The sequence below is a fragment of the Mus caroli genome, chromosome 8 (assembly GCF_900094665.2).
Source record: "Mus caroli chromosome 8, CAROLI_EIJ_v1.1, whole genome shotgun sequence".
NCBI classification, from domain to species: domain Eukaryota; kingdom Metazoa; phylum Chordata; class Mammalia; order Rodentia; family Muridae; genus Mus; species Mus caroli.
In genome coordinates, this window is record NC_034577.1 from 75,384,885 (window position 1) to 75,446,797 (window position 61,913).

Here is a 61,913-nt window from a genome sequence, read left to right on the forward strand (position 1 = left end):
TCAGTGCTAAGCCGGACTTTCCTGTCACAGAGTCCATGCGATTCTTTATTTAATGTGGACGGAGTAGATGGAAATATGCATTTGGGAGCTAGGCTCCCTAAATCAGAATAGTAAATGAGATTACTTCTGTCTCCCTCCTAGGCTCAGTTTTCTTTTCCACAAAGCAGGGGAGGAGGAGGGGGAGGGGAGATAATAATAACTTCTACTTTTTTTTTTTTTTTTTTTGCTTTGTCAGGAATATCAGACTGGATGCCAGCAAAAGCACAATACACAATACTATGGGATACATGAGGAGCACTCAAGTGAACACGGATCATCTCTTGACCGTCTTGTTTGCTTTACCGAATTCACTTCTTCCAGCCTCGCAGTGACCGCTGCTGAGTTTGCTGCTATTGACACCTACTTACTAACTGGGACCCTGGCTCCTCATCAGGCTTGTGTGAGGACACAGCCATTTGGCCATAGAGCTACTGTTTTGAGGCAGGCACATTCCTACCTGCGCATGCATCCATCATCCATCTGTCTGTCCATCATTCACCCACACACCTCTCTTTCATCATCATCTTCCTCCTCCTCCACCCCATTTTTTGGTTTTGCGAATTTTTTTTTTTGAGACGGGGTCTTAGGCTGTCCTTGAGTTCATGACCACCCTGCCTCAGCTTCCCAGAGTGTTGGGATTCTAGTCACAGTCTCCCAAGCCCACTGTGTCACCTCATTTGTCTTGCCTCTAAGGAGCTGCACTCTCCTGATTGGCCTCCTGCTGCTCCAGACACACTAAACAGTGCCCTGTTAAAGAATTCTGCAAGGTCTCACCCACTGTGTCTACCATTTCACCAGGAATGGTCTCTGCAGGGAGTAGCAGGGGCTAGAGAGGCCAGAAGGTGGCGAAATCAGGCCCTGTGTTTAGCATTTCGCGCCCTCTCAGCAGACTGGGATAAAAAACCTGATGTGCCCTCACCCAAAGGGAGCACTTCAGGGGCAGCGGCACCTCTGTGTGGTGTCATGCTACACACAGCCAGGAAAAGGTAGCCTAATGGCTTTCTGATTTCCACACCCCTGCCTCTAACCCCAAGATGCCTGGCTTCCAGCTACCTCAATTGAACTATCCTGGTCCTGAGGAAGCTTAAAGGCCGGCAGAGGTGTTTCACTGCATATGACTAGGCAGGGATTCTACCCTGTAGCCCAGGCTGCCTTTAAATGTGAGTTTTTTCTGTCACCACCTCCCAAGAGTTTGGAACTAACTATGCCTGGCCCATGCAGTCTGTTTTGGCTTTGCGCTTACCAGGACACCTGTTCCAGGTTGATTGACTAGCACTCACCCAGAGATTCGTGGGCCAAGAGGTCCGCCCGGCGCCATCGTGAGCCTCCGCAAGTGAAGATGACCGCGCGGATGAACTCCCGACCGCAGAGCTTCACCCCGTAGGGCGCCGGCCTCGCCTCGGCCTGCAGCCCCAGAGCCCCGAGGAGAGCCCAGGAAGCCAGCAGCAGCAGTCCGCGCATTGCCATGATTAGCTGAGATGCCTGCGACCCAGGTGCTCTGTCTGCACCACCTCCGATCCCCTATTTATACAGGCTGGCTCCCAGCGCGGCCCGCTGACCTGGGTTATCTTCTGAGCAGAGGGGAGGCAGTTGGCAACCTGACCTTTACCATCTCCTTGCTAAGAGATAACCTTTCACGCAGACAGGGTGACATGGCTCAGCTCTCTGTCATCTTCCACACAGAGCAAGTATCCTGCTTCAGTCTACTACTAAGTTTTGGGATTATAGGAGGAAGCCACCACTTCTTTCTTCTTAGACAGAATCTCCTAACCTGGCTATCCTCAAACTCTCCTCTGAGCTGGACAGATGGCACAGTAGATAAGGATTTCTGCTCTTCCAGATGGCCTGAGTTTGGTGCCCACTACCCAAAGCAGGCAACACACAATTGCTTGTAACTCCAGCTCCAGGAAATTCGATGCCCTCATCAGGAGCCTGCATGTACATGCATATACATATGTGCACATATACAGACATAAATAACAATAAAAAACATTTTTTACAATAAATAAATAAATAAATAAATAAATAAATGTATTTGTTTATTTTACATCCTAATCACAGGTCCCCCTCCCAGTGTTGAGGTCTCAGGTGTGAAACGTCACATTTTGCTTTTAAAAATCTTATTCTTTTTTTTTTAATATTTATTTATTTATTTAATGTAAGTACACTGTAGCTGTCTTCAGACACTCCAGAAGAGGACATCAGATTTCGTTACAGATGGCTGTGAGCCACCATGTGGTTGCTGGGATTTGAGCCATCTCACTAGCCCTAACAATCTTATTCTTGCTAGGCATGATGACATACACCCAGCACTCAGGAGCAGAGGCAGGTAGATCTCTGAGTTTAGGGCCAGTCTAGTTTACATAGTGAGTTCCAGGCCAGCCAGGGTTACATTGTGAGACCCTGTCTTCCTTCCTTCCTTTCTTTCTCTCCCTTCCTTCCTTCCTTCCTTTCTTTCTTCCTTTCTTTTATTTTTTGTTGTTGTTGTATTTTTGAGACAGGGGTTTTTGTTCTTGTTGTTGTTGTTTTGTTGTTTTGTTTTTTTGAGACAGGGTTTCTCTATATAGCCCTGGCTGTCCTGGAATTCACTCTGTAGACCAGGCTGGTCTTGAACTCAGAAGTCCTCCTGCCTCTGCCTCCCAAGTGCTGGGTTTACAGGTGTGTGCCACCACCGCCCAGCAGAGATCCTGTCTTTAAAAGTCCAATTTTAGCCGGGTGGTGGCTGCGCATGCCTGTAATCCCAGCACTTGGGTGGCAGAGACAGGCAGATTTCTGAGTCTACAGAGTGAGTTCCAGGACAGTCAGGGCTATACAGAGAAACCCTGTCTCGAAAAACCAAAAAGGAAAAAAAAGTCCAATTTTGTTTATTATTTTAGAATTATGTAAGTATATTTATTTATGTGTCTTTGTGTGTGTGTGTGTGTGTGTGTGTGTGTGTGCATGTGTATGTGTGTCTCTGTGTGAGTGTGTGTGGGTTTTTGTAGAGACCAAAAGTGGGCATCAAACTCTTGGAATTCGAATTACAGGCTGTGCTGCTGACATGGCTGCTGGGAACAGAACTTGGGCCCCACACAAGAAGAAAATGCTCTTCTCACTGTGCGGCCTCTCAGCCCCTCTGCAGTTCTGGGGTGGCCTGGAATGACCTTAGGGCTGGAGAGACAGAGATGGCTCAGAGTTTATGTGTCCTGGATGTTCTTCCAGAAGACCTAGGTTTAGTTCCCAGCACCCACATGGTAACTCACAACCATCAGTGGTAATTCTGTGTCCAGGGAATCTGGCGCCCTCTTCTGGCCTCTGCAGGACCAGACATGCAAATGTTATACAGACAAGCGTGCAGGCAAAACACCTATGCACATATAAAAATTATTTTAAAATAAAAGCCCTAAACCTGTGGTGAATTCTCCCACCCTACCACTTATTTTTCTTAGCTTTCTTTCTATGGCAACAAAAGGGCAGAGATGGGAGAAGAGACAGAGAGAGAGAGAGAGAGAGAGAGAGGAAGAAAAGAAGAGAAAGAACAGAATGGGGAGGGAGGGAGGTGTATTTTATGTACCTTGATTATTAGGCTCAAGGCCCTGCACCTGCTATGAAAGGGCTTACACAGCTGCATCCCAAGAACTTAAATTTCTTTTAAAAATTGAGATTTATAATTTCATTTTATCTACTATCAATCTATCTATCTATCTATCTATCCATCTCTCCATCCATCCATCTAATGAGGATGTGTGCCATGGTGTGCATGTGGAGGTTGGAGGACAACTTGCAGAGATCAGCTCTCTTTTTTCTGTGTGTGGTTTTTGTTTTTTGTTTTTGTTTGTTTGTTTGTTTGTTTTTTTGAGATAGGGTTTCTCTGTATAGCCCTGGCTGTCCTGGAACTCACTTTGTTGACCAGGCTGGCCTCAAACTCAGAAATCTGCCTGCCTCTGCCTCCCGAGTGCTGGAATTAAAGGCATGTGCCACCACGCCCGGCTTGAGATCAGCTCTCTTATTCCACCACATGAATCCTGGGACTTGAACCCAGGCTTGGTGGCAGGCACCTTTATCTACCCTGACATCTTGCCAGCCCTCCCTGCCACCGCTGTCTTACTCAAGACAGGGTCTCACTGAGTTGCCCGTTTGACCTTGAGCTTATTCTGTAGCCTAAGTTGGCCTAAATTTTGCTCTCCTCCTGCTTCAGCCCCCCTGGTAGTTGAAACTACAGTGCTTCCTCCAGCAGCCAGCTGGGAAGTTCAGCCAACAGCTTCCAGGCGCTGCTCTGAAGTGCTTGTCTGCAACAGCTAATTTCAAACTTTCTTACTTGCTTGTTTGTTTTGTTTTTTTCCAGACAGAGTTTCTCTGTGTAGCCCTGGAATTCACTCTGTAAACCAGGCTGGTCATGAACTCAGAGACCTACCTGCTTCCACCTCTCCAGTGCTAGGAATAAAGGAATGTGCTGCTGCTGCTGCTGCTGCTGCTGCTGCTGCTGCTGCCGCCGCCACCACCTGAGTTCAACCTTTCAATGAGATGTCAACTCGATATCCTCAAATTCTTTCTTTTAAAATTTCTTTTTCTTAAAAAATTCTTTTAGATTTAGTTTATGTGCATGAGTGTTTTTCTTGTCTGTCTGTCTGTGTACCACGGAGTGCCTGGTATCTGAAGAGGTCAGAACTGGAGTTACAGGAATCGTGAGTTCCATGTGGGCACTGAGAACCCAAGTCCTCTGGAAGAGCAACACCTGCTCTCAACCGCTGAGCCACCTCTCCAGCCAGCCCCATCTTTGTATTTCATTTGATCTGATGCGCATGGATGTCTGATTAGCACATATATCTGTACCTGCAGTGCTGTAGTGGGAGGTGGCAGAGAAGAGTGTCAGGTCCCCTGAAACAGGAGTTGCAGACAGTTTTTAACTGTCATGTGGTTGCTGGAAATCAAACCTAAGTCCTCTGGAAGAACAAGCAGTGCTCTTAACTGCTGAGCCACCTCTCCAGCTGTCAGATTCCTGAAACATTAACCGTTTTCACATTGCACCGCAAGGCAATATGAGAAAGGAAAGCCCACGGGCACAAGTATGGTCATATAAAAAAATGTGTCTGTGTTCATAAAGCATGTGTGTGCTGTGGGTGAGTGTGACACCTATGTAACGGATGCATGTGTGGTGTGGGGATCGGGGTAGCACGGGTATGCACAGAGGTCAGAGGACATGGGCCATCCTGTGCTATAACGCTCTACCTTGTACTCTTGAGACGGGGGTCTCTCAGCAAACCTGGAGCTAGGCAGACGACCCACAAGCGGCAAGCAAATTGGTCTGGTTGTTTTCAACTCCACAGCAGTGAGGCCACACCTGGCTTTTTAATGTGGGCTCTGGGGATTTGAACTCAGGTCCTCCTATTTTTGCAGCAAACACTCTTATCCACTGACCTTATTATCCTCTGTGAGTAAAGCCTGTGTGTAAATAGGTTACCCAGTCACTGCTCCTCAGGCCAGACACAGGATGAGTGCCGGGGTTCTCGCCGAGTCCTTCTGGTCACCATTCTCCCCTCCTCCAGAGATGGCCGACCTCTTCACTTTCTCATTATGTCTCTGTTTTCCATTAATAGATTTCTAGTGTTTTGAAGCCCCGGAGATGAACCCAGGGCCCCAGGCACGTTTGGAAAGGGCGTGGCACAGAGCCACAGCACAGCCTGCAGACACGGGTTTGTGAGCGGCTGGTCTTGTTCACTGGACTGTGGTTTAATAGACTGGTTTAATTCTTTTTTAATGATCCATTTTTATTTTATGTGCATTGGTGTTTTGCCTGTATGTATGTCTGTATGCGGTGTGGATCCCTCAGACTGGAGTTACAGACAGTTGTGAGCTGCCACGCTGCTGCTGAACTGGGACCTTGGGAAGAGCAGCCTGTGTTCTTAACCTCTGAGCTACACTCCAGGCTTAACGTTGGTTTTTGTTTTTTGTCTTTTTAAATGTGTTCTTGTGTTGGTCCTGTGGCATGAGTGTGAGGTCAGAGACCACCTGAGACTTAGGACTCAGTTCTCCCCTTCCATTATGGGGGTCTTGGGATCAAACTTGAGTCTTCAAGCTTGGCAGCAAACACCATTACCTGCCAGCATATATGTAGGCATACGTGTATATATGTTCATCTCAGGGTCTCATGTGTCCCTCAAATTCACTATGCAGCTGAGATTGACTGAACTCCCGATCATCATTCTTTCACCTAGGCATGCGCCATCGCAACCTTTTGTGGTCATCGTCGTCATTACCACCATCACCACCACCACCACCATCATCACCACCATCACCACCACCACCATCATCATCATCACCACCACCATCACCATCACCACCACCACCATCATCATCATCACCACCACCATCACCACCACCACCATCATCATCATCACCACCACCATCACCATCACCACCACCACCATCATCATCACCACCACCATCACCATCACCACCACCACCATCATCACCACATTCATTTATTATGTTTGTGTACATATGGGGATCAGAGAACAACTTGCAGGATTCAATTCTCTCCTTTTATGAAGTGGGTCAAACCCAGGGTTTCAGACTTGCTAGCAAATACCCTCGCCCGCTAAGCTAGCTCCCTGGCCCTACCCTACATAAGCAGTGGAGATGATCCAACTCATGCTTCCCACTGCTAGGTGACACTCTATCGATGAGCCATGCCCTGGTCCCTGAATGGAATTCTTTACACTGGTCAGTGTGGACTAAGAGTGTAGCTCGGTGCTGATCACAACTGGTCAGGTGGAATCTAGGGCTACAGAGAAAGTTTTATGTCATTTTCTTCTGAATCTAAAAACTAAGAACAAAGCTGCTAGGAGGCGATTCAGTTGGTAAAGGACCCGAGTTCCACCCTGGAAGCCTCTTAAGAGCCATGTTTAGTGGGATTGCCTGACCCCTAGCATCGGTGCTGTGGGGCAGGGGTGGGGGTGTGACGGAGGAAGGAGCAGAATCCTGGAGCTCACAAGCCAGCTGAACGAACGCCATCCAGATTCAGTGAGAGGTTCCATTCTCAAAGAGTAAGATGGAGGAAGCCATGCACACACATCACACGTGCACATACATGCGAACAAAAGGAAATGGCAATAAGATTAAAACTAAGTAAACACACACACACACGTGCAAGCAGTGTTCTCCACCTAATTCCAGTACTCAGGAAGCTGAGACAGGAGGATTGCCCCAAGTTGCAATCAGCCTAGGCTCTGTAGTAAGTTCCCAGCCAGCCTGGACTACATAGTGAAACTCTACATCAAAAGAAAACCAAGGCTTTGCTGATGGGTGGACCTGGATTTGCATCTCAGCTCTGCCTGCTTTCATGTTGTGTGAATGTAAGGGAGTCACTTGACCTCTGTGCCCCGATTTCTCATCTCCATAACAGGGAGGCTTGGAGGAGCACATCATTGTCACCTGCTCTTTGGTCAGCTGTGCCCCTTTGTCCTTTCCCGCTCCCGTGGCTATCTCAGGAGTCACACTGTACTGTCTGGAAAGGACTGATGACTAATCTGCTAGCTGCCCCTTTGCCAGTGCAGCTCATGGAGTGCAACCTTTTGCCATTTTCTCCCCCACATCCTGATGTCTGGTCATCAGACATCAGGAGCCTGTTGACAGACAGGAGCAGGTCCCTTGGGGTCTGACTGGCTGGCTGACCCATTCAGGCATCTCTTTTGTGCTTTACAAAGAATCTGAAATCTGAGCCCACCCAGCTGAGATATAATCCTGGTTGTTGTATGCCTGCATTGCAGTTTCTCTGAAACAAAGATGTTGGCAATGTGTGTGTTTGCTTCAGGGGCCAGTGGAGCTTGGGATGGGGGGGTGTGCTATGAAGTGCCTAGCATCCAGGAAGAGATATGCTCGGTCCTGGTGCCTGGGACCAGGGATGAGATCTTATTTGGAAATAGACACTTTGCAGATGTGATAAGGATCTTGAAGAGAGATCATGCTATGTTGTCTTCCTAGAACCCCAGTCCAGTGACAGAGCCTTAATAAAAGACAGAGAGGGGAGTCAGGTCACAATGCCTGTAACCTCAACTCTTGGGATATGGCACAAGATCAGGGGGCCAAGGTCATCCTCAGCTGCACAGTGTATTTGAGGCCAGCCTGGGCTGCATAAGACTTTGTCTCAAAACTCCAAAAGAAAACCCAAAAGGGCTGTGGAGACAGTTGGTAAAGCCCTTGCCTTGCAAGCATGAAGCCCCAAGTCTCTTCCCACAGTCGAATAAAAACAGTGGTGCTCATCTGTGATCCCAGCATTAAGGAAGCAGAGACTCCAGAACCCACGGGGGCTCACAGGAAACCCAGTCTAGCCAATCCAGGGGCTACATGTCCAGCTAGAGTCCCTGGCCCCAAGGGCTGGGGCTAGTGGATAAAGTGGTTGTCATACAAGCATGAACATCTGAACTCAGGTCTTCAGGACCTCTGTAAAAGCTGGGTGCAGAGTGTGATTGTAACCCCAGCAATCTCACAGCGAGATGGAAGGTAGAGACAGGAAGAGTCCTGGAATCTTGAGAAGCTAGCCTGCAAATGGAGAGTAAGAAACCATCCCTCAAGGAACAGGGAGAGGGAGAATCACACCCAAGCCTGGTTTCCAACAACTATAGGTGCACAGAGACATGCAGTCACACAGACATACGGATACACACACACAGAGACATGCAGTCACACACACACACAGACACATACAGACACACACGTAATCACATAGACCTATGGTTATACATACACAGACACACCAAACATAGACACACAAAGAGATACATACAGGCACACAGAGACACATACAGGCTCACAGATACACACACACAGATACCCATAGACGTCCTGACACAGACATATACAGATACAGACACAGACACACAGAAACACAGAAACAAATAGCCATACATACCCTGACATAGACACACACAAACCACACACAGAGAGACACAAAAACATAGACACACATAGAGACACAAATTCACAGGCAGAGACACAAGTACACAGACACAGAAACATGCACACACGCAGATGCACACACATATACATAATTAAAAAATAAATCTTTTGCAAGAAAATTATTACAGTACAAATGGCCGTGGCCACCATCCGGTGGCAGAGCAGCAGCCTGGTGTAATACAGTTCTGGCCTCTGTGCAGAGCCAGGGGGTGTGCCTGGAGCAGTATGTGCCTCTGAACGTACTCCCTTCGTTGCTTGTTGCTGTTCAGGGCCGCAGAGTGTTTCCAGGTGCTTTGGTTAAGCCAGTCCCAGGGAGAGATGAGCCCATGCATATTCTCTCATAAAATGTCACTGGAAGCACCATGCTACACCACCCGGAGCAACACCACTTCACACAAACACACGCGTGTCTGAGCGTGAGTTTCCCCAGGGTTTCTGGCATTCATTGTTGGGATGCTGTCAGATCTCCCCTTTCAGGGCTAAATCAACACACACTCACATAATGGATTAAAACTGTTTGCTTATAGCCTTATCAGCAGAGAGCATAGCAAGTGTTGGCTGTTGGCCAGCCTGACCTCCCATAGGCCCTGAGGAGAAAGCTTGTATGTACTCCCTGTGCCACAGCCAGGCAGCACAGCTCCAGGGCTCAGCACGTTCACCAGTTCCTCCTCTGTTGCCACCACCCCTTCATTGATCTCTTCTTATTCATATTAAGGTGGTTTATCAGTTGTTGAGGAAATGAATTATGGATATTTCCTTCTCAGTTTGTTGTTTCTCTAAACTTCCTATTATTTTTTGTTCTGCTATTGCAATGTACTCCAAAGTGCTCTAGAACTCACGATCCTCCTGCCTACCCTCCATTGTTCTGGGATTATCTGTGCATGCCATGTGCACGCTATCTTTTTCATGTTTTATTTTTCTATACATGGGTGTGTCTGCCTGTATGTATTTTTGGTTGTGAGTTATCTTTTTACAGCGGAGGCCATTTTTCTGGCCCTAGCCTGTATGTATGTGCATCATGTGTGTGCAGTACCTGAAAAGGCCAGAAGATGGCATCAGGTTCCCCGGAAATTACAGATAACCCTTGTGGGTCTGAGAGCTCAACCCAAGTCCTCTGCAAAAGCAGCAAGTGCTCTTTTTTTTTTTTTTAAAGATTTATTTATTTATTATATGTAAGTACACTGTAGCTGTCTTCAGACACTCCAGAAGAGGGCGCCAGATCTCGTTATAGATGGTTGTGAGCCACCATGTGGTGGTTGTGAGCCACCATGTGGTTGCTGGGATTTGAACTCTGGACCTTTGGAAGAGCAGTCGGGTGCTCTTACCCACTGAGCCATCTCTCCAGCCCCGCAGCAAGTGCTCTTAATCACTGAGCCATTTCCTCAATTCCATAAATATTTATTTTGAGATAAAGTCTCACTAGGTAACCCTGGCTGGTCCTTGAACTCACAGAATTTTGCCTGGCTCCCTCTCCTAGGTACTGGGATTAAAGGCATGCATCAGGACCTCTTAACTGCTGGTCCATCTCTCCAGCCCCAAGACTTTTTTTTTTTTTTTAAAGATTTTATTTTCAATTATGTGTATGTGTGTGTCTGTGTGAGTTTGTACACGTGAGTGCAGATGCCCTTGGAAACTGAAAGAATGATAGATTCCCTGAAGCTGGAGTTCTGGGTGGTTGTGACTCACGTGATGTGGATGCTGAGAACTGAATTCTCATCTCCTTTATTCATTTTGTGATAGATTCTCACCCAACAACCCACAGTAGCCTTGAGGCATGCTGCCACAGAGTCCAACTGGCTTGACTTCCCTTTATTTCTCTTTGTTGTGTTGGGGTGGAAACTAGAGCCAGCCCTGAGCCAGCCCGTTGCTCTTTCTTGCTTCTATCAGCCATGTACAGCCAAGCCTACTAAACCACACAGCACAGCTTCAGAAATGCCTTTCCCTGGCACACAAGGTCCTCTGTGGCCCAGGCTAACCCCGACTAGCCCAGGCTAGCCCAGAACCTGCTATGTAGCTGAGGATGAGCTGGAATTCCTGGTCCTTTGAATGATTCATGTGCTCTCTACTCCTCCCAGCTAGAATCTTCTTTTCTGACCCACAGACCCCCTCATCAATGTTGTCCCCATGCTCCAGGTCCTGATTGGTCTCCAGGCTGTCCCAGCCTTTCTCCCCAGCACTAGGGTTAGACTCTAGAGCTTTGTTCTCAGTAGTAAATGCTCCACTCTACCCAGCACCAGTCCAGACGCACGGCTTTGTCTGTCCCTAAGTCTGTAGATGCAGTTGTAACTTGGATCAAGCGTTGTGTGATTAAATCCTGTCTGTACCCTTTTAGGTTTGTGCTATGCTGCCTCATTTTGTGTTTTAGAGCGAGCAGCACCAACTCACTTCCTTAGCTCCCTGCCAGCCAAGCTCGGCCTTTCTGCAGCCAAAGCAGACATAGCTGGCATATGCAGCCGTGTCAGAACCCATGCATCTCCCAGAGTCCACACCTAGCTTTCCCTTTGTTTGTTTGGAGTTTTGATGGTTGCTTTATTATTTATTTTTTAGATTTTCAACAAAAAGTCTCCCCATATTAGCTCAGGCTAGCCTTAATTTTTTTCTCTGCTCTCAAGTTTAATAACTCTGTGGAAATAAAGAGCAACACATAGAACACCATAGACAAGTAGAAGTAATTATGATAGCAATTATAATAATCAATATGCATACACTATGATAATTTTATTGTTAACATATATAAATGTCATATATAATATGTAATATATATCCTGTTAACTGTACAAAAGGTTATATTAATATGCATACACAATGATAATTTTAATTAGCCTTAAATTTTTGATCCCTCTGCCTCAGTCTTCCAACTGCTAAAAGTTCAGGGCTAGCACACCCTAAAAGGTGAGAGGAAGATACTAGGTGCTCTTTAACTCCCTGCCTTACTCCTCTGAGATAGGATCTCTCACTGAACCTGAAGCTAGGCAGTGATCCTTTAGTGTCCCTAACAGTGCAGGAGTTATGAACCTACACATATGTGTGCATTTCTATTACATGTGTGAAGTTTGTATGCGGTTTGTATGCACGCATGGAGGCATCATGCATGTGATAAACGTGTGTGTGCATGCATTTAAGTCTCCAGGTTGACCTCAGGGGTCTTCCACAATTGTCCTTTACCTTACTCATTGACTTAGGATCTCTCGTTGAATCCAGAGCTCACCAATATTGCTGCTAGTCTTGTTAGGCAGCTTGCTCTGGTGACCTGGTCTCCAGTCCCTGAGTACTGGCATTCCAGATGGCTGCCATGCCTACTGGTGTTTCCATAGGTTCTGGGGACCAAGACGCTGAGTCTCATACTTGCATAGCAAGCCCTTTACCCATCAAAGCACCTCCCTCGTCTTCTGTTGGGCTTTACTCTAACTAGTCCTTTTCTTTGTAAATCCCCCTCTAAGGTGCTGATAGCAGTGCAGTGCGTTCAGAAATTACCTACTCTGGAGACAGAGTCTCACTATACTGTCCATGCCTATTCCAAACTCCTCAGCTCCTGCCTCAGCTCCATGTAGTTGTGTGACAACAACAGTGACAACCATACCAGCCCGAATCTTAGTCATTAAATTTTGTTTTTTTAAAGAGGTATTTATTTATATGAATACTCTGTCACTGTCTTTAGAAGAGGGCATCAGATCCATAGCCATTACAGATGTTTCTATGTGGTTGCTGGGAATTGAACTCAGGACCTCTGGAAGAGCAGTCAGTGCTTTTAACGGCTGAGCCATCTCTCCAGCCTAGTCATTAAGTTTTTATGGGCAGATCTTATCCCTGGAATATCTTATGTCTACATGCAGACACATTCGCAGTGACCGGATGCAACCCAGGCTCTCATGGGTGCTATGCGGGGCTCTACCAATTAGCCATGATCCCAGGAGCTCTACCAGTGAGCTAACTCATCCCCAGCCCCAATTATTGTTTGATCCTGAAGTCTGTGATGTTCATCATAGGAACCAGCCTATATCTCAGTCTTGTGCCTCATTATATAATTAACAAAATGCTCTGCCTTCTGTGATGAATTATCACCCGGAGAGACTGTCTGGTTTACATCCCCTACTTCGGCCTCACGTAGCCCAGGCTGGCCTCAGATTCATTATACAGCCAAAGATGGTCATAAACTCCAAATCTGCCTTTCTCCACCTCGACAGCGCTGGAATTCAGACTCTTCATTAGACCTGGTTTTTGAGATGCTGGCACTAGAACGTTTGGCGTCTGTAAGACCAGCACCATATACTTTAGCCACACCTCTAGCCCAGTCTTCGTGAACCCCAGTGTACCAAGAGCCAGCCAACTTCCTGACTCATCTGCACATGAGGAGAGGGGTTTTGATTTCCTTTCTAGACCCAGTGTAAAAGCACTTGCCTGTCACCGAGTAGTCTAGGAGACTGAGGCAAAATTGTGAGTTCCAGCCTGACCTAGGGCTGTATAACAGGGAACATCAATGTCAGTCGGTTTCTTGTCTTAATTTCAGTGGCGTCCAGCTGCCTCTTTATAAACCTCAGGGAACACAGTTGCATCTGGTTAAGGTCTACAGGCTTTTCCTGTCCAGGAGGCTCAATCACATGCTATTTTGTAGCTTGCACCAGGGGCTCGGTATTCTGCCTAGTGGTCTTGTTTCCTCTTTAAAAACATTCATATGGGGCTGAGGAGTTGGCTCAGTGGGTGAGGGGGCTCTCTGCCAAGCCTGACTCCCTGAATTCAATTCCATGGACCCATATGGTGGAAGAAGAAAACTGATTCCTACAAATTGATCTCTGATCTCCACACATGTGCTGAAGCATGTTTGAACCCACTCTCCAAGATAAAGGAATGTTTGTAACATTTATTATTTGTGTATGTGTATGTATGGGCACACACCTGCCACAGGGATTGAATTTAGGGTGACAAGCTTGGCAGCAACTTTAACCCATTGCTTCCGATGCTGTTGCTGCTTCCTCCTCCTCCTCCTCCTCCTCTTCTTCTTCCTCTCCCTCTTCTTCTCCTTCTGTTTTACTTTTTACTATTTGTGAATTTCACATCATATACCCCAAACCCACTCAACTCCCCACCCCTTCATAACTTCCCTCTTCCCTTGCAATTCCCCAGAAGAAAACAAAAATTACAAAAATAAATTTTAAGATATAAAACAAACAAAAATCTTGTCATGGAAGCTGTAGTATCCCAGTGCGTCCCACAGTGTACCCCTCTGTCCACACATTTTGCAAATGTTCATTGTGATGAGTCACTGGTCTGGATGTTTAGCCTGACTCTCTTGGGTGTTGTTGCTGCCCTGTGTCTTGGAGATCCTGCAGCTTTGGATCTTTAGGACTGGCCCTTTCACATGCTCTAGTAGTTCATGGATGAGGTAGATGTTGGGGTGGGCCAACTCAAAACCCTGGATCTGGGCCTGGGAGGTAGCTGAGTTGGTCAGCCCACCAGCTCTCCCACACCAATACCAATAGGATGAGCTCCTCAGCACTGTGAGGCTGTGCCTCACCCACTGTCTTAGCCAGCAAGGTGTGGGGCTGGCTTTCTGGCTCTTGTGACCTAGGGGCCAACTCACTCACACCTTCACCATGAGGGTCAGTTTTACTGTGCTGCCCAGGCACAGTGCAGGGCCAGCTCTCCTGAGTGCCCCAGCCAGTGAGGGGCAGAGCCAGCTCTGCACAACCCTTGGATATCAACAAAGTCCCATTTGGAAATCCAGATCAGGGATATCTGCATGGCCATTAGTGGTGACATAGGCCATTGACATCAGCACAGACTCCTGCTACCACATAGCCATAGACCCAGATATGGCCTTCAGTGGCAGCACAAGCCTAGACTTCACCATGGCCTCAAGTGGCAGTGCAAGCTACTCACATCCTGATGCCCCCCTTCTCTTTCTTCCTCCTCCTCCTTTTCTCTTTCTTTCTTTCTTTCTCTTTTTTTTTTTTTTTTTGAAAGAGTCTATTTAGAACCAGGTACATGCCTTTAGTCCCAGGAGGCAAAGGCCGCTGGATTTCTGAGTTCAAGGCCAGCCTGGTCTACAGAGATAGTTTTCCAGGACAGCCAAGGCTACAACATTCAGAGAGATCTGCCTGACTCATCCTCCTGAGTGTTAAGATTAACATGTGCCCCACAGACAGCCTTTTGTTCTGTGTCTTTTTATTTATTGTCCCAAGAACATCTTACTCTAAAAGTGAGCTCACTCTTAAATGCTGTGTGTAGTGTATATGTATGTGTGGGTGCGAGTGACTACCATGTGCATATGATAGAAGGCCTGAAGAGGGTGCTGGATCCTCTGGAGCTGGAGTCACAGGCCACCATGGGTCCTTTTGCTAGAGCAAGTAAGTGCTCTTAACTACTAAGCCATCTCTCTCCTACCCAATGATTATACTGCCAGCTGTCTGTGGGTTTGTTGCTGTTTGTTTTTAAAGACTTACTTCTATTATTGTTAATCATGCATATGGTTGTGCAGGTGCCCACAGAGTCCAGAAGAGAGGGCATCTGATCCCTGGAGCTGGCTTCACAGGTGGTGAGTGTAGGTCCTGGGAATTAAACCCTGGCCTACCAGAGGAGCAAGACATGCTCTTTGCCAATGAGCTATCTCTCTATCCCTGTTTGGATTGTTTTCTTTCTGTGCTGAACCTAGGATGCTATATACACTAGGCAAGTGCATACCACTCAGCTGTATTTCCAACCATTATTTCATCTTTCTAGTCTCAGGAATGGGTGACTAGAATGGGCGAACCTAAATTGTTCCCAGCCTCCTGCCTTATGAAACACCCTTTCTGATGACTGGAGAGATGGCTTAGCAGTTAAGAGCACTTAGTGCTCTTTCAGAGGATCTGGGGTGCAGTTCTCAGCATCCACATAGTGGCTCACAGTTGTCTATAACTCCATTTCTAGGAGATCTGTTAGTCTCTCTTGGCCTCTACAGGCAAGAAGCATAAACATGATACACATACATACATACAAAAAAAAAATCTTGGGCTGGCAAGATGGCTCAGCGGTTAAGAGCACCCACTGCTCTTCTGAAGGTCCTGAGTTCAAATCCCAGCAACCACATGGTGGCTCACAACCATCCATAATGAGATCTGATGCCCTCTTCTGGAATATCTGAAGACAGCTACAGTTTACTTACATATAATAAATAAATAAATAAATCTAAAAAAAGATATATATAAAAAAATAAATCTTTTTTAAAAATTCAAAGCATCTTAATTGGCACAAAACTTCGTGTGTGTAAACAGTGGAGTAGGACTATCCTTATCCTAATTCTCCCAAGGAGAAAGTTCTCGCTTACACAGTAGAAGCACAGAGTGAAGGTGCCCTGCACCAGGCTTTGGTTCTGTCCCTAGCAAGCATGTGATTGCAGCACTAGGGAGGCTGAGGCTATTGGACTGAGAGTCTCACTTTAGCGTAGCTACAAAGAAAGCCAAGGCCAGAGGAGAGAGGAGCTTACCTGTCTTGACCAGGGCACCCAAGCTCAGCCTTCCAGTTGTTCTATCTTCTTTGGGCAGTGGCTTTACACTGGTTATAATCTTCCCATCTCAGGTATTGAGCAAAGATGTCTATGGGAATCTTTGTCTGTCACAACTGAGGTGGGCTGGAGGTTGGCAGGGCTCCACATATGTGTATCAGGATAGCACCCCGCCTTGAAAAAGGCTTTCCCATGAAACATCAGCAGTGCTGTTAGCCGTTCGAGGAGTTCCCACTTGAGTGAAGATTAAAATTTTGTCTACTATATCACCCAACACTCTGGGTTTATTTGTTGCTGCCATTTCTCCTCTTTTCTTCTATATGTTTCCATGTGTGAGTTCATGCATGTGTGTATCGTGTGACACCATTTCTTTGGAGATAACAAGAAATATATACTCCCTCCAGATAAGGAACAGGTGACAGACCAAAATAAGGATGCCACCAACATCCAACTTTGTAAATCAATGAGTTTTATTGGGGTTACTCAAAGGAGTAAGGTTACTCACAGAAGCAGAAATAACTCAAGAGACAGCTGCATCATGAAATGCCCACCCCAGCCGGGCAGTGGTGGCACACACCTTTAATCCCAGCACTCAGGAGGCAAAGGCAGGTGGATTTCTGAGTTTGAGGCCAGCCTGGTCTACAGAGTGAGTTCCAGGACAGCCAGGGCTACACAGAGAAACCCTGTCTCCAAAAACCAAAAAAAAAAAAAAAAAAAAAAAAAAAAAAAAAAAGGCAGGGCTTCTCTATGTAGCCCTGGCTGTCCTGGAGCTCACTATGTAGACTAGGCTGGCCTGGAACCCAGAGATCCTCTTGCCTCTGAATCCCAAGTGCAGGGATTAAAGGCATGTGTCACCATGCCTAGCTCATGGTCTTTAATTTACTAGATTTGTGTGTGCCTGGGTGCATGTATATGCACTATGTGGGTTGCAGGAGCTCCTGGAATTCAGAAGAGGACATGAGAAGCCCTGGAACTGGAGGTACAGGTGCTCTGTAAGCTGCCATGTAGGTGCTAGGTACCAAAACCATGTCTTTTGTAAGAGCAGAAAATGCTCTTAACTGCTGAGCATCTTCCTAGCCCCTCCTTTAGTCTGAGATTATCTCTTAGCTGTCCTTACTACTTATATAAGTTTGGGGAAGGAAGAACCTCGAGAATCTGATCAGTTTCAGGGACTTCCTGAAGCCTTTGAGTTGCTTACTTCCAGAAAGATGAAATGTTTCACTTTCTCTTAAAACAGTTTCTTTTCTTTCATTTTAAAAACCTTTCATTGTTATACATTTTTAGTGTCAGCCTGATGGTTACTCTTGGTTGCCAACTTGGCTACATCTTTAATCAACTAAAACCCAAGTGACTTGAGTACACCTGTGAGGAACTTTTTTTTCCTAATTAAATCACTTTAAGTGACTTCCCACTTTAAAAAACAAAAACAAAACAAACAAAACCCAAGGTTTTGTTTGACCTAGAGGCCACTTCCCAGTTGGGTCTGGGCTAGCAGAGATGAAATATAGACTTTAAAAGATATTAACTCAGGAATACTGGAGGGGGTTTGTTTTGTTAGCTATGGGGAGGATTAGAAATGCCCAGCCATTGGCCAGTCAAGGCATATATCAAAATTAGCCTGTGTGTGTATGTCTTTCATTCTCTAATCCAGAGGGTTCTGACTGGTGGCTGGAAGAGCAACCCGCTGGGAGCCAAAGTGGTTTAACTAATTCACCACTGCACAGAGCTTCTGATGGCTGCTTATATAAAGGACGTAGAAGAAGGAAGCTCTTATTCTTTACCTGCTTGCTCTTGTTCACTGTCAAATCCATTCCTTCACCTGGCATTAGAGCCTACTTCTTCAGGAATCTAATGTTTACTGAAGACCAACCGAGACCAACAACTACTGGATTCTTAGACCTTTTTGTTTGTTTGTTTTTTCTGAGACAGGGTTTCTCTGTATAGCCCTGGCTGTCCTGGAACTCATTTTGTAGACCAGGCTGTCCTCAAACTCAGAAATCCGCCTGTCTCTGCCTCCCGAGTGCTGGGATTAAAGGTGTGTGCCACCATACCTGGCCTCTTAGACCTTTCATTGGCTGACAAACATTGTTGGTCTAGTTGGACCACAGCCTGTAAGGCATTCTAAGAAATCCCATTTTTTCCTCTAGATAACCCAAATATAAACAGGGTCTCACTATCCTGGAACTCCTCATGTAGATCAGGCTGGCCTTGAATTGAAAACATAAGAGATCTGCCTATCTCTCTGCTTCTTGAGTGCTGGGATTAAAGGTGTGTACCACCATGTCAGGCTAGAACACTTTATTGATTAATCTCTCTTTTAACATTCTGTGCTTTAAAAAACTTTCTTCCAAGATGCAAGGTTGTAATCTGCTACCCAACAGCATTCAGGCGCAGGAGTATGTGTGGGTGTTCAAATGGAGGGCGGAGGGCACCACTGGCTGTCAGTCCCCACGCATGCTTTTCAGTGGCGTGGAGCTCACTGACTTGGTGAGCTGGCCATCAAGCCTTAAGAACCCTCCTCTCTTCACTTTTCCGGGACTGACATCACATTCAGATCCGCTTATTCGCAAGGCAAGGGATTTACCCACTGAGACTTCCCTCACACCCCTTTTTTTCATGTTGGAGATAAATCCAGGCCTTGAGCATGCCAGGCAAGCTCTCTACCACCGAGTCAAGCTCCAGCCCAATGCCTTCTTGTCACTCTCTAATTTGTGTCCCCACCCCCTCCACTTCCTGTGAACTGGTGCACCAGCTGTGTGGGCGAGAGGCTAGAACCAGGCCCATGTTCTGGCCGGGTGTGTCACCAGAAAGCCACTGTGAACTTCCTTTTTCAGTTGAAGAAATTCTTTCTGGCCTTGATTCTGCCTGTTTCAGAGTTCAGGGTCTTCTGGGAGCTGGGGAATGATGGGAAGTACAACCAAGTCTTCTAGGTCCCTTCGCACAAGCATTCTTCCTGTAATCTGGAAACTCAAGTCTTCACAGAAGTGGCAATGGGGTATGAGTGAAGCTCCCCTGCCAGCTGAGGTGTGCTTCTGTGCCCTCTGGCCTGAATGTCTTTCAGTGCTTGTGGGGTTCTTGGGACTGGGAACAGCTGTGTTTCCTTCTGCTGAAGCTCACACTTGTGACATGGGAAGCCTGACCAGGGACACTCACAGCTGGGTGCTGCATCTCCAGGTGCAGGTGGGGCAACCCTATTCCTTGGAGCCACCACGTATGTGTTCATCTGTCACCAGGAAGAATGCTTTAGTTGCTTGGGATGTTGCATCTCTGTAGAATTGCCGGGTAACCAGGTGCATCCACCAGATGTGGGCACCCTCTTTTGTTTCTGCAATTCCCTGTCTCATCTTGTTTTGTGGTGTGGAGATGGAACTTCTGGTCTCAATTATGCCTTCTACATGTCCAACCCCTCGGTGGGGTATTCTGAGACTGTCCTACAGCTGGGCCACAGATAGAGCCTGTATGGTAGACTTCAGGCAGGTGCTCTGTTGGTGAGCTACATATGTTTTCACTTTTTTTTTTTAACTTTTAAAAGCATCTTAAGAACAATTACATTTTTTTTTTACGTGTACTGGTATTTTGCCTGCATGTATATCTGTGCAACATGTCTGTATCTGGTGTCCTCAGAAGCCAGAAGAGGGTGTCAGATTCCCTGAAACTGGAGTTACAGGTGGTTGTGAGCCCAAATTGCCTTGTGGATTCTGGAAACTAGTGCTCTTAACTATTTGAGATTATTTCTCAACCTCTTACTTTTATGTTAACAGCTCTCACAAGGCTGCATAGGCTGGCCTCAAATGTTCCATCTTCCTGCCTTGGGCTGCAGAGTGGTCCAGGCCTTCCTTCTACTAGGTTTTGTGGTGCATGTCCCATGCCCCTCATTTTGAGGGCCTCTCCTCAGAAAATAATGGTCACAGAAGCCTCTTTCTCCCTTCTCTCTTTTCCACAGTTAGAGCAACTACAGGGCCCGTCTAAAGCATGACTCTGTTTATTGAGGTTCTGATATTATAGGTAAGACAAAGGTAGACACTTGTCTGTTTCTACATGTATAATTCTGGATTTTGCATATTAGAAGTATGGGGAATGGGCTCAGAAGGTGGAGTCACTTTGTCCATATAACTCAGCAGAGCTGGAATGAAGGCTCCAAGCTTTGAGCCTTTCTCCATCCCCAACTCTATAGGTTTTGGGGTGGCAAAACTTAAGGTGTGGTGGTACACCCCTGTAATCTCAGTGCTAGGAGGTGGTCACCATCAACTTCAGAGGTGGTTTGGAACCAACCCTGCCTCTAAAACTTTGTCTCAAAAAAACCCAAAAAACAAAACCAAAAAAAAAAAAAAAAAACAAAACAAAAAAAACCCACATCGTTTTGAGCTGGGACTTGCTCTATAGCTCAGTTCTAAGCAATCTATCTGCCTCAGCCTGCAAAGCAGCTGTGTCTACAGGGCCACTCTATCCATCTTGGACATTTTTGAAGAAGACAATAGGCTATTAAACAATTGGTAAAGCGAAAGTGGTTACTATAAAGGAACTAATTAACATATTCATCATCTCTCTCGCAGTTATTTATATTCCCTAGTGGAAAAAGCAGTTAGAATCTCATTTAGAAAAGAATCCTGACTCAATAAACAAAAATATTTGAACACAAGAGCCACTTTCCCCTAACCTAGGTGCCAGTAGAATGACTGCATTTAACTTTTGACATTTGGTTCTCCGTGCGTCTTCTTTTTCCCATTAATTGATATTTTTAAAAAACTGCTTTAGAATATTATCTTGATGATTAATTTCTGAGCTCGAAGCACTCACTCCCATCGGGGCTATTTCTGTTTCACCTTCTCCGGCAGCAGCTGACCTATCTCTTGGGGAAACTGAGGCCCGGAGCGGCGGGGAGCTCTGGGGATAAACGCCGCTGACCTTTGCTTATCGTCCTCTCATTAAATGTCTGCTTGCCAGAGACCTTTTCACTGCCTGAGTGGCCGAGATAGCGGCGCGGCCAGGCTGTGACCTTTCCGGGGCTCCGACTAGAATCGTACCAGCCGATTCCTCTCAACCCTCTTGGACCAAGAGAACGCGCCTGTGAAGTCATCGAATTCCGAGTGCGGCCTCTGCCGCTGACGTCACAGAAGGGCAGCACTGAGTCGCTGCGTTCCTTAGGGGACATGAGCGCCAGAGGCAAGAGAGTGGCCCAGCAAGGAGGAAGTCTTGAGGTTTTCACCGGTACGTAGGACCGAACTACAATTCCCGACGCCCCGTGGACCTGTGCAAGAGAGCGCGACAAACTTTTGGACGAGATTGATCTCTCGTTAGTCCAACCAGAGAGCCGATTTTGGAGCAGCATCCCACCCCCTTGTAATTCTCAGGGCTGCTTCCTCGCGCGAGTGACGGGCTTCGCTTGCCTTTTAGGGTTTAGCTTTCTCTGACGGACGTCCGAACTGAGGAATCGGAGCTCGGTGAAGTCGAGAGGGTACTGAAAAGCGTGGATGGTAGCCAATAGCATGCTGGAAGCTCCCAGCGCCGTCCAATCGCTGCCCTGGAGGTCCGCCCTGGCGTGTGACGTAGTAGGGTGGGTAGCAACAGTTGCCCCGGTGAGGGAAACGGAGGCGCCATAGCCACGGTAGTCGTGGCGACCAAGCAACCCAGCAACGCCAGTCAACAACAACAACTGCGGCCGCCCCCCACCCCCACGCCCCCGGCCCGGCCTGGGGACCCCGGCGCGCTCGGTCCCCTCTGCACAGCGCCCACGCACCTCCTCAAAGCCTTCCGCGGACACAAGTGCGGAGAAGCCGAGGTAACCGGGGCAGCGCCCGGCAAGCTGGGCGCGCCGGGGCGGGCGGCCGGGCCCGCGCAGCGCCTGTCGCTTGAGTACAGTCCTGAGGGAAGGGGCGGGCGGTCAAAATGGCGGCGGCGAGTGTCGGGACTGTGGGGGAGGGGGCCGGGGTTCGGCCGGGGCGACACCACCCGCCCCCGGACCCGCAGCCCGGCCCCCGCGAGGGGCGGGTGCTCGCAGGCCGCGGGCGAGTGGAGGTCGGGCGGCTGGGGCGGGGGGCGCTTTTATGTGTCGGGAGGTGCGGGGAGGCGGGTCTGCGGAGGCTGGACCAATGACAGCGCGCGGAGGCGGGGCGATACTGGGAGGTGGGCGGGGTCTGGCGTCTCTCCGCCCTCGGAGTCGGGTGCGGCCGGCGACACTGGGACTGTCCGGGTGTTCCGGATGAGGAGCAGCAGTTTGGGGTGCATACCTGCCTGAGAATTAGAACCCGGATGTGCAACTATTCCATCTAGGACCTTTGTTTTTCTTTCTATAAAATGGGAAGAATTGTGGCCATCTCCTTCAGTATAGTTAACTCTAAAATTCCTTCAAAGAATTTCCCTAGGGCTCATCCTTGAATCTTACACCACACCGGTCTACTGTTTCTCAATGAGACTTGATAACTTGTTTGTGTTGATTGCAAAGTGACCCTCACTCTTAAACCCCAGAGGATGTGAAGAGATGACCAAGTTTCAATAAGATTGGCTTTAATTTGGGGGATTTAGTTGTCAGAAGTTGAATCTCCTCCTGGAGAGATGTGATCTTTGGCCAGAGATGTAGAGGATCCCAAATTGTTCTCTGGTGTGCTGTCTCATCCCTAGGTTGGTGCCGGTATCGGGCACTTGTTTCTGGTGATTGGGGGTTTCTCCATAGCAATTAAGGTCTCCACCTGTGGAAACAGCAAGCCAGTGGAGCTGTCTAAGATTCCTCAAGCCACATCTCGTGGCCTGCCATATGTCAGTCAGGCCAGTATCAAGAGGGTCACATGTCATAAGGTGGTACAGGTCCCATGTGCCAGGAGCCGGTGTAGCATCAGAGGCAAGGAGAGACATTTGTTAGTGCAGGACCTTCGTGTGTGTGTGGGGGGGGGGGGGGGGGGGGGGGGGGGGGGGCCGGGAGCCCCTCCACCCCGGGCGGTTTTTTTTTTTTTTTTTTTTTTTTTTTTAAAGATTTATTTATTATATGTAAGTACACTGTAGCTGTCTCCAGACACACCAGAAGAGGGCGCCAGATCTCGTTGCGGATGGTTGTGAGCCACCATGTGGTTGCTGGGATTTGAACTCTGGACCTTCGGAAGAGCAGTCGGGTGCTCTTACCCACTGAGCCATCTCACCAGCCCAGCCATGGCAGTTCTTATTGGCTGCATGGGCAGCCAGGTCCTTGCACGTGGCACTGGCATACACTGCAGCCCTCTTAAGGGGGTCGACTTTTCCATTGGAAATTAAGCAAGGAAGCAAGGACTCCCAGTTGTAGGGACTTTTCCTACACCCGTCAAAGGGTCTTCAAGTTTAAGGCTATGAGGATTAACTTTGAGGAAGATGCTGGCTGGAGTTAGCTAGGTTGCTTTTTTTAAAAAGCCTCCACCTCCTATCAGGGAAGGCCGACTTGGAGCAGAAAGTGATGGCATTGATTCTCTGGCTGCTTTGGCCTCGTCCTTTCCAGTAATTGTCACAGTTGAAGGGCCCAGAAGGGTCATTTGGCTGGGGAAGATTGGCACAGCCTGAGCTTTTTATAATTCTACCTGTGTGTTCTTGAGTGAATCCAGTCACTGGGGGAGGGAGGGGTGTCCATATGCTCTCATCTAGAGGCACAAATCGTTTTAACTTCACGTTACTGTGTGTATCTCCCAAAATATGTCACATACTAAACATCAAGTACACAATGGTGTTCAAATGATGTCAGCTGCCGTTAAGATGACTGTCACTTCCTGTCCAGTTGTCGGAATTAGCTGTTGGTTGTGTTTTATCATTTTGTCAGAGAGACGCCTGTTGCTGTGAGCTGACAGGAGGAAGCTCTAGTAAGGAGTTCAGCTCTCTTGTTTTCCGGGAATTGAACCTAAGACGCCCCCAGACTAAGCACAGGCTCTGCTCTGAGCTATTCACCCAGCCCTCAGTATACTTTTTACATGTAAAGCGTCTACATTTATTTCCTTATTTCATGTGTCTGTGTCTACATGAGCACACGTGGGTTGCACAGCATTCTTGTGGAGCGGGGGACAGCTAGTGGGGGTCGGCTCTGTCCTTGCAGCACTCAGCCCGTGGGTCTGAGCGTGTTTACTCAGTAGCAGCTTCCCTTTCCATGCTAACTTACCTTAGTAGCCCGTTTACTTTTTATTTTGACACATGGCCCTGCTAAGTTGTCCAGGGAGGCCTTAAACGTGTGAGCTTCTTTGGGTTCCTAAGTAGCTAGGATGACGGGTCTGTGCCACCAAGCCTGACATAGAGTTGTACTTTCTGTGGAGAAGTGTTGCCCGCTCTGCTTGCAACACTGAGTGACCTTTGTTCCTGGGAGTAGCCAGAAAGAAAAGTGCTGTCTGGGAAGAGGTCTTGACTCAGCTGCCAGCTCTGTAGGTCTGAGGCAGAGCTATGGAGAAGGTGGGAAGGGGAATTCTCGAACCAGGACTCACCTTCTTCCTTGACAGCCCTGAACTAGAGAGGGTCTCTTATGTGTGGGTCCTGTTGTGCAGGGATGACGGTCCAGCACCTGGCTGCAGCCTCCTCTGGAGTCTCAGTCGTCAGAGAATTCCCACTGGGCTTCCTTCCATAGTTGCTAGTACTGTCTTCATTCAGCTGCATACCTATGCCCTGTGCACAGAGAGTGCCCGGGGGCTTAGGTTCAATGGAGAACACTTGTCTAGTGTGTGTAAGACCCAGGGTACCATCCCTACCACTGCCAAAAAGGAAGGGGTGGTGGTGAACTTTCAGTGTATGCCCGTCATCCGAGGAGCTGGGGATAAAGGGTACCTCTCTGGAGCTTGCCTTTCCAGTTCAGCAGGGAAGAGAAACTGTTAAGGAATAAAGGCAGGGCTACACAGTGGCAAGAACATTAAAGAGTGGCTTCAGAGTGCATGGGGGAGGGGCACATGGTGACCAGGGGAAGTGGCCTGAATGTTAAGGAGCTAGGCTGGGCACGGGGTTAGAAGAAAATGCTAGGCAGTGGGGAAAAGAAGGTGCCAAGGCCCCAAGACAGGAGGGAATGGAGTCTCATTAGGCTGAGAGCGAGAGTGGCTAAAACATTCCGAGCCAGAGACATGGGGTCTGGAGGGACAGTCCTGAAGGCCCCACAGTCATGAGAAGGATCCTGAGTGTTGTATGTTCTCTGATGAGACGTGACACAGTTCAGGTGCTCAAGGGATCCTGCAGGCTCTGGACGCATCCCTGAGGACAGAGGCCATGTGAAGATGGAGAAGCAAGGATGCCTAAAGGAGAAGTAGCCAGCCCAGAATAGGCGTGAGAACGACTGATAAATGAGTCAGTAGAGGCCAAGGGCAGGGTGCAGACTAGTCCACTGGACTCCCCACTTCCCTTCAGACCCATTACCAAAGCTGTCCTACAGATGGGCTGGGTACCTTTTCTTTCCCTCTCCTGTAACACCTGGTTCTAGAATCTGACATCTGTGGCATGTCTGCCAGCTGCAGCCTGCTGCCTGTGTCTTGTGATAGGATACAACCTCACCTGACTAGGCCAGGCTGGTCTGTACTGCCCTGCACCTCCAGCCATGCTGTCTGTGTGTGGAAGGGAACTAGGCATGACTTTGACAGTTGGGATGATGGGAAAAGATCAAAAGAACATTTTATAACACGAATATTTTATAAATGCCATGTCCTGTGAACAGTCATAGCATTGAAATCTGTGTGGAGTTTGTTTTCTTGCCCCAAGTCTGCAACACCTGCTCAACTGTTGCTCTGTCGCTGTGTTGGCAGAGTCAGCTGGTAGCCAACAGATACAGTCTGTCCATAGAAGCAAACATAGCTACTCTCAGCTCTGGGAATAGGTTCAAGCATTCACGGGAAACTAGCAGTTGGTTTCGCAGACCTTGGTGTGTTAGCGGTTGGTTCAGCAGCTCCTTGACAGAGCACCCAGGCAGGTTCCATTTTCCTTGTGCTGCCTTCCATGAACCAAGGGTCTTGTGCTCAAGTGCATGGAAGCATTCATGCCCCATCTACATGTATGATTCATACCCCCACCCCCACCCTGAGAGCCTCAGCTTAACCTAGCTCGTGTAGGAGGGATGGATGAGAAGGTACTACCCAGGAACCCTTTCCTGCCTGAGAGCCATCTAGTCCCGAGGCAGCCTGGACTAGGTTAGGTAGTCCTGGACTTCTGGGAGGGTACTGTGAGGGACTAGCTAAAATATATTTAGGGACACTACAAATGCTGAGCTCTGTTAAGACATTTCCCCAAGGGCTGCCTATGCAGGGCATGTATAGTTGTGAATGGATGGTAATAACACCTCTCAATGTCCATGCTACTCACTGACTACTACAGTGATCATAGTGGATTTTTACAGTGACCCTGTGAACCCAGGTCACAGATGGGTAAACTGAGGCACAGAAGTCAGTCAATGCATAATGTTTACAAAAAGGTTCACATGGGGCACATGGTGATGGCTACAAACCCTGAGCCACATTGGCTCAGATGCAACCCCTTAACATTGCCAGAAGCTGGGGTCAGTGGAAGATGTGCTGCCTTCTGTGAGGTGGACTATGGCCTCTTCCTTCTCTGATGGGTAAACTTCCCTTGATGCTCAAGTTCTTGGCAGGGTTGGGTGGGGTGGCATTGAGGCTGGCTGCTACTCTGTGTGCTACTTGGGCTCTGTAGTCTCAGTGTCTGTCTGTCTGTCTGTCTCTCTCTCTCTCACACACACACACACACACACACACACACACACTTCCATGGGAGCACTTTTGTCTCTAGGGACTATGTTACAGACATCCCTCAGCGCCCAGCCTTTCCTTCCTCTTTCTCTCCCTTCCTTTTTTGGGGGGGTGGGAGTGCTGTTAAGGGAATATCCCAGGCCTGGTGTATGCTGGGCCAGCAGCTCCACAGATCTGCATGGGAGGCTGCCATCAGCCATCCCACAGGGAGGGAGTGGTGGAGCTCCCCCAAAGCCACTCAGCCAGGCCAGTCAAGTTCAGGCTGTGCATTGGCCCTGTGCAGGGCTTGTTTCTCAATTGCCTCCCAAGTCTACCATCTAAGGGTGGAGCCTAGGTTCCTGGAGAGGCAGGCACCGGGAGGCAGGGGACATGTTGAGGCCTTGCTGTCAGCGAGTCCCTCTTGGGTGCTTGTGCCAACTCCCTGGCTCTGGTGGGAAGGGCAGGGAAGGTTCTGTCTACTGTGAGAAGCAATTAAGGTCTAGGCCTCACTGGTGTGGTGAGAACTCAGGGTCAGCCACGAGTCTTGGGGCTGAATAAAGTTAGTGATGGATAGGACACCAGGATGAAGAGCTAAGTTCTCGGTGGGTGCCGAGGCTGGGGTGCCAGGCAGGTGCCACAGTGTCTGCGGAACAGTAGCTGTTGTTAGGTTCCCAGCCTTCCCCTGCACTAGAGGTCAACCTGCTCACATGGGTGGCAGTGGTTCCAGTTGTCAAGCTCTTAGCCTGGGTGCTGTGTGGCCTAGGGTGACAGCCAGGACAAAGACACAAGCTTGAGGTGCTAGAAATGGGCACCCTTCAAAGCCATTGCTGTCTCATGCTACGATAGGCTGCGTACCAGCCAGACAAGCTTCTACACCTCGGTAAGACCAGCCACTCCCACCCTCTGGAACACTCCACACCCCAAGCTTGCAGACCCATTGCTGCCTGGGGCCTGTGAATGGCACCCTGCTGTGAGGGCACTCAGATGACCCATTGCTGCCTGGGGCCTGTGAATGGCACCCTGCTGTGAGGGCACTCAGATGACCCTTGGCGTGGAATTCTGAGAGTACACCTTTCTCTGTGACTAGCCTTTCCACCTTCAGACTGCAAAGGGCTCAGAATGCCCAGGGTTAGACAGGCCTGTCGTTTCCCTGCTGTGTGGCCTGGGACCAGCACCTCACCTTCTCTGAGCCTCACCTCCTCATCTGGAAAACTGTCTAGATCCACTATGGTAGTTGTAAATTCTCAAATAGAGTAGTGTGTCATGGTTGGTCTTGGCTCTCAGCTTGGCTGGATATGGAACAGGTTTGTTCTGCAGCAAGAGGCCTAGGAGATGCCCACTTGAAGGCAGTATAGTGGCACATGCCATTCCAGAGACTGGGGCAGAAGGATTACAATTTCAGTTAGCTTGGACTACTTAGGGAGATCCTGTTGTGAAAGACCAAGTGCTACGGATGCAGCTTACTAGCAGGATACTTGCCCAGTGTGTGCAAGGCCCTGAGTCCCACCCCCAGAACACCAAAAGAAAAGCGATCCCAGCACTCAGGAGGTAGAGGCAGGCAGATCTCTGAGTTCCAGTCTAGCCTGGTCTACACAGCAGTTCCATGCTAGCCAGGACTATATAGTGAGACTCTGTCTCAAAGCGGGGAGGTGTTCTCTGGGCTCATTGTGAGCGGGATGGCATAGGTGCTCTGGAGGCCATTGACAGTCTGGAGAGTTGTCTCAGGCATAGCCTGATGCACTGTGGGCATGTTCAGGTGCCAGGGGGTGGAGGGCAAGAGCAACAGGCTCAGGATGAGGGTGAGGAATCCTGCCTGTATCTATTCCCAGATACCCCACAGGGATGGCTCCATTGTATGTAGCCAGGGATTTAATCAAGTTAGTGATGAGCCCAAAGACATCTCCAGGGAGCTGGGAGCTGGCTGTTTTCTTCTGCTGGTAGATTAATTCTTTTTTTTTTTCTTCTTCTTTGTTTTTCTGTTTCTCTCTCCCCCGCTTTTCTACTCAAGGAAGAGGAAAACCGCCTTATTTATTATCATTCACTGTTGGCATGGCAACACAGTCCTATGTTACTGAGCTACAGGCAGCCCCACAAGCATCCCAGCCGCCACAGGCCCCGCCCCAGGCCCTGCCCCAGCCACCACCCCCAGCAGCACCCCAGCCTCCTGCTGCAGCAACCCCCCAGCCCCAGTATGTCACCGAGCTGCAAAGCCCCCAGCCCCAGACGCAACCTCCGGGCAGCCAGAAGCAGTATGTGGCAGAGCTCCCGGCTGCCCCTGCACCCTCACAGCCTGCCACACCTGCCCCATCCCCTGTGGCTCAGCAGTATATCGTGGTCACCGTATCGGGTAAGTTCACATCTGTACTTGTGGCCAGAGTGCTTGGAACATCTCTGAGAGGAGGAGCGTGGGGAGCTCAGCATCCAGGGGTCCGCGCCGGGGCTACCTGTGCAAGCGAATCAGGGCATCTCTGGGTAAAGGGACTCGGGCCAAGCAGAGGAGCTTCTCATCCCACTGGAATGCTTCTGTGCTTATCTGTCCCCAAGTAAAATGTCCTCAGAAAAGAGGATGGGATGGTGAAATTCAGTTTGCACACACCTGCAAGCGTCAGGCTGCCCACTGACCCTGCGCCTCTCTGCCTAGGTCTTACCATTTCAGCTTCTCTAAATGAGGACATGTGAGACAGCTTAGAGCAGGCCGGCCCGGAAGAGGTCCTTGAGAGATGCTGTCTACATGGCTGAGATGTATTCTCTCTCCTCCCTGGAGGAGCAGGACCTGGTGGCCAAGCACGCTCCTGAGCCCATGGCTAACAGTGTAGCATGGAAAAGGTCTGATGTAATAGAGCTGAGTCTAATGTCACAGCCTGAGGATGTGGACAAGGGAAGATCAGCCACAGCTGAAAGTCCCTCTGGGGTGTCACCACAGGTCTCCAGCCTCTGCCCCTCTTCCTCTTCCCTTCTTGGGAAGCAGAGGAAAGAGGCAGAAGCTGCACTCACCGGAACAGCCAGTGTGACACCTGCACTCTCCCTGACCTTAGTGGGATCAGGTCCTGGCCAGACTGTGCCTACAACTCCTCAGAGGTGGAGTGATTCCACTGCCCCAGCTCTTCTGCAGGGCCTGCAACTCCTGCCCGGAATACTCTTCGTTGGTTTTTTTGTTTTTGTTTTTCTTTGTCATATGTCCATAGACTACTAGCTCTGTAATTACTGATCTCTCATGTCCACCCAGTTGGCAGCCACCTGTGACCTTGCTCCTGACAGCTCCCATCAGGGTTCCCATCCTTTCAGAATCATGGGTCATCCTGGGCCTTTGTTACTCTTGGCCTCGAGGCGGTGCCTGGCCGTTTTCCTCCTACCTCAGACCTGTCCTACACGCCTGCCCAGCTGCCATCACATCTGCCTTTTTGGTTGCCGCCACTGTCTTCTGCCTCTGATCCATAGCAGCAAAGGGCTAGGGCCCTGCCCTGCTCCAGTCACCATCCTCCTGATGGCCTCCTACAGTGTCATGGCTCTTTCTCCTTCCTTTCTCCTAGTACTGGGGTTTGAACTCAGAGCCTCACACACTCTAGCCCGCAGCTCTTCAGCGAGCTCCATCCCTAGCTCTCTCTTTACTCTTATTTGAGACAGGGTCTCATCAGCTGCCCACTCTCACCGAGCTCACTTTGTGCAGCCTTGCCTCCTTCACCTTGTCAGCCTTTTGCTTCAGCCTTTTCGGAAGCTGGTGACACCAGATCTAACTGTCAAACTTGCCATGTGCCTGTTGGGGTCTCCACCTTAGCCTCTGCCCTGAGCCCCAGGATCTTGTGACCCCAGGATCTTGTGACTAGTCCACCCGGGTGTGGCTACTGAAGGTCATCTTATGCCCTCTCCCTACAGGCTCTATGAGATGTCCCCTTCCACCCAGGCCCAGCTTAGCCTCTGCTTCTGTCCTGCTTCTCCAGATGTTGCTATTCCGCCCCATTCCCTCCTTCCTAAACCTACCCAGATCCTCTGCCTCTACCATGTCCATGCCATCTCTGGTTAGCTCCGATTCCTTATTCACACAGTAGCCACAAGGAGCCTGTCCCTAGCTGCTACTTAGGCCTCTTCACATCCCGTCTCTACCACGATTCCAGAGCGAGGCTCTAGGGCATAGGAGCTTGCAGTATTAGAATGCTGGCCCCTATCTCTCCCAGAAAAGCACCCCTTAACACCTGTAATCACATTGGGGGAGGGTGTGGCTGGAAGAGTCTAATTCCAGGCTAATCTGAGCTATAAATCAAGATCCCATCTCAAAAAAAGAATTTTCTGCCATCATTTCCTGAATAAGCTCCAAGTGCCTGTGTCTTGCCCAGCAGCTCCTAGCCCTGTGCCCAACATGACTGAGTCTCCCCAGCCTCCTGCCATGCCAGCTCACCAGCTAAGCTACTTCTCCTTTTACCCTGGCACCTACCACCTCAAGCATACCCAGGCTAACCTTTCTGCTACCTTCATCTCCAGTCTCTCCTCAGAAGCCACTCCCCTGCCCTCTGATCCCACCATCTGTCCTTTTCTTGAGTTAGCATCGTATGGTAGTGATGTTTTTGAAGACAGGGTTCTGTCTCTAGGTTCTGTGCAATGAGCCTGGCTCAGCACAACAAGCTGAGGCTATCTAGCCTAACATCCCATTGCCCTTGAATGACCCACCACAAGTTCCTCCTGCAAGCATTTGGTGTCCTCGGAGTAGAATCTGGAATAGGCACACTGTTCTAGGCCCTGCCTCAGCTTCTCCTAGCTCTTCATGGCACACCAAGGGAAGACCTGGTATTCAAAGTCCTGGGCCAGAGTGGCATTTCAGTCAGGCAGGCCTAGGTCAGTCTCACTAGCTGTGAGGTGGAGATATAGCATGCTATCAGGGGACAAAGCACAGGTCAGGGTTGGCTGCAGCTCTTGTCTGCAGTGTCACTCTGCCAGGCTCACACCTTTGGTTGGGCAGTGGCTTGTTGCTTGCTTTTTACCATGGTTCTGGGAATGTCATCCCACTGAGTTCTGGCAGGAGTGAGCCCATCCCTGCAGGTGTCACTGTTGCCCCTATGAGTGCTAAGGAAGAGGAGGGAGGCTGCTACCCACCCAGCTTCTGTGTTGGTGTCTTCCTACTCCCTCTTCCAGGCTGCCCTTGTGAGCCAGTCCTCTGAGGAAGGGGAGGCTGACACTGGAGAGGATGAACAGGGAGGTACCTAGGCCAGCTCCAGAGCCAGGAACAATCTGGGCTCACCAGGAAGGCTGCAGGGGAAGGGCTGCCCCGTACCCCTGGAGGAGGCAGCAGGAGTAAGCTGAGACATCTAGCCTGGTCTGGCCATGCTCTGCCCTAAAGTGACTAGAGATGATGGCAGGGAGATCAGGTTTCCCTGGTCAGATGACACAGAGCCATAATCCTGAGCTCCCATGAGGCCTCTTGAACCTACTCCATAGGCTGGGGAGGTGAAGCCAGACCTGCCAGAGGGACCAAGGAGACTGCAGGAGACACTAGGGCCACCCAGGCTTCTCTGCTTCCCTTTAGCTTGTGGTCCCCCAGAGGACCTGTGCCTCTGCAGGAGCACTGTGCCCACAAGAGGAAAATGGGAGCTGCTGGTCAGCGTCTCCAGGAAAGAAGGGGAAGTAAGGTCCAAGAATCCACGAGTCCTGGGGTTAGCAGGGGCCCAGAATCCTTGTCCTGGTGTCCATACCCAGTAGCAAAAAGAGGTCCTGGCAGACGAGAATGCCTCCTGGAGAGCTGGCTTGCTCTCTTTAAGCTGAGGGGTGAACAGGTGGAGGTGGAGGAGCCAGGCACTTGAAGGAAGGGGTGGCCACATGGAGATAGGCTGTCTGATGCAAACAGGACATTAGCTCTGTTCCTAACTCTAACTTTCGGATCCCCCTGCTTATGCACACACCCAGAAGAGAATTGGCCAACAGACACAGCTGTCCCTAGACTCTACTTTTCCCTCCTTTCCTCCCAGCTCACCTTTCAAAACATAGCTAGGAAGCCCTGGCCCATTCACCCTCCTAGGGTTGGTGGGTAGGGAAGAGCCCAGCATTAAGGGCCACCCCAAGGCAGATGATAGCAGGATCGCTTCTAGGATAGATGCCTGATTAGAGCAGATGCCTAGGTGTCCAGCTGCCCGGGTCTGGCTCAAGGGCCAGCCCCTTGGACATTGCAGGTGGCCAGGGCCAATGTCTGTGTGGCTTCCCACCCGGAGCCATAGCAGTTCCCTGTGGGTCTCCTCAGTCCAGTGCCCATCCTTGAGCTGGGCCTGGCTCCCTGTATTCCAGGTAGCCCAGTTATTGGGGGGAAGGAGAGAGGATGAGACCTGTGACTAGAGGGCCTTCTCTGGGAACCAGAGAAGACTAAAGCAGTTTTGAGGGAGGCTTCCAGCAAAACCTAATTAACTATCACTGCTTAGAATTGGTGTAGGTACCAAGCAGGCCTGGGAAGGGCCACAGGAAGTCTCCCCTGACAACTCTCCCATATCTGGTCATTTCTGGGGCATATTCAGATCCTCTCAGGCGACTGAGCCAGCCTCCTTCCCTAGCCAGCCCCTTTTCCTGTGTCCCTCCTGGAAGCTGAGCCCTATTATGGAAACCTCAACGATATGTGTCTTTGAGCGCCCCAATTCCCTGTGCCAGTCTGTGCGACTTTGCCTAATAAGATCAGCAACTTAAGAGATGGTGTATGGCCGGACATGATGGTACATGCCTTTAATCCCAGCACTTGGGAGGCAGAGGCAGGTGGATTTCTGAGTTCGAGGCCAGCCTGGTCTACAGAGTGAGTTCCAGGACAGCCAGGGCTACACAGAGAAACCCTGTCTCGAAAAACCAAAGGAAAAAAAAAAAAAAGAAATGGTGTACGNNNTTGGGTGATGTGGGCATACAGGGAACCCCCTGGACCCAGGCCAGCCCCCCCTCCCCCCAGCTGGGTGATACAAGGTCTTTGTCACCTGAAAATGAATGAGAAAGGCAAGTACCAGCTCAAGTGGCCCAGGACGCCCTAGAGTGTCACATGGCCGTCCCTTTGATTACCCTCATTGCTGTGTAGCCCTTTAGGAGATCAGGTGACCTCTCTGGACCTCTACCTTTACCCCTGCCAGATCCCAGAAAGGTGGGCCTGGGGCCTTGGTTCCTTTAGGCAGTACTGGGGAATGAGAACAGGCTCATGGCTACCCCTCCTGACCTTGGCCCCTGAGCTACTGAGGAACTAACTAGTTAGGCTACATGTAGGGGTAGGCCAGGTGACTCCCCAGCTTGAGCAAGAATCTCCTGGCCATTTGTCTTGGGGGCACTGTCCCTGCACACTTCCCTGCTGTCCCATGAATCACGTAGCAGTATGTGTATTAAAATGAGACCTGCCTCTGACGATAGCATCTCTGGGTATTAGCCTTCCTCGTGTCCTGGCCCCAGGCCCCCAGCAGCCCGGATGGAGCAGACTGTTTATCTAAGAAGCAGTTCTGAGCCATGGGAGGGATTAGTTGTCCAAGGTGTTGGGTGTAAAGCCTCCTGCACACTCTGCTGCTCCCATAGTGCTAGGCTGGCTCCTGCCATGGCTGGACAGCAGCATTAGGAGCAGGCATGGGCACCATGTTCTAAGATTGTCTCTTGGCTGCCTGCCAACATAAGTACCTGCACTTTGGGCTCTGAAGCCTTTGCTGCCTCCACTCCACTCAGGCATGGGAAGAAGGCTCGAGAGCACTTCTGACCACTGTGTTTCCTAAGGAGCCAGGAGAAGCTCAGCACTTGGTCCTTCTTGAGCTGCCAAGACTTGAGCAAGAAAGTGAGGATCTAGTCTACTGTCTGTCCATGTCCATGGTTCTGCTTTCGTGGGAAAGAGGCTCCTCAGACATATTTCAGAACAGAGATCAGGGGCTAATTCCATATGCCAAGGGTCCTGGGTCCTCTGCATGCTCACTCCATCTTGCCATGTACCTCTGACGGATGCTAGAAAAGGCCAGGCAGGACTGGGAGAAGCCAGGTCTCGAGGGTGGACTATAGGCTGCATTGCCCTCTGCTGACGGGCTAACTCTTGGAATAGAGACAGAGACGGTAGGCAGAGCTGACCTGCCAACCTCTTCCCACAGAAGGTGCCATGCGGGCTAGTGAGACTGTGTCAGAAGCCAGCCCCAGTTCCACGGCAAGCCAGACCGGTGTTCCCACCCAAGTGGTCCAGCAGGTGCAGGGCACCCAGCAGGTAGGACATGGCCTTCACTGGGGGAAGAGGCTCTCCTCCACCTTACCATGAACATCTGTTTACCTGTCTTATCAAGATATGGCAGCAGCTACCTCCACCCACCCATCCTGGTAAGCAACCCTCATTCAACTCCTTTCTTCTTGCCTCCACAGCGGCTGCTGGTCCAGGCAAGTGTGCAGGCCAAGCCAGGCCATGTGTCCCCCCTGCAGCTTACCAACATTCAGGTGCCACAGCAGGTAAGGCTCCTGGCTCCTGGCTCCAGCCTCCTGTGGGGCAGAGAACTACTTCCCCACTGCTTGCTTGTGTCTGTTCTTGCCAGAGTCCCAGGCAAGGGTATCATCCTCAGGCTGCCTCAGCTCCTGACTCTGGGCAGTGGCCTCTAGAGGCAAGATTAAATACCCTAGGGCCCAATGGCCAAGCAGCCTCAGGAGTCACTGTACTGAAGACTGGGGAGGATCAACAGCAGGAAGCCTGTGGGTCCAGACCCAGCATCTTATAGTGGAGTCCAAGAAGGCCACAGTCTGGTGCTGGTGCCCTTGACTGCTCTAGTTTCTCAGCTCATATTGGGACTGTGCTTGAATGCTGGGACCCAGCACTGGAACATAATAAACATGTGCTCTGTCACCAAGCTCCATTCCAGCCCAGTGCTAACAGACTGTAAGGATAAGAACGTTCCTCTCCTGTAACAGGGGATGTTTTGAGATAGGGTTTTCTATAGCCTGAAACTCCATATATAATGGAGTATGGCCTTGAACTCCCGATCTGAGGAGTGCAAGCATGCACTGACAGTGGGCTCTAGCATATATTCCATGCCTTCTGAACCAGGAGCCAGCTCTGGCTTTGCTGCTTCTTGGCTTCAGGGCTCAACAAGCTCCACATCAACTTTGAGCTTGTGTGTCGCCTGCTATGGAGTAGAGCCATAACTGTGCTGTGTTGGGTGCAGGGCAGTTCCTGGGCTGACAGGCATGGTGAGCCTAGAATGTTCCCTGGTGCATAGGTGCTCACTGAAATGCAGAAGACTGGAGGGGCTCGTTAGTGGGATATGTATTAGGGCCTGGTTCCATCCGTAGCACGGAAAAACAAAACTCGGGACTTGGCTATGGCTGGTGCTGCTACTGACCATGCTCTTTTTCTTTTGACCCCAGGCTATCCCCACACAGCACCTGGTGGTGCAGAGCCCAGCACCGGGCACTAAGAGTGGCCAGGTCTCCCTGACGGTGCACAGTGCCCAGCAGGTGCACTCTGCTCCTGAGGTAAGTGTGCCTCACTGCCGTCGTCCCATCTTTCTCTGTTCTAGCCATGGGCCCCAGCAGCATATTTGTCCCCCATGACCCTTTTTTTTTAAAGACTTATTTATTTATTATATGTAAGTACATTGTAGCTGTCTTCAGACACACCAGAAGAGGGTGTCAGATCTCGTTACAGATGATTGTGAGCCACCATGTGGTTGCTGGGATTTGAACTCCGGACCTTTGGAAGAGCAGTCGGGTACTCTTACCCACTGAGCCATCTCACCAGTCCCCCGCCCCCCGACCTTTTTTTGAGGCAGGGTGTTACAGTGCTATGCAGGCTAGCACCGACCTCCTATGTGGAGCAGGCTGGTCTCTACCGGGAGCTCCTCCTGCGTTAGTCCCGAGTGCTAGGTTGCAGGTGTGTACCACTGTGCCTGGCTTCAGCTGGAGCTCTTTTGCCCTGAGTTCACTTGCAGCTCCTGAGTCCTCCACCCTGCTCCAGTGACCCTGGGTGGGTTTCCCAGCTAATGTCTGCCTGGCCCTGCCATCCCAGCCGATGTTGAGAGAGCTGTAGTCCAGAAGTAAGAGTTTTCTCTTCCAGCTTCAGAGTGAATAGAGTTCCATCATGAGAGCTTGGAACACACACACACACACACACACACACACACACACACACACACACACACACACACACACACACACACACTGCTTGTGGACGTTGTACATCGTGGTGCGGAGCCTAGTGCGCACCACGATGTACAACGTCCACAAGCAGTGTGTGTGTGTGTGAGAGAGAGAGAGTGTGTGTGTGAGTGTGTGTGTGTGTGAGTGTGTGTGTGTGTTCCAAGCTCTATGATGTGACTCTATTCCAGGACAGTCAGGGCTATTACATAGTGAGACACTTTCTCAAAATAAATAAATATATAAATAAATAAATAAAATAAAAAAGAAGGAAAGAAGGAAGGAAAAATAATACAGGGCCAGATGCCAGGCTTAGCTGAGTCTTTGGGCAGGTCTCCAGCACTATAGCCCAGTATTTCCTGTGTATAACAGAGCTAATGGTGCTGGGTTGCCACACATCTGCATACAGAGGCTGAAACAGGAAGGTTTCAAGTGTGATGCTAACTTGCATTTTATAGTGAGACCCCGTCTCAGGAAGAACTAGTAAAACCCATGATTCATCCACTTGCTCACATCAGAATTGCAGTCCACGCTAGTGCAGCATGCCCTAGAGCAAACACAGGCTCACTGTGTGGCCTTGGGCATCTTTCTCTGGGAAATGGGGGTCTTGAAGCATCCATTGCAGCAAGCAGTGGGGGCAGCAGAAGGCGAAGGTAGATTCAGTGTTGTTACTACTGTCCCATTGGGAAGCCTGGCAGGATCAGGAGGAGCTGGGTCACGGGACCAGACTAGCTCCCAGCCTACTCTTTCTCACCTTTGCTGCAGTTCTTCTGATATAGAAGCTACAAGTGGCCTCTGGCCCTCATGGAGGCTGAGACACCTGCAGCCCCATCTAGGTAGAGTCCTGCAGAGCAGTATTTGTGGCTGCTGTGGGCTATCCTACCCTCTCCAGAGTCCTTCTGAGGCAGGTTGTTAGGGCCTGGGTGCCCCAGACACAAGCACAGCTGGCTCTGACATTGTCTCTGTTTGTTCTCTTACAGAGGTCACCAGTGCAGGCCAACAACTCCACCAGCAAGACAGCTGGGACTCCTGCGGCCACTGTGCAGCAACTACAGGTTCACAGCGTCCAGCAGAGTGTCCCTGTCACCCAAGAGGTGCCTGACCAGGGCGGGCAGTAGCTAGGGCCATGGGTATAGGCCAAGTAGCCACCTATGTCTGGGTCCCTGGCCTGTGGGAGCTAAGCAGATGGACCCAGCTCCAGCCTACCATGTGAGCATATGACGAGAGCCTCTCTCTGCCTCTATCTAGATTCAGTGTCCCTAGTTGTGACAGTTGTAGAGGTGCCTCACAGGGCACATTATGGCTTTGAAAACACACACTGGTAGGCCAGAGAGATTGCTCAGTGGGTAAAGCACACTTGCCACCAATCCTGATAACTGAGTTCTGTCCCCGAGCCCTGCATGACAACCACCTCCTACAAGTTGTCCTCTGACTTCTACACACACAAACAGAGAGAGAGAGAGAGACAGACAGACAGACAGACAGAAAAGGAAAGGAAAGGAAAGGAAAGGAAAGGAAAGGAAAGAAAAGAAAAGAAAAGAAAAGAAAAGAAAAGAAAAGAAAAGAAAAGAAAAGAAAAGAAAAAGCCCACCTTGGGAAGGCTGCAGGGTGAGCATTTGCCCATCATATACAAGGCCCTGGGTGTCATCTCTTTTCTGCAAAACCAAAAAGCCAGTTGGTTCCCCAGTACCAGGCTGAAAACCTCAAATAAGCCGGAGCCGTAGGCTCTTTGCTAGGGGAAATGGAAACCTTCCAATTCAAAGGATCCACAGCTATTCCCTTCCCGTGCAAGAACCACTCTGGACCTCCAGATGGCAGAGGCAGGCAGTAAGAGACCTGGAAGGCCTGCATTACTGGACCCCACACGGAAAGGCTGCTCTCTGTCTGAGGAATGGCAGCCTTTCCCAAGAGGGCTGTTCTGAGCATGCATGGGGCAGGCTGCCCTAGTTGCCATGGTTACCATAGTCGAACTTGCCTCTCCTTGCCCTTCTTTGCCAGAGGTCAGTAGTCCAGGCCACTCCACAGACCAAAGCTGGCCCGGTGCAGCAGCTGACTGTGCAGGGACTGCAGCCAGTTCACGTTGCTCAAGAGGTGCGTGTCTATGTCGGGGCAATCAGACTAGTCCTGGGCTGTGGCTGGAGGTACAGGCACCTAATCCAGAGGGAGGAATGGAGCCAGCTGGGGACCCTAAAGGGCAGGGACAATGGAGCAATTGAGGTTTGAAGCCCGGCAGAAGTGAGGTTTCACTCTAGCCCTCGGCTTCAGACTTCATCCTGAATCCGTCCCCATCCCAGCACCTGACCACTCAGGACACAGGCCTTGTTGAAAGAGGGCTGGATTCGAATTCTGCTTCTTTCTGATAGTGCCCAGTTAGTTCCTCTCTTCTCTAAGGAGATCCCAAGTGGGGAATCTTCATTCGGGTGGCCATGAGTTCACAGCCGGGTGATACCCCAGTGTCTCTGTTTGTCCTCCAGAGCTCAGGCAGTCAGTTTCCCGCTAGGAAGGCAGAGCAGCAAGAAACCCGGCCCACACCACCGCCGGAGCCGCCGCCCCGGCCTCCCGGGCCTGGGCCAGCGTGCTGTGGCGAGGCCTTGCAGCTAGGCAGCGAGCAGCAGCCGCTCCATTACGAGCCGGGTGTGGAGCAGTGGGTGGAGCTGGTGGGCGTGCTGCCCCCACACCTGCTCCTGCCGCAGCAGAGGGTGGTCTTCGAGCCACAGCGGGGGCTCTCGGCCCGAGCCAGCCCCGACCTGAGGGTCAGGATCCACAGAATGCCCCAGGTGCTAGTGTTCGGCACTGCCCTCAAAGTAGGTGGTGGCGGACAGCGGAGGCACCGCAGGGGGCGGAGGGCGGGCAGGGGAAGGGCATCCAGCTCAGGGAGCCGCTTTGCCCCGCCGTCAAGTCCAGGCTCCCACCGCCCCTGCAGCCCAAGGCGGGTGGGGTGAGATGTCTTTGCCCTGTCCCCCAACGTGCTGCCAGTCATTCTTGTTCTGCCTCAGGGACCGGGTCCCAGACGCCGCTCCTGCAAACCAGGGTTGGGGGTGGAGATGGGCTATCCAGTACCTGCCCCTAAGGTGTTGTCAGTTGTTTCTAGTTGTTCTATCAACTGATCCCTCTTCAGGCTCCACCTCTAATCTGCTTGGGAAACCTTTTTGGTTTCCAGAAAACCCCCAGGCCCGGTTTTTAGATTCCAAACCCATCTCTCAAGCCCATTGCAGAATTCTGTCTGGTATTCCCTCCTTTGCTCATAAGTCGTAGAAAGCTCTTTGCCAAAGCAGAGCATCCCAGCACCTCCTGTTTTCCAGCCACAACTGAGACCTGGCCCCACCTAAGCCTCCTACCTAAGCCTCCCACCTATGGCACATGTTGTTGAGAGAACCATGATGTGCAGCCTTCTAGATGGGGATGTATGTGGGCATCAGTGAACCCGTGGGTGGTGGCCAGCCCTGACTCATGACCCTGCTTTCCCTCCTGCTTCAGGTACAGCAACTCCCTCAGGTGCCTGTCTCACACGTGTACTCCAGCCAGGTGCAGTACGTGGAAGGTGGCGATGCCAGCTACACAGCCAGCGCCATGTAAGTGGGCAGAGGGTGGAAGGAGGGCTCAGATGTGGTTAGGGCCACAATTCTAACTCCCAACTGGCCCCCAAGGCTCAGGTGATAGCCCCACAGCTGTGGGGTGCCAGGAATATAGGCAGCTGGTAGCAGAAGAGACACCTGCCCATTGGGAAGGCACCTCCACAAATTAGGGACTGTGCAGTTAGATGGATCTGGATTTTAGGCAGGAAAAGGGGGAAGAAAAAGCATACATATATGTATTTATACATACATTTTTACAACATAAACTTTTTTTGAGACAGTGTCTCTCTGTATAGCCCTTACTGCCCTGGAACTTGATCTGTAGACCAGGGTAGCCTTGAACTCAGAGATTTGCCTGACACCTCCTCTCTCGTGCTGGGACCACAGGTTCTTTATTATATTGACTTATGTGTGGGGAGAGTGCATGTGCCGTGGTACAGGTGGAGATCAGAGAAGAACCGAGAGGAGTCAGTTTTCTCTCTCCTTTACACAGGTTCCAGGGGGCAAACTCAGTTCCCCGGGCTTGCATATTCTGTCTTACAATTTTTCTTGGGGGTTAGGGAGATAAATCAGTAAATGGCTTGCTTCTTGCTTATCAGACCTGAGAAGCAAGGTCATGACCTGAGGTCAGAACTCTAGTACTGGGTAAGAGGCTCATGTGGTGAGTCTGACCCCAGAGCCACCTTGCCGGCCCTCGTGTGAGTGTGTGTGTGTGTGTGTGTGTGTGTGTGTGTGTGTGTGTGTGTGTACACACATGTGTGCGCATGCTCGTGTGTGCATGGGATGATGGGGGTGTGTATGCACCATGTATTGAGCGCAGTGCCAGTGCTAACACTGGAGTCCGTTTGCTATGTGGCTTTGGGGATCAACCTCAGGTCTTCGGCCATGATGGCAAACATTCCCACCCACTGAGCCACCTGCAAGGCTCAAGTTTTCCTGCTTTAATCACTGTCACATTGGGAGGGCTCAAAGAGCAAAAGTGAGAGATGGCCCTGCCTGTCCCCTCCCCACAGAGCCTCTGCCTACACACAGGGCAGTCTTTTCCTCATCCCAACCTCTCGTTTCTGGCTGTCCATCGGTGCCCAGGAGGACTCGAGGCAATCATGCTGCCTCTCCTCTCCCTGCCTCACCCCCTCTAGTCTGCAGCCTGCAGAAATGGGCCCAAATGTTAGGGTGGCATGCTTGCTACAGTTGCACCTCTTAGATTTCCGGCTTGTTACCCTATGCGGCACTCAGGACATGTTCTGAGTTGGAGGGGCAGCTCCCTGCCAGGAAGAGGTAGCCAAGGCTGCCCCTCTGCCTGCCCTGAAGTCCTTTGTACTTTGCCTTCCCTCCTGTATCTCCCTTCCCTGAACTGAGAACTGTTTGTCGTTGTTGCTGAGGAAGTGTGCGTATGTTCTGCATTCTGGACCCTGTCTTGTTTTCTCCTCTTCTGCAGTAAGGAAATTGATTCCCGTGCTGGAGTGCTGTGGCTCAGTGCTCAGCGAGGGCTGGTTCGATGGCTCAGCAGTGCTTGCTGCCGGGCTTTACAATCTGAGTTCAGTCTCCAGGACCCACAATGGAAGGAGAGCCCCGACTCCCACAAGTTGTCTCTGACCTGTGTGTGTATGCCACAGAACACATGTGCCCCTCTTCAAGTAATAAGTTAATATAAAGATATGTTTTAGAAAACAAGAAAGTGGTTGCCCATCCAGTGCTCAGGCTGTCCCCAGTCCCTTATATGTGAAGGTGCCACACTGGTGTTTCTATGGCTTCTCTGATCCTCTCCTGGAAGCCCTGCCTCCTTGTACAAGGTGGTGACCATTGCTTCCTGTCTGCTTCTTGGCAGCCGCTCTAGCACCTACCAGTACCCAGAGACGCCTATCTACACGCAGACGGCAGGCACCAGCTACTATGAGGCTTCGGGCACGGCTGCCCAGGTCAGCACGCCAGCTACTTCCCAGACGGTGGCCAGCAGCGGCTCAGTGCCCATGTATGTGTCCGGCAGCCCAATTGTCGCCAGCTCATCCAGCAGCGAGGCTGGGGCCAGCAACAGCAGTGTGGGTGCAGGGGGCAACGGGGGAGGCGGCGGCAGTGGTGGCAGCAGTGGTGGCAGCGGCGGCAGTGGAGCAGGCACCTACGTGATCCAAGGCGGCTACATGCTAGGCAACGCCAGCCAGTCTTACTCCCACACCACCCGTGCCTCACCAGCCACAGTAAGTGTTCGTCTTATTCAGAGGTGGGAGGGGAACACTCGAGAAGAAAACCTGGCAGTACTCAGAAAGCAGAAGTTTGGCCCAAGGCATAGCTCAGTGATAGTGCTCATATGACCTAGGGCCCGGTCTCATCTGTGGTGTCGCCTTAGGTGTTGCTCAGCCACTCTGTACCCCAGCTACTATGTGAAGCTCTGGGGACAGTTGCAGAAATGCCCTTAATCATAACTGGTGGTGGCTTGATAGGAAATGAGAGACGGGAGCTCCTAGAATCACAGTGGCAGAGCTGAAGTCAGCCCAAGTTGGGCCCATTATCAGTCAGGACCATGGATCAGGTCAGAACACTGCACCCTCCACATGACAGCACACCCTGGCTGCTGGTCTTCACTAGTTTAGTCTATTTAATAAACCACTGCTGCAAACCTTCTGATTTCTCAACCCTGTGGGTCCTCTGGTGCAGCAAGCAGGTCTGCTGAGAAGGTGCAGGTTGGTTGTGCCTGGACTAGACGCCTCTCACCTCAGTTACTGTTGCACCCAGGTGGCTAAGGTCCCTGAGGAGCTGTGTTGTGGGCTTTTCCTTTTTAAGTTTTATTTGAAAGACTTATAGGCTCACAGGAAGCTATAAATATGGTACCAGGCCCTAGTTGGGTGGCACATGCTTGTGTGACCCCGGCACTGGGGAGGCAGAAGCATGAGCGGGTGTGAGGCTCCAGAGTTCCGAGCTGGTGAGGGGTACACAGCATGGCCTTCTTTCATGACTCAGTAGGTGGAGGCCCTGGCTACTAAGCCTGACTACCTGAGTTCAATCCCTGAAAGCCTCGAGCTGGCCAAGACCCAGCTCTTCTGACTTTCACGCAGACGCTCTCTACATAAATAAGTAAATAAATGTAGTAGAACAATGAACAGAAAGGGGCTAAGGATGGCCCAAGAGTCGCGTGCCTGCTGTGAGAACAAGAGGTTCTGAGTTTGGATTCCCCAGCAAGTCACAGCCTATCAGCCCAACACTAGGAGGAGCATGGATGGAGAGGCACCTGGGGCTCACCTACAGCCAGCCAGACATAAACTCCAGCTTCAGTTTGAGATGTTGTCTTAAAAAAAATCCAAGGTGGGGCAAGAGAGATGGCTTGTGGGTGGGAGCGGCTGTTCATCCAGATGACCCAGGTTCAAGTTCCAGTGCCCACATGGCACCTCACATTGTCTGTAACTCCAGTCCTAGGAGATCTGACACCTCCTTCTGGCCCCTTTGGGGATAGGGCATGTATGGGGTACATACATACATGTAGGCAAAACACACACACACACATAAAATGAAATTGAACAACAAAAACAAGCAACTGAGTTAAGCAACACCAGGAACCGAGCAATTGAGGAAAACATCAGTTGCCAACCTTTGGCCCCCATGCCTGTACCGGTGAACACTTACACAATAAACAAAAGCAGTGTTAATAACAAGGTCTGACAAACGCCCATGCACCCGTCACTGGACTCCTTACTCAGTCATCCCATCCCACTTCCCTAACAGAAAACATCCAGTCCAGAAATCTCAGTTTGGGACCAGGAATGGCTTCTGTCGATTGTTTTGAGACAGAATCTCCCTCTGTAGTCCAGTCTTGAACTCGTGGTTCTTCTGCCTCAGTTTCCCCAGTGTTGGGAGTTTAGGTATATTTTCACCCTCTTCTACCTCACTTTCAACATCTTGAACCCCTTGAGGAACATGAATTTGTTTTCAACCTATAATGCTTTCCATCTTTATTACCTCACTCCTAGGATGTTCTGCAGCGACTCTTATTCTGTGACTGTGGGAGACTGAATTTTCATCCCGCACATATTACCAACTTTGTCTTTAAATAGCTGCAGGTGGCTAGTAGCAAGTGTATCGGTCAGTGCTGTTCTAGAAAGTTCTAGAAGACTGTAGTCCCCAGGAATACTGTGACAGGATATGTGACTTACAGCTGGCCAGGGTGGCTTTCAGAACCATTGTGGAAAGCAGTTGCAGAAAATGCAGCCACACAGACTGTCAGCACTACCCAGCCTTCTCATGTGCTCCAGGTCCAGTGGCTCCTGGATAATTACGAGACTGCTGAGGGCGTGAGCCTGCCACGGAGCACCCTCTACTGCCACTACCTGCTGCACTGCCAAGAGCAGAAGCTGGAGCCAGTTAATGCCGCCTCTTTCGGCAAGCTCATCCGCTCGGTATTCATGGGTCTGCGCACGCGCCGTCTGGGCACCAGGTTTGCCCCACCCCCCATCTGCCCTTGGCCAGGGGGGTGTACACTCTGCCCACGTGACCCACCTCAACTCCAAAGGGGTCTTGAACCACAGGGCAAAGACCGTCTTGCCCCTTGTTAACTCCCTTGCTCAGCTCTGCTTGTGCCTACCCTGGGGACATCGCTTGTGCCATCTTCCCTTTCCTGTACTTTACCCCATCTCCTTACTCAGTGATCTCTTAGTTCTTGCTCATCTCTTCTAGATAGTTGTTCAGGCATCATTTCATGCATGTGTTCATTTGTTCATTCATGTTACCATGAACTTCGGCCATGAACTTCATCCTCACGTCTCAGTTTTCTCATGTCTGTCTAGGCTGTCAGGAGCACCCTTCATGGGATAGAGACAAAGCAAAGTGGGACTACTTGCTTAATAGTATAAGCACCTCACATGCCCTATGACCAACAGCCTCGTGTCTGCCAAGTGTGTACCTGGTATCAGAGTTGGCAGCAGGCAGTGACTCATACTACCATGTCTGTGATCACTCCTGGCATACAATGCCATGTTCTTCAGCTCAGCTGGCAAGCTTTCTCTGTCCAGGCCCCTAAATGAGAGGAATGCATGAGACCCCCCGTGTCCTGCCTGCCCCAGCCGTAAAGCACTTCACCCCACCTTCTTCCCAGGGGCAACTCTAAGTACCACTATTACGGCCTGCGGATCAAAGCCAGCTCACCCCTGCTGCGGCTGATGGAGGACCAGCAGCACATGGCCATGCGGGGCCAGCCCTTCTCCCAGAAACAGAGGTAGGGGCCTCCTGCTCTGGAACTGAGCAGGGGCTGCGAAGTTGGCTGTATCATACCACTTGACCGTGCCCTAGACAACGTTCATCAGTCTGCCCAACCCTGACCTGATGGCTCCTCCTTCATCACCTCCTCCCCAGCCACCCCTCCATCAGTCCTCACCTGCTACCCATCCCCCACCCCAGCCCATCCCCACACAGCTGGGTTATCCCCCCCACCCCCCGCACCCCAACCAGGTGGCTTGACTCCCCCTTCCCCAGCTGGCCCATTTCCCCACCAGTACCCCACTACCCCTTCCCCTCCAGGCTGAAGCCCATCCAGAAGATGGAGGGCGTGGCCAACGGTGTTGCCGTGGGGCAGCAGAGCACAGGGCTGTCAGACATCAGCGCCCAGGTGCAGCAGTACCAGCAGTTCCTGGGTGAGAGCCGACGGGCAGGGCAGGGCAGTGCAGCCTGCCCCAGGGGACTCAGGAGGGGACCATAGGGGGCGTCTGGTGGATATTCAGGCTTGCTTGATTCTGTCTTTATGGGATTGTTCTAGCTCCAGAAACCTTCTCCCAAGATCTCCCAACCCCATTTTGGGGGGTTGTTTTTTTGTTTTTTGTTTTTCAGACAGGGCCTCATATAGCTCAGGCTAATCTGGAAATCACTGTGTAGACCATGCTGGCCAGCTCACAGAGATCCACCTGCCTCTGTGCCCTAAGAGCTGGGATTAAAGGCATGTGCTACCATGCTGGCCTATGGTACTTTGGAGAACTGGTCTCACAGTATATTCAGAGCTGACTTGGAATTAATGACCCTCCTGCCTCAGCCTCCACAGTGCTGAGATCTCAGGTCATGACCACTCCATTCTTTTCAGTAGTCAGTGTTTCTTGTTTATGTGCCCTCAGTGAAGTCTGGTGATGCTTTGGATGATCAAACAGTGGTTCATTACCGTGAAGGTGATGCCACCCTTGCTGGCATGCAACCATGTCTCTATGAGTAGGATTAGTAACTGAGAGGGCAAGTGTGTACCCACGGTATGTGCTCAGTTTTTACATACACTAAGAAGCAAAAAAGGGAAACCAAGGCCTGATGGTAACACTGATAGCTGCTAAGAACAGCCTGATGGGTGGACAGCAACACTGTGCCTGGGGAGATGATGCCACAGAGTTGTGTGGCCCTGGTGGCCTACAAGTAGGGCCTTTAGGCACCTACACTCTCTGCAGGGAGGCTGCCTGTACCAAGCGACTAAGGATCAGCCATCCAGGGCTGGCAAAAGCACTACGTGTGCTCTGTGCAGGGGCTATGGGACCCCAGGCCAATAGTTGATCCTGCTTGAGCCTAGCTATTCACCATATACATGGGATTGACACATGTTGGAAAGGTGACAGGTGACCAGAACGCCAAAGGAAGCAAGAGAGGTAGGCAGGTGGACACAGGTCCTCATGGTGCCTTCACTCCTAGATGCCTCCAGGAGCCTGCCTGATTTTGCTGAGCTGGACCTCCAAGGCAAAGTGCTGCCTGAGGGCGTCGGTCCTGGGGACATCAAGGCCTTCCAGGTCCTGTACCGGGAGCACTGTGAGGTAGGGCTTTCAGATGAGTGAGAGACCATGTGGGCTAGCCTTGAATGCCGACTAGCCTTCTGCCTTAGACAGGAAGTCCCATGATGGCCCTTTGCCATTCCCCATTGCGAATTCTCAACCCTGCAGGCCATCGTGGACGTCATGGTAAACCTGCAGTTCACACTGGTAGAAACGCTGTGGAAGACCTTCTGGAGATACAACCTTAGCCAGCCCAGTGAGGCTCCACCACTGGCCGTGTGAGTCCCCAGGGTTCAGATGGAGGTGACCTCTGCATGTGGGATCACACATTCCCTTGACTGGGATTGGGTGGGTTCCTACAGGCATGACGAGGCAGAGAAGCGGCTGCCCAGGGCCAGTCTGGTGCTCCTCTCCAAGTTCCAGCCTGTGCTTCAGTGGACCAAGCACTGTGACAACGTGCTGTACCAGGGCCTGGTGGAGATCCTCATCCCTGATGTTCTGCGGCCCATCCCCAGTGAGTGCCGGTGACAGCCCCCTCCCTGGGAGTCACCCCTCCCCCACTTACCCTGACTAGCACTCCCATCTTCTACAGGTGCCTTGACCCAAGCAATCCGGAACTTTGCCAAGAGCCTGGAGAGCTGGCTCACCCATGCCATGGTGAACATCCCTGAGGAGATGCTGCGGGTGAAGGTGAGTGGATAGGGCAACAAGGCTGCAGCATTGGGTGGAAGGTTTGTCTGCATATCTGCTGTGGGCCTGTGAAGACTTCCCTTAAAGGGCCTCAGGGCTGGCTCCAGGCATTCTTATGTTGTATATACCCGGGACCCATATCTGAAAGCCTCCCAGGGGTTTAGTACTTAAGACATCCTATCTATCTATCTATCTATCCATCAATCTATCATCTATTTGCCTATTTATTAAGACACAGCCTTACTATGTAGCCCTGGTTGGCCTACAACTCTTCCTAAACACCAGAGTCACCTGCCCCTGCCTCCAGAGTGTTGGGATTAAAGGTGTGGCCCACCATGCCTGGCAAGCCTGTGTTTGAGGTTGCTGATCGAAATTGATTTACAACTACAGTTGTATGTTAGAGCTCGCTCAGTGGTGCATTCTTAATCTAGTTTGTGCAGGCCTTGGGTTGCAGCCTCAGCACTTTGTTGTTGTGTCTTTCATTGAAATAGCATGAGTTGAGCATGAAGATGCATTCCTGTAACCTAGCACAAAGGACAAGGACCACCAAGGGCTGACCCTAGCCTGGGCTACATAGCAAGACCCCGCCTCAAAGGGGGAAAACCAAACCACGCCAGTGATTGGGGTTGGGGCAGGGATTGTCCTTAGTGCGAATGTGGAGCTGAGTTTGATCACCATCACACACAGAGCTAAAGTGCCAAGTCAGAGCCAGGGAGATGGCGCAGTACACAAAAGTACTTGCCTTCTATGAAAGTACTCGGAGTTTGGTCCTGGGATCCACATGATGGATGGAGAGAACTCAAAAATTGTCCTCTGACTTTTGAGAGTGGGCCATCACACAAATGCACAAAATAAGTAGGGTGTGGTGCTGCGTGCCTTAATCCCAGCACTCAGGAGGCAGAGGCAGGCTTATTTTTGTTAGTTTAAGATCAGCCTGGTCTACAGAATGAGTAGATCAAGGCTATTACAGAGAGAAACATTGTCTCAAAAAGCAAAACCAAAAACCCAAAATACACAAAATAAGTAGAAAAATAGCTGGTAGTGTTGGCCCACACCTTTAATCCTAGCACTCTGGAGGCAAAGGCAAGTAGAGTTTGAGGTTAGCCCAGTCCAGGACAGCCAGGGTTACACAGAAAAACCCTGTCTCAAAAAACCAAAATGGATGGGTGGATGGATGGATGGATGGATGGATGGGTGGATGGATTGCCGGTCAGCATGCCAAAACAGTTAAGTTGAATGTTTGATCCACACCAGTACTGGAGGTACACACACCCTTCAAGTGGGGATGGGCCTGGTGGGTTTTGTGTGGAAGCCTCTAGCCTGCCGTCTCCCATGCAGGTGGCAGCAGCTGGTGCCTTCGCACAGACGCTGCGGCGCTACACATCGCTCAACCACTTGGCGCAGGCGGCGCGGGCAGTGCTGCAGAACACTGCACAGATCAACCAGATGCTAAGCGACCTCAATCGCGTGGACTTCGCAAACGTCCAGGTGAGCACCATTGGGGCTGGGACAGGAGGGAGCGATGGGAGAGACGGCTGAGCGGCTGCCTGCTGCGCCCCAGGAGCAGGCCTCGTGGGTGTGTCGCTGCGAGGACCGTGTTGTGCAGCGTTTGGAGCAGGACTTCAAGGTGACGCTGCAGCAGCAGAACTCACTGGAGCAATGGGCAGCCTGGCTGGACGGCGTTGTGAGCCAGGTGCTCAAGCCCTACCAGGGCAGTTCCGGCTTCCCCAAGGCGGCAAAGCTCTTCCTCCTCAAGTGGTCCTTCTACAGGTGCGCGCCTGTGCAGCCGGGTCCTGGCTGGGAGGGATGAGACCAGGGGCAACCCAGTGTGTTAGAGAAGACCTTCCTTCAAAGGTGCGCCTGCTATAAGTGGTGGGTAGAGCTAGGGAAAGCCCGTTAGCTTGCAAGAGACACTGGGGAAAACAGCAAGGACCCAGCACCCCTGTCAGCAGCAGAGTAGGGTGAACAGCCCCGACATCCTGACAGTCTCTTGGTCACTGCCCCCAGCTCCATGGTAATCCGGGACCTGACCCTGCGCAGTGCTGCCAGCTTCGGCTCCTTCCACCTCATCCGGCTGCTCTATGACGAGTACATGTACTACCTGATCGAGCACAGAGTGGCCCAGGCCAAGGGCGAGACCCCAATCGCAGTCATGGGAGAGGTGTGTATGGTGAGGGACTAGGGACATGGGCAGGTACCAGGTGGTAGAACCCTGACTTTTTCTTTTTTCTTCTTCCAGTTTGCAAACCTGGCCACCTCACTGAATCCCTTGGACCCTGATAAAGGTAGCCATGCATGTCCTCACCTAGGATCTGGGTTCCAGGGGTAGGGGCAGATGATGGGGGGAGGCCAAGTGTCCCTGGAAATTTCAGTCTGTCGCTGAGCTGGGCCTGGTCCCTGTGCCCCAGATGAAGAAGAGGAGGAGGAAGAGGAGAGTGAGGATGAGCTGCCACAAGACATCTCGCTGGCGGCCGGCAGCGAGTCTCCTGCACTAGGCCCTGAAGCTCTGGAGCCACCAGCGAAACTGGCGCGGACTGACACTCGTGGCCTCTTTGTGCAGGCCCTGCCCTCCAGCTAAGCCTGCGACCTCCCTGCACCCCTCCACCTGCCCAGCCTGCTGCTGCCCCTCCAGGCCAGGGGCCGGTCCTTCAGTTTTTGTGCTTCACTGTTACCCTTCCAGCACATGCCAGAGCTGGAGAGGGTCCCTCCCCTTGACAGGGAAGGCTAGGAGAGTCTCCCTCATATGGGGCTGGTACAATCATGGGCGGGGCTGGGCAGAACCGAAGCTGCAAACCCTGACACAAAAGACGTGCCTTAAGGAACCTGCCTAGGTGTCCCTCTTTCCTGCCCCAGCTCACAGCCCTATTCCCCCACCACCACCACCCCAGAGGGCAGCAAGCCAGCTCCTCCCCTGCGGAACTGTTAACTTATTCTGCTCTCTGGCTTTGCACAGCCTGCTTGGGCAGGCGCAGGTGGGTAGCACCTTGGGACCCCCACCGTCAGCAGCAGTACCCCACTGCTCCCCTTTCTTGGTATTAAGTGCAATTAAAGCTGTGGGTGTTGCACCTTCTCCAGAGCTGGGTTCTCCTGGCCCCGCAGCCCAGAGAGGGGCATATTGTGAAGGGCCCCGGCCTCCAGCTTCCAAAGAGGAGCATCTGGCTGGCTGCAGGGCCAGGTGCTCCAGACCCGAGGCCTCGCCCTGCGCCTTCCACCCCATCAGCTTGTGACCGAAACCTGCTCCCAGAGATGCTTTTCCTCTGTGCAGTGCCCCTGACCCCCGTAACTATTGTGATTAGTGAGTGCCGCTTGAGCGGAGTCAGTAACTTGTTGGGTTTTTTTCCAACCATCATGGCCTTATCCGTCCCCGTTTTCTCAGTGTCTTCAATCTGTGATAGATGTTTATGGAGAAAAAGCAAGTCTGGCCTATTGTATAGAAATCCCTATTTTGTGTGCTCCGCGTGCTCCAGCTTTTGGGGTGGTCCTGCACACTCCCCATGGGCCTCCCTCCCCAGTGCTCAAAGTATCCACGCGCGTGGTAGTTTAGTGTGCTGTTTTCTACCTTTTGTAGTCTTTCTTAAAACAATAAATACTGCTGTGATCTTTGTCTACTGATGACGAGAGCAGGGTTAGGTGGGGCGTGTGTGTGTGTAGTGGTGTACTGAGGACAGAACAGGACACCAGCCAGGTCAGAAATAAAGCATTTAGTACATGGAACAAGGCGAGGCCGCCACGGGGCTCCCCCCACCCCACCCCCCAGGTGAGGGAGGCTGGAACCACTGGCAGCCCTAGAGGGCTACACTTGCAGCCAAGGACAAGGGCCAGAGCGCAGGAAGCAGGACTGGGCTTCGCTGGGGCAGGCCAGGCCTAAGGGGCTCCTCTCTCTGCCTTTCCCAACTTAAATAGGCATAAATAAAGACACATCCAGACTCTCGGGCCACCAGAGGCTGCTGTGCCAGTCCCGTCCATCCTGCAACCTAACACTAGTGCCGGTTGTGGCCCTTGTAGGGCCAGCCCAGGAAGGCGGTCCTCTCCGGGCCCATGGAGGTAGTTGGAGTCAGGGTCCAGGGCAGTCCAGCCCTCACAGCACAATCCAAGTGTACCGCTCACTGTCTGCCAGAACCTTCAGTGAGCACCCTGCAGAAAGGACACGCAGAACCGTGAGCCACCTTGTCCACTCTTGTAGCCAACTTGTGGCCTAACTAGACCAGAAAGCCCCAGAGATTCCTCACCCGCTTCTCCAGCCATAGCTGGATGCCACTCAGATCCCAGGACACTCCTTACGTCCAGCATGCCCGGGATCCAGGGTAAGATCAGGTGTCCTGCCCGGCTAGGGCACTTCCTACCTTTGTGCAGTGCCTCGTTTGTCATCCTGTTCACATAGCGGCCACTGCTCTCTGGCACCAGCCATTTCATGACCATGTCCACACAACTCTTTCGGTAGGAGCTCCAGACACTGCCACTGGAGACCAGGTAAATGAGTGGAGAGGAACTTTCCTGACAACCACCAGGGTTCCCTGGCAAGTCACTCTTGCTTTGCCTCACCTGGTCTGTCCTTTGACTTCAGTTAGATCACCCACGCTGACTGTCTCAAAGATGCCTGTGTTGAGGTCCCAGGCCACCTTGAGACTGGTGTGATAGGTCTTGGGTCTGTGGTGGTGGGAGGACAAGAGGGTGGTGGGCTGGTGAGTCCCTTGCACTGGCTCTCACTGCCCCAGTGACAGCATGGGCTCTTCAGGCTCTGTTCACCCTGCACAGAAGAGTCTGTGTGGCCCCACATAAGGTTCTCCAAAGGACCCTACCACTCACCGAAGCTGGCCCTCTTCAGTGGGAGCTGGGAAGGCCAAGAGCAGCAGGCCAATGTTGATCAGGACCTGGTTGGTTTCTGGGCAGACCTGGGAGCAGGCAGTGACAGTTACAGACAGAGATCCTAGAGTGGGAACACTCCTGCCTCCTGCTGTGGCCCAGCCTCACCTCCAAGATGACTATGTCATAGTCACTGAAAGAGCAGAACTGGTGACCCCAGGTGGCATCATGGCGGATGACCTCATTGATGACATACTCGAAGTCCAGGGTAAGCTGCTCCACTGTCAGGTACTGGCCCTGGGGGCAGAGAGCTAGGGCTAGCACCAACCACCCCCAGATCCTGGGTCACCCATGGCTTGCATCATGGATACCCACCTGCATGTCTGTCCGCTCTCGCATGGGCCGTAAGTTGCGGCCACGGAGATCAGTCACCACAAAAGGCAGGGAGATCTTGTCATCCTCAAACTCTGGGGAGGCAGGCAGAAGGTAGGAGCAGGCCAGCGGTCCTCTTGGGACTGCCCCATCCCAGATCCTGTCCCAGGAAGGCAGCTCACCATCCTCAGGCTCTGTCCCTTCCCCAGACTGCAACACATAGTGCAACTTGGTGTAATTGATGTAGCCAGGCTCAGGGGCAGTGGTCTCTGCAGCAGGAGGGCTGTCCCTGGGTACCACTTCCCCACTTGGGGCTTGCGGCTCTAAAGATGGGCGGCAGCGGCTGCTTGAGGACCCCAAGCTAGAGGGCAGCCGAGTTTCCTCCAAGGGACTACCCTTGGCCTCTTTGGCCCTGCGGAAGATGTCAGCTACAAACTCCTTGGCCTTGGCAATGGCTGGTGAGGGCTCAGGGGCTCCAGAGGGCTGGGCTGGGACCACCTCAACACCAAGACTGGGGAAGGCTGGGGCTGCCTCAGGGCTCCAAGGTCCTGGAGAGCTGGGTGGGGCTGGGGGCAAAGCTGTGTGGTCATACAGGATTTGGCAGAAACTGCTGTCACCTGAAAAAAAAGCATGACAAGTGGGCTTTGTCACCACAGTTCAAAGCCTGGATTAGAAACCCACCTGAAGGAGCCCCCAAGAGCCATTCGTGTTCAAGTCAGGCTGAGCCCTTGGAAGGGCATGAGTTCAGAAAGCACATATAGTCTGAACAAAGACCAGACCTATGCAGACATGCATTCATTCAAGACTTTTAAAAAGTATGCTGGCAGTAGAACCCAGGGCCTTTCTCATGCCAGGCTGGTACTCAAACCTCATCTTTGAACATTTTTCACGCTACTCAGAAAGGACAGAGCAAATGAGATGCACAAAGCTTTGCCCTTTGAGTGCAGTCTGCAGTGAGAACAGGTAAGAGCTAACTGTAAGCTCCTAACCAGACCAGACCAGACCAGACCAGCACAAGCAGACAGGCCACATTACTGGAGGAAGTAAGAGTCAGCGGAGGAACCTAACAAGCCACCAAGGAGTGCCATACCCCTCCCTATAAGCAGCACTATGCCTCTCAGGCTTTTGTCCAAGGGACCATGATGGGACACTCATGAAAGAAGTAAGTTAAAACTGCTTGGCATAAACTTCTAGGATAAGCTGAACACTATGGTAGGGATAAAGCCAATGCAGGTCCCTCAGTCCTCTATGGGGCCTCGTATGCGAGGCTCATGGTCAGCAGGTGGCACAGCCTTAGTAACGCTTAGATATCTCTTCCATTGTGACACAGGTTGTCCAGGGAGGGCTGGGGAGAACTCAAGCTGAGTTCCTGTCCTTTGCTGGTCAGCTTGCTCACATGCACTTGACCCCACCTCTTCCTTCCCGGGCCCCAGGGCAGCTACTTTAATCGGAATAGTCTTGAGTTCTCCCCAATCAAAAAGTGTTATCAGTTATCCTAAAAGTAGTACACAGCTATAGCTCTCTTTTCTGTGTCTGTGTCCAGCTGTAACATGTATGTCATAGCCTTCTCTGCTGTTCCACAGGACACTGACCTAGTCCTCCTCTACCTCAGGAAGAGCACCAGGAGGCACCTGACTCTGCTCTGGACCTGAACCCAGCTGTGCACTCCAGGCTTCTACAGGGAGGGAGCAGTGGGGCAGAGCTATGGTCAGACTCACTCTCGTCCTGCAGACACTGGCATCATCTACTTTCTAACATGTCACTCTAGCAAGACAGAGAGAAATGGCTCAGCAGGTAAAGGTGCCTACCACTGGGTATTTGGACCTGACTTCAAAATTCCTGGAATCCTCATTATAGAAGAGAATGAATTCCTGAAATGCATATGAATACATGCATGCATGGACAAACGTACAAATGTTTAAGTAAAATAAAATAAAATGTAATTTAAAAAGTAAAAAGAAAAATATACCGTGAAAGGCAGGTATGGTGATATACACACCTTTAATTCCAGCACTCAGGAGGCAGAGGCCTGGGAGTTCTAGACTAGCTAGGGCTTCACAGACACTGTCTAACAAAGGAGATTCCAGGAAATTTGTCACTAGTATTCCCTGACACCAAGGATACAAGACTGCCGAGTATGTACTGACTATGCTCTAACGTTGTCTGGGTGACACTGATGGAGGGATCCCAGCCCTGCCCATGTCACACCATCAATAGAGGGATCCTGGCACTGCCCATGTCACACCATCAATAGAGGGATTCCGGCAGTGCCCATGTCACACCATCAATGGAGGGATCCCAGCACTGCCTATTGTCACACCATCAATGGAGGGATCCCAGAAGGGCCCACTGTCACACCATCAGTGGAGGGATCCCGGCTCAGCCCACTGTCACACTATCAACAGTACATAGACCAGGTCTTTCATCTTCACACACCAAAGATGCACTGCTTAAGACATGTCCCTGTCCTCGGAGCATATTAACTGTACTTCATCACATCACCCTCTTTTTTGTCATGCTGGGCAGGAAAACGGTCCTCCATGTGCTCAGTAACTGGACACTATGTGGAGCAGCCCTGGGTTGACTTCAAGTAGCTATAAGGCATTCACTGAACATTCGAGCTCAGCCTTTCTACCTCCCAGCTACATAACCACGAGAGATGTAACCTTTGAGCCAGGGCCTACCTGCTGAGTGGACAGAGACAGCGCAGGCCACCAGGGAGTAGCTGGTGTTGAGCAGCACCACCTGATCCTTCTTGAGTTGGAAGGCGGGTTGGAAGGTGGGGAAGGGGTACACCACCTGGTATTTGGTGTGCAGCATGAAGCCGTGCCTCAGGCACTGTGCGCTTGGGTCCCCTGCAGCAAGACACATTATAGCTCACTTCATGTCCTGGCAGTGGGCCGGCAGCCACGTCTCCCTCTAGGGCCCCTGGTGCCTCACCTGGGTGGGCACGACTGGCGTCCTGGCAGGCAGCACAGCGGCCCCGAGGTGGCACAGCCACAGTGCTGATATAGATGTCACGATGGTTCTCATCGCTCATCATCATCATGTTCATGAGCATCCCGTTGGCCGAGCGCGTGCTAGGGGTAGCACACCCTCAGCCTCAGGCCCATGAAGGGGCTGCGAGCCCACCCTGCCTGCCCCACGCCACCCTGCCTGCCCCTAGTCTCACTTGAAACCAAACACGATGACCTTGGAAGCGTCGCTAGGCCACTCACACACAGTCAGGTACAGGTCACTGTATATCTCCTCGTCCTGGAAGAGCCGCACCTGCCGGACCTAAGTGGCATGCTCCATCAGTGCGAGCCTAAGGAAGGGCTACACCTGAAGCACGCTAGCTAGAAAAGAGCTCCCATTGCAAGTGGTCCAGACAGGCCTGAGCCAGAGAGAGCCCTGCAAGCTGGAGGGAACCTGACTGAATATATTACCTCTATGCCCACGGGAACAGAAACTGAAGTAGCCCTACCAAGAGGCAGGGCTCAAGGAGGAATGCTAAAGCCACTGTGACAGCCTGTGTGAATCTAAGAAATCTGCCTGCATCCTGGCCCAGGCCAAGGCTATCAGATGGGCTATGTGTGATACCTAAGCCAAATGAAATTACCAGTTTGACCTAAAAAATCAGCAACTCTACAAGGGTCGCCCCACTGGTGCATCACTGCCATTTACACATAGGACACAGGCTGAATGATACAGGAGCAGCTGAGTCCCTGCTGGCTGAAGGGTCAGCCCAGTGCAGGGCCTGCTGAAAGAGAAGGCCTAGTCCTACCAGCTTGAGCTTGCTGTGGACGTTGAACTCCCACCAGTAGAGGTGATATATGTAGAAGGAGAAGTCGTCGTCCCCACTGCTGCTGGTGTAGGAGAGGACATAGCGGCCACACTTGGAAAATCCCAGGAAGATATGGCTGTGGGCAGAATGGGCAGATGAGGACACGCCCACAGCCCAACCTGCCACCACCCAGCCTAGTTTCAGCCTCACCCTGCATAGAGAAAATCCTCATCTACGATGTTCTTGAGGGACACGCAGACCCTGGGGGGCAGCTTCCGGAAAAGACGAGGTGAGAGCTGCCCACTGATCTGGGGAAGAGACAGCCAGGGCTCTTTAGCCAAGCGGCCTCCCAGCCTCCTTCCCAGAGGCAGAGCCTTCCCCAGGCCCACTGCTGGGGCAGATGGAGACACCAAAGCCGAGTGACCTTACAAAGCACCCCACCCCCACCAAGGACCCAGGTTACATCCCAGCCGTAGCCCCGTTTGGATTCAGAGTCCTCCCAGCCCTAGCCCTACGTCTCTCTGTGGAAGGATCCCTCACTGGGACAACAGACTCCTTCCTGAAAACTGACGCATGAGACTAGGATGTGGGGCCATGCATTTATCTGCCTGCTCCCAATTAGCCCACAAGGGGACCCATCTCTCTCTTGATAATGTAGTTACTGTGCAGACTACAACCCACAGTAGAGACGAGGACAGCTTGCAGGAGTGTCTATGTCCTCTCACTGCGTGGCTCCTGGGGAATCACACACATTATTAGGTTTGGTGGCAAGAGCCTATACCTATAGAGCCTCCGAACCAAAAGCTCCCAGTATTCCCAATACTCCAATCCATTATTAAGAAAACCCCTTTCTTAATTAACTGCTACCTGCCAACCAACTGTCACACCCTAAAACATCACCAAGGAAGGATCTGAGGAAACAGGCATAAAGCTGACCACTGGGGAGCTATTCTGGCCCGCCTTCAAAAGATAGCCATCTAGTGGGAAAGAAGGCCTGGCACCTTGCCCCCAGCTCATCTCGACTCATGAAGGGAATGGCTTTGTCAGACAAGCCTTCCTGAGAGGATATAACCCTTGCCCAGGGAGTGTCTAGGCTAAGGGCAGAGCCACAGCCTTGCTTAGGGAGCACCAGGAAAAAGCACGGTTTGCCCTCACCCAGTTCCCAACTTCCTGTGCACATAGACAATCTTGCTCCACAGCTGCCCACCTAACATTATTCACATTCCTGTCCTTCCAGGTGTCCTCTGACAAGGGAGACAGAGCCCTAAGTGGCTTCCACTTTGAGAAGACCTGGCCCTACTCTGGAAACATTCCTCCATTCAATGAGTGAGGCAGACCTAGGTACAAGAACTAGTTATAGAGATGGTCAGAGCTTGGACAGTCAGGGAGCATCCAACAGAGGTTGCCCATTGTCGGTAGCAGGAGCTCTTCAGGGGTTTGGGGGAGAAGCTCCAACAGGGGCTGTGCTTTGAAAAATCGGTCTAAACCAAGGTCTCCCCTTCCTCCAGATTCATCGGACAGCTTCTACAGTAACCCGCCCATCAGCCTCCATCCCCGGTCTTTCCTCCATGATTCTCCCCGGCCTCCACCACCCCAGCCCCTTCCTTCTTGACTGATCTCGACTAGCAGCCTTCATTCAAGGCCCCCTGCAGGTGACCGGCCTCACTGGCTCCACACAAGTCACCAACCTTCGCCAGCCCAGCCCGCGCCTCAGCACCAGCCTCCACACCGCCAAACCCATCCCCATCCCCACCGCCCGGCCCGCCCAGCCCCCTCCCGGCCCCGCCCCCCACCTCGCCGCGCCGCCCTCCCTCCGCCGCCTCCCGCGTCCCCTCCTCCTCACAACCGGGCGCGCTCGCCTCAGACGCCAGGCCTCACCTTGACTCGCTCCAGCTGCTTGAGAACGTGTTCCCGCCGCCGCCCCACCGCCCGCTTCCCCCCGGTCCCCCCAGGGCCTCCGCCGGCGCTCCCGGCCCCGCTGTTCCGCTCCGATTTCGAGCTGGGCGCCATTTTCACCCCCTCCCTCCACTTCCGGAGCAACCGGTCCCTTAGCCCCGCCCCAGGCACTTTCTGATTGGCCTTTTCTCATTACTGCGGCCGGCCGGTTGGGTGACAGCCGGCATTCCTTGTCTCTTCCCGCTACGCTTGTCCATCAAAGCTATCTCGGTTTTTGGTTGGTAAAGATGGTAACAGCTCCCGCCTTATTCCCGCCCTTCATTAAAGATAAACCACTCAGAAACCACTCTGGCGCTCCTCGGCCAAAAAAATTCAACTGAATAGGCGAAGATTTCTGTCAGGCTTGACATTGTCACGCCCCTGAGTGGGTTTCCGTGGAGACCACTGGCCGTCGGGGCGGGGATATGGGAACCTGTGGTCCACAAGGGCCAGAATCTCCAGCCCTGGCTCTGGCTCAGGCTGGGAGGGCCGAGGCCTGAGGAGCATCCCTGGGCAGCTAGGGAGGAAACCAGGAAAAGGCGGTGGGGAAAAAAATGGCTCGTTTTAAAACATCTTCCAGGCCGGGCGTGGTGGCTCACGCCTTTCTAGCACTCACGAGGCAGAGGCAAGTGGATCTCTTTGAGTTTGAGGCCAGCCTGAGTGAGTTCTAGGACAGCCAGGGCTACACAGAGAGACACAGAAAAACAAACAAAGAAACAATTCCAAGCACCTTCCGGACGACGATGACGATGATAGCATCAGTCAGATATCATGCTGTTTTAAAAAATTTTTCATGGGTCAGGCGTGGTTCTGAGTTTGCACCTCCTGTGGAAGGCCTGTTAAGCCTATCATACTAATATCATAATGGTAATAAATATTACTGGACATGTCAGCTTCATGCACCAGTTTTGCCTACATTCACTCAATCTCTGCAACGGTCCTTTATTTTACACGTGGAACAGGCATAAAGTGAGCTCTCCTCAAGACATGGCACTTGTGTACCCAGACTGCTGGCTGCTCTTTTTACAGCCACATTCGGTTTATTGAGAACCCAGCTAACAGGACAGGTCATAAACAAGGAAATGAGTACCTGTCCTTGAATTCCAGGTCTGGGTAGAAAGGCAGTTGGATGCAAAGCAGCCTTGTGAAGGGGGGCGGGGGGGGGGGAGGAATATCCAGCAAAGACAAAGGTTTCTGGAGAGGTTCAAGACTAACCTGCCATGATGTATGGATTAGTGATGGGGACACTGCTGAGAGACTTACTAGGTGATCTCATCTTTATGCAAAGACTGGAGGGCTCACTAGCGTCCCCCCCGCCCCCCCGCCCTGAGCATGAGGAGAAAATATGACCCTGCATGTGCAGACCCAGCCTTAGCTGAATCATAGACTAGTGGACCCAGAGCAGGAGTAACTGGAGGAAGGAAAAGGAAGAGCAAGGAGGCAGTGTGTGTGTGTGTGTGTGCGTGTGTTCACAGTGTGCAGATGAAATGAGATTTTGCCCATGAAAGTGTATGAAAAGACAAGAGGTCAAAAATGGTCGTATCATTCTCCACCTTAATTTAGGGATGAGTTTTTTGGTTGGTTGGTTGGTTGGTTTTGGTTTTGGTTTCTTAGGGCCTCACTGTATAGCCTTGGCTGACCTGGAGCTTGCTATGTAGACCAGGCTGGCCTCAAACTCAGAGGAAACCACTGCCTCCTGAGTCTTTCACTGAGCCTGGAGTTTGTGATTTCTGTTAAGAAGCAAGATCCACCCAAGGCTGCTGTAGTGGGGAAGGAAACTTTAAGGAGAAACCTGTTTTACTGCCCCTCCTCATCTTCAGAACTTCTACTACAGACACTCCTTCCTCTAGGAGGCGGGGCTTACTTGCTCCCTGGTATGGGCACTTAAATTAGTGTCTTTATAGAATGAGGGGAGCTGGGCATGCGTGGTGCTGCCTACCTTTAATTCCAGTACTAGGGAGGGGCAGATGGTCTGTGAGTTCTAGGCCAGCCTGGTCTATAGAGAGAGTCCCAGGGCTACATAGTGAGACTGTATCAATCAATCCGTCGATCAATAGCAAACAAAACAGAAAGTAAACAGAGGGCAGTAGAAATGACCTGGCAGATAGCTCCTTAACCAAAAAGCAAAGTATGACTGTGGACCATGTTGCTCTCATGACACATAATAGGTCTGAGGAAAACCACCATTTTGGTTTTTTTTCTTTCCTTTTAGTTTCTATGTTACTGTTGGTGTGTGTGTGTGCAAGGACATTATGGCATGCTTCTGGAAGTCAGCAGCATTCATGAGTGAGTCTCTCCTGTCTTGGATTCCTAGGTCTTTTATTTTGTTTGTTTATTTTATTTTACTTTTATTTTTGAAACAGGTTCTCTCTACATAGCTCCGGCTGTCCTGGAATTTACCATGTAGACCAGGCTGGCCTCAAACTCAAAGATCTGCCTGCCTCTGCCTCCTGAGTGCTGGGAGTAAAAATGCTCACCACCACGCCCAGCCAACCGCGCCCAGCCAACTCCTAGAATTGTGTTCTCTTGTTGGGCTTGTATGACAAGTGCCCCCTAGCTTGCTTTTATTTATTTATTTATTTATTTATTTAGAAGATCTTACTATGTAGCCTTACTGCTCTGGAAATTTCTATGTAGACCAGGTTGACTTGAACTTACAGAGATCCACTGGCTCCTGTCTCCCAAGTGCTAGGATTAAAGCTAACCACCACCATATCCAGGCCCCTTCTTTAACTTAATTTAATTTTTCTTAGAAAGGGTCTTGCTAGCCGGGCGTTGGTGGCGCATGCCTTTAATCCCAGCACTCGGGAGGCAGAGGCAGGCGGATTTCTGAGTTCGAGGCCAGCCTGGTCTACA

General features: G+C 51.2%; 4 protein-coding genes across 6 annotated transcripts in view; 1 reads left to right on the forward strand and 3 right to left on the reverse strand.

The window, feature by feature from the left end:
* Window positions 1-1,523, reverse strand: part of Rln3 (relaxin 3) — a 1,914-nt gene extending 391 nt beyond the window's left edge. The window contains exon 1 of the mRNA XM_021169243.1: window positions 1,320-1,523. Within this exon, the coding sequence (XP_021024902.1) occupies window positions 1,320-1,506 (187 nt within the window). The 5' untranslated portion in view covers window positions 1,507-1,523. The remainder of the gene's footprint in view (window positions 1-1,319) is intronic.
* A 17,225-nt stretch (window positions 1,524-18,748) lies between these two features.
* Window positions 18,749-22,474, reverse strand: LOC110299972. The gene is made up of 2 exons (XM_021169958.2): window positions 22,194-22,474; window positions 18,749-21,990 (listed from the first exon to the last, which is right to left on the reverse strand). The coding sequence occupies exon 2, from the start codon at window positions 21,783-21,785 to the stop codon at window positions 21,300-21,302; it is 486 nt and encodes a 161-aa protein (XP_021025617.1). The 5' UTR covers window positions 21,786-21,990; window positions 22,194-22,474; the 3' UTR covers window positions 18,749-21,299.
* Rfx1 (regulatory factor X1) lies at window positions 21,985-51,793 on the forward strand. 3 transcript variants are annotated; one of them, XM_029480556.1, is made up of 22 exons: window positions 21,985-22,235; window positions 29,117-29,455; window positions 35,175-35,284; window positions 35,437-35,520; window positions 36,430-36,537; window positions 38,178-38,291; window positions 39,196-39,288; window positions 39,672-40,001; window positions 40,675-40,769; window positions 42,601-42,967; window positions 45,014-45,195; window positions 45,853-45,972; window positions 46,275-46,387; window positions 47,415-47,533; window positions 47,660-47,769; window positions 47,854-48,005; window positions 48,084-48,181; window positions 49,520-49,669; window positions 49,743-49,951; window positions 50,189-50,342; window positions 50,421-50,466; window positions 50,590-51,793. In XM_029480556.1, exons 2-22 carry the CDS (start codon window positions 29,158-29,160, stop codon window positions 50,757-50,759), a joined length of 3,222 nt encoding a protein of 1,073 aa, XP_029336416.1. In that variant the 5' UTR covers window positions 21,985-22,235; window positions 29,117-29,157; the 3' UTR covers window positions 50,760-51,793. The 3 variants fall into 3 exon arrangements, with proteins under 3 accessions (XP_029336416.1, XP_021025615.1, XP_029336417.1); XM_029480557.1 differs by having other exon boundaries at window positions 22,156-22,235; window positions 39,672-39,974; XM_021169956.2 differs by lacking the exon at window positions 39,672-40,001 and having other exon boundaries at window positions 22,023-22,235.
* Window positions 51,794-51,865: 72 nt separating this feature from the next.
* Dcaf15 (DDB1 and CUL4 associated factor 15) lies at window positions 51,866-59,219 on the reverse strand. The gene is made up of 13 exons (XM_021169626.2): window positions 59,001-59,219; window positions 57,333-57,430; window positions 57,123-57,258; window positions 56,529-56,635; window positions 56,297-56,436; window positions 56,041-56,211; window positions 53,539-53,973; window positions 53,360-53,451; window positions 53,153-53,281; window positions 52,988-53,073; window positions 52,724-52,828; window positions 52,525-52,640; window positions 51,866-52,315 (listed from the first exon to the last, which is right to left on the reverse strand). The coding sequence occupies exons 1-13, from the start codon at window positions 59,130-59,132 to the stop codon at window positions 52,260-52,262; spliced, it is 1,803 nt and encodes a 600-aa protein (XP_021025285.1). The 5' UTR covers window positions 59,133-59,219; the 3' UTR covers window positions 51,866-52,259.
* Window positions 59,220-61,913: the final 2,694 nt, after the last annotated feature.

Bases quoted from the DNA above. Each gene is read 5' to 3' on its own strand.
- LOC110299972 (XM_021169958.2), bottom strand. From the start codon at position 21,785: ATGCTGCTCCAAAATCGGCTCTCTGGTTGGACTAACGAGAGATCAATC.
- Rfx1 (XM_029480556.1), top strand. From the start codon at position 29,158: ATGGCAACACAGTCCTATGTTACTGAGCTACAGGCAGCCCCACAAGCA. The intron at 38,292-39,195 runs GTGCCTGACCAG...CTTCTTTGCCAG, and splicing joins GTGTCCCTGTCACCCAAGAG to AGGTCAGTAGTCCAGGCCAC. The intron at 39,289-39,671 runs GTGCGTGTCTAT...TTTGTCCTCCAG, and splicing joins CAGTTCACGTTGCTCAAGAG to AGCTCAGGCAGTCAGTTTCC.
- Dcaf15 (XM_021169626.2), bottom strand. From the start codon at position 59,132: ATGGCGCCCAGCTCGAAATCGGAGCGGAACAGCGGGGCCGGGAGCGCC. The intron at 57,259-57,332 runs GTGAGGCTGAAA...TTCTGCCCACAG, and splicing joins GAGGATTTTCTCTATGCAGG to CCATATCTTCCTGGGATTTT. The intron at 52,641-52,723 runs GTGAGGCAAAGC...CCTGGTCTCCAG, and splicing joins GAAGTCAAAGGACAGACCAG to TGGCAGTGTCTGGAGCTCCT.